This window comes from Molothrus aeneus, chromosome 6 (assembly GCF_037042795.1).
Source record: "Molothrus aeneus isolate 106 chromosome 6, BPBGC_Maene_1.0, whole genome shotgun sequence".
In the NCBI taxonomy this organism is placed as follows: Eukaryota; Metazoa; Chordata; class Aves; order Passeriformes; family Icteridae; genus Molothrus; species Molothrus aeneus.
The window spans coordinates 16,341,783-16,407,822 of NC_089651.1; the positions used below are offsets into that span (position 1 = coordinate 16,341,783).

At 53.9% G+C, this 66,040-nt stretch overlaps 2 protein-coding genes across 5 annotated transcripts in view; both read left to right on the top strand.

Moving 5' to 3' along the window:
• Positions 1-4,315, top strand: part of IFITM10 (interferon induced transmembrane protein 10) — a 10,904-nt gene extending 6,589 nt beyond the window's left edge. For both annotated transcript variants that reach the window (XM_066552013.1, XM_066552014.1), the window contains exon 3: positions 3,424-4,315. In XM_066552013.1, the coding sequence (XP_066408110.1) occupies positions 3,424-3,573 (150 nt within the window). In that variant the 3' untranslated portion in view covers positions 3,574-4,315. The remainder of the gene's footprint in view (positions 1-3,423) is intronic.
• An 8,935-nt stretch (positions 4,316-13,250) lies between these two features.
• On the top strand, positions 13,251-54,087 carry DUSP8 (dual specificity phosphatase 8). Of its 3 annotated transcripts, none has more exons than XM_066552785.1 (7): positions 13,251-13,311; positions 27,349-27,742; positions 34,138-34,276; positions 50,818-50,984; positions 52,104-52,263; positions 52,451-52,574; positions 52,966-54,087. In XM_066552785.1, the coding sequence occupies exons 2-7, from the start codon at positions 27,512-27,514 to the stop codon at positions 54,056-54,058; spliced, it is 1,914 nt and encodes a 637-aa protein (XP_066408882.1). In that variant the 5' UTR covers positions 13,251-13,311; positions 27,349-27,511; the 3' UTR covers positions 54,059-54,087. The 3 variants fall into 3 exon arrangements, with proteins under 3 accessions (XP_066408882.1, XP_066408881.1, XP_066408883.1); XM_066552784.1 differs by lacking the exon at positions 13,251-13,311 and adding an exon at positions 13,685-13,767; XM_066552786.1 differs by lacking the exons at positions 13,251-13,311; positions 27,349-27,742; positions 34,138-34,276 and adding an exon at positions 43,147-43,499.
• Positions 54,088-66,040: the final 11,953 nt, after the last annotated feature.

Below are 66,040 nucleotides of genomic sequence, written 5' to 3' on the forward strand. Positions count from 1 at the left end.
AGAAAACACCACACCTTGGTCTGGGTGGGGGTTCAGCCTTGTGACCTTGAGGACCTGTCCCTCACTATGCTTCATCTCTCTGGCTATGGAAAGAATCAGCTTCCAGGGCTCCCAGAAGCTCGAGCACCAGCTGCCAGCACATTATGATGATGGTGGCCACAGGAGCATGAAAATAGGAAAAGCTGAAGCTTTTCCTAAGACAGACACCAGCATCTCCTTAAGGACAAAGCAGGGAAGGAGCTGAAACATTTATCTGCTCTCCAGGAGAGCTCCTCCAAAGCCTGGCTGAGTTGCCACAGTAGGACATTAAAGTGGGACATCTGGAAGCATCTGGGGGTGCAAAGCCATGCAGGAGGAGGCAAGGCTGCCCTGCAGAGATGTGGGAGGCTGGAGCTGTGAGTGGTGCGTAAGGAGAAACTCCTTTTAATTGCACTTTTATGCCATGGGGGCCCTTGCACTTCTCTGGTGCTTAGAGGTTCTATTTCAGTGAAAATGATATGGGCAATCAGGGATGATTTCCATGAGGGTGACCACTGAAGCACAGGGGTTAGCAGGAGTGTGTGGGTGGAACCAGCTGGAGGTGCAGGGAGAGGAGGCAGCTGGGTGCCCTTTGGCAGGAGCAAGGCAGCCATCGTTTGGACTCAAACAACAGGAAAGGGAAGAGATAGAAGGGATAAAAAAAAGGAACTGTGGGGAAATGGTGTCACTGGGGAGAAGGCAGCCCTAGGCACCCCTCACCACAGCAGCAGCAGCATGACAGGAGCAGGGCCAAAGGGAGAGCCATGGTAAAGTCAAGGAGAGGTGCTGCTGAAGTGTGTCCTGGGAAAGGGCTAAAGCACCAGTCACGAGTGTGAGCTGGTGCCAGGTGGGAGAGGCTGCTGGGAGCACTGGAGAAGGCTGAGCCTGGAAATTAGGGTTGTAGGGCGCCCCAGGGAGAGGAGGAACAGGAGGTGAGGAGTAGGAGACAGCTCCTGGGGCCAAGAGGAACTGGCCTCCTCACAAAGGTGAAGCGGCTTGGCTGCGGGAGGGTTGCAGAGCTCGGTGTGCCGGCCGTGCCGGTCTGCTGGAGAAAGCTCCGTCTGACAGCAAACACTGACAGCAAAGGCCAGCGTGCCTGCGGCACAGAACACCGGGATACAGTGCGGGAAGGGGCAAAAGGCATTTGCTCCATGTCGGTTTTGCCTGAGGCAGCCCCACCGCTGGGAAGAGGAAAGTGTGTGAGAGCTTCAAAGAGTCTGCTGGGAGCAGCAAGCGGGATTTCTGGCCTGAATCCAGCACCTCTGGGGCTTCTCACCAGTGCGTGAGGAGGTGCCAAATGTCTGCTGCTGCTGAGCCCAGGGGTTTTTGGGAGGATGTTAAACGTACTGAATAATTTCAAATGTGAGTCATCCCGGACATTCAGCTGACACAGAAAGGCATGTGGGCTCCCAAGCTGCCGGCTTGATGCTTTCCCAGAGATCATCTCCTCTGCTGAGAGCTCCAGCCAAGTGTGCCCAAAAGACACATGGAGTTTGTGACTGTCCCTCTTCCCAATCCCAGAAGGATGCTAGCTGAGCACTCCACAGCAGGGCAATGGCCCCAGCTCCACTCTGGGCTCCAATGAGCAGGGCACATCACAGGCTGAGGACATGGCACAGTTTGATTTAATACAAGTATGAAAAATAGGCTCATTCTTGTCTATGTGCCTGCCAGCACCAGATCCTGTGGGTCTCATGCTAACAGCAGCTTCTCTACCCACAGTTCAGAAGATCAGGGGTTGCTTGTGCAGAGAGGTCCTCAGTGGTGTGATGGAGAGGAGGAATGTTGCTTGAGGGTCTGAAATGCAGTTTTGGAGGACCTGTGAAGCAGCAGGTCAGTGAGACAAGGGGGGCAGCAGCCCTTCCCCATGTCTAGCAGAAGGCTTTCAGGATAGCCCTGCAGGTAAACCCTGCAGGAGGAAGAGAGAAAAGTCTGTAAGATGTGGTCTGAATCTGTTGCAGTGTCTTTTCAGAAAGCTCCTAATCGATAAAAGCCTTTTAATATTCCTTGGTCTGATTCTGGGGCTGGTTTTTGCAGCTTTCCACCCATATCTGGTGTCCACCCAGCAGTGCCCAGCAGGGCTCTCACTGCTGGCAGCAGGGCAGGCCAAGGGCTCACAGCCCCAGTCCCTACAACCCCCACCCAAGAGAGGACAGAGGGGCAGGCGCTGCCACACCCTGGGCACCCTGCTTGCATACGGGAGATGGATGGGGGGTCAAGTGTCCTGGTCCTTTTGTCCAGGTCCTTTTGTTCATCCCTGTGGCTCCAGCTGCCTGAGTCTGCTGAGTGCTGGCTGAAGGGGCAGCCTGGGGACAGGGACATATCTCTGCTAGGAAGCAGTGGAGTCTGACCCCTCCTCTGCTGGGATCCAACTGCAGAGCTGCTGCTGGTGCACAGTGCCATCAGCTGCCTGGCAGTGCCATCCACTGCCTGGCAGTGCCACATGCTGCCTGGTAATGCCATTGCTGCCTGGCAGTGTCATCTGCTGCCTTGCAGTGCCATCTGCTGCCTGCTAATGCTGTCGCTAGTGCATCGGCAATGCCCGCTAGTGGCTTTGTTGCTGGCAGTGCCATGCACTGCCTGGCAGCCTGGGAAAGGTGGGGACAGGCCAGTGACACGGACATGCACAATCATCGCCCACTGCAGAGCTGTCCCAAGGAAAGCCCATAAAATCCCATAAAAGCTGCGGGATAATGAAGGGAGCAGACTGTGCTGTCAGAATGGAAAGCTGCCTGTGGCAGAGATGCTACACAATCCGCATAAGACCTGCAAAAGGAAAGGAACTCATTAACCCAGGACTACTTAATATGCTGGAGGCTCGTGCACAGCCCTGGAGCTGCAGTAGGATGCTGTGCCAGCTTTCACCCGCTCGGCCACTCGGAGCAGAGGGAGGCACAGGGATGCACACCAGACCTGCAGCCTCCTCCCTTGTGGGCTGGGTGGGCCCAGCCTGGCACTGCAGGGCCAGGGCGCTGTGACATGGTGGGAAGGAAGTGTGCATTAGTGCCTGTGTGCCTGGGGTGTACAATGGCATCTCAGTTCCTTTGTGCACCTTCAGGCTCCAAATGACACGGCCCCACTCCAGGGACCGTGGGGCCCTGGTTTGCCTGGTTGGTAACAGCAGCGGGCCACTCTTTCAGATCTTCTCTACTTCCAAGAATTTCCAGCCCACAAGTATTACAGTGCTTGGCTTCACAAGCTCAACCCATAGCAGAGACGGGGTGCAAACCTCACCTCAGGGTGTTTTATGGCACCCCAAGTGCTCAAACACAGAGGCCCAGCCCAGCCCTCACAGTGCACCTGTACAGGTAACCACGTACAGGTGCACTGGGTTTTGTGGCTGTTGCTTGAACATGTCTTTCATACGTGTTGCAATTACTTTACTTAATTATCTTTTTGTCTCAGGTCCGGGATAAGAAACTCCTCAATGACTTAAATGGAGCAGTTGAAGATGCCAAGACAGCCCGGCTTTTTAACATCACCAGCTCAGCCCTTGCCACCTTCTGTATCATCCTTATCTTCATCTTCCTGCGATACCCTCTCACTGACTACTGAGTGAGGCCAACAGCAGCTGCTGCCGCCAAAATGCCTCTATGCCAGAAGTGTCTGCAGTTTCTTGTAGCAAGGACACACAAAACAAGCCAACCACTACACCTTGATTGCCAAAAAAAAAAAAAAAAGTCAATTAAATACATAAATAAATGTTAAATTAGTTTATCAGCCCAGCTGAGCATACCTTTCTTGCCCTGAAATGGTATGTGAACAGCTGAAGGAAAGGCCCTCACTCTTACACGTGTACAGGAAGAAAAATAGACCAAGGAATATTTGTTTTATGGCCAACAAGCTGTGTGAAAAGAGCGTGCAAAGCCCAGAGCTACGCACACTTAGTGGCAGACAGCTGAGCTCTGGGAAGCAGTGGGGTCCTGTGGAGCTGGAGACACATGCAGTGATGGATGGGGATCATGGCAGGGCTGGCTTACAACATATCAGGTGTGTTCAGACCGCCCCACCACCCCCAGCTTGAGGGGGTTTCTTTTCCTTTTTTTTTCTCTTGAATTCCATCCACTGGTTCAAACAAATCCCAACCCCTGGAGAGCTGAAGGTGTTAGGAAGTTTATGCTGGGGAGCCCCAAAGCCTCCAGAGAAACGCCAAAGTGTGAAAGGGCAGGTTTCTCCTTGGGATCTCCCAGCAGTGCTGAGAAGGAAGGCACCTTCTGGAGAACTCGCCTAAGCCACCTAATCGGAGTGCTACTGTATTTCTGTAAACAGTCAATAAAAAGATACCTCTGATATGTGATGCTGCTGGGTTTATTCCTTCCTTAGCAGGGCTGGTCTCCTGGTCTCTATGGGCTGGCAAGAGAAAATGCTAATGTCTCCAGCAGCTGCTGGAAGAGATTTAAAGCAGGAGTGAGGGATGCTGCTGCAGGTCAGGGCCGCGCGCAGCCGTGAAGGAGAGCACAGACCCAGATTGAAGAGCAGAGGCCTGGGTGACTCCGTGCTGGAAGATCTATGGCAAGCAGGCAAAGGCAGCCAAGTGGAGAGGGCCCCCTCCCCTGCTAGGACCAACGCTGAAGAGGAAATAAATCACCATAGTCTGACCCTGCTGCTACTGCAGCACTTCCCAGGGTCATTATGAAGAGGCAGATTTCGGAGAGGACATGTGTTTGCCACTGAAACAGGCAGGAGCTCAGAGCCCTGCCCAATAGCTGCCTGCAGCTGCCTGTCATGCTGCAAATCAGCACACCCTGACTTAAAAACACCCATAAATGAACGACAAGATCAAGACTAAAATACAGCCTATCAGCCCCTCTGACCCTTCATCTCATCTCATATGCCACAGCTGCCTCATCTTTTTCCAGCTGTAAGATGACCTCATGCCAAGGGGCAGCAATCAGTGCAGACCAGCCATGGAGCTGGGAGAAGGCATCAGGATCCACCTTTGTACCCACCCTGAAAGCAGAGGTGAAGCAAGACATGGGGAATGCAGACAGGCTGTCACGGGACACTTCATCATCTGCTGAGTGCATGGTTTAATCAGCAGGCTGTCTCTGGGCTGTGCCATAGTGAGATGTGGGGACAGATCATGAAGATGCTTCCCTGAAAGCATCATGAGGTGCCACCTCCTTCCTGCCCAGGTCGCCACACTTTCATCCTGTCCCAGGCTTCATTTATCAGGGGAGCTATGGGCAGAAAGACCTGCAGTCCTCCCTGCCTCCCACTCACTGGAGAGCATTTCCACACCAGACCAGATCAGGGGTCTGTTCTGCAGCAAAGTTTTGGTTGGCAGTGCAGCCTATGATGCCCTGAAAGTATCTCAGCCGTGAACAGCTGTATGATCACTCACTCAGGGGTCAATACTCTTCCCAGCCTCTCTTGGTTACTTCTTGCTGCCTTCCCTGTAGCAAGACCTGAGGGGTCATGTCTGTAGGTGTTTCCATCCTAACATATGTAGGGGCTGTAGCCAGTCCTCATCCCAGGCTGAGAAAGGAGGTGACATGTCACGATGGCAATGCCCCCAAAGAGGGTACAGCCAAAATGACTCACATTGCAGCCACCCTGAACTGGCAAATTATATCCACTGGGACAGTGCAACCTTAGGCAAGGCCCAGACCAGTCATCCCAGGGTGCTCCGAGGTGAGGAGAGGCACAGAGATGAAGTTGTATCCCCTTTTCCCCCCCTATACCTGCACCAAGCTCACGTTGGTTGTGTCTGAGGCCTTGGCCTGGTATCCTTCCCCATCACACCTCAAGCTTTGCAGCTCAAACACAAGTGCAGCTGGGAGGGCTCGGGGGATAACGCAGACAGGGTCACCCTGTGTGTAGGGCCAGGGGTTCCAAGCTGCAGGTTTACATCCCTGGGGGACCAGTGGCATCTCTTGCAATAATGAGTGCATTCCTTTCCATGAGCTGGGACTCATGTCAGGCACATTGCAAGTGCTTTTGCACCCAGAGACCACCTCCAGCTCTAGGAAATCTCGCAGGGACAATGCCACTGTCCCCATCTCCTGTGCTACACAGGAGAGAGCCGCCCTGCTTGGCGTGCAGGCATGGGGCTGTTCAGATAAAGTCAGAGCTGACACAAAACTGGAAGTGACCCAAAGCCAGCCTTTTCTACATTTAACAAGTGTGACAAATGAGTTATCATCATCCCTTCCCCTAACGGACTGTCTTATCTGCAGGAAAATGGATGCTGGTTTAATGAACCAGGGGGAATATTGAACTGACTCAGCAGCATTTTTTGCATCTATAACCCATCGAGGATGGAGAGAGAGGGTTACTATTAGCAGCCATCATATTTACTGTTTGTTACCCTTGTTGTAGGAGCTGAAATTGCTGCAGCAGGTTGGAGGTCTACCCAGACACACCATGGACAAGAACAGGGTAGCAAGAAGGATGCTCAGCATCATGCTCAGCTCCACCACAGCCCTCGCCTTGGCTCCACCTGCAGCTCTGAGCCGTGGGGCAGCAAAACTCCTCTGCTCTCCCTTCCTCTCTCTTAGTGTCTCCCCTTTAATGGAGTCCCTCCAAACCCACGGCAGAAGGAAAGCACCTAAAAAATAGGGGAAATAAGGGGGACCAATAGATTTCCAGCCTTTTTGGGGAGAAAAAAAAAATTATTCATGCATGGCTCTTCCAAGTGAAGCAACATCAAGGTATTCAGCATTCATTTCTCATCTTGTCAGTGTCAGGGAACCCCAAATTGAGACAGCAAAACTACATCCCCATATACTGTCAGACAAGTACATCCCAGATTGCACCAACTGTGCTGTTAAGCAAAAGAAAGAACTTTTTTGATTTTGAGGGAACAAGGGAAAGAAAAGCAGCAGCCAAATCCGACAGGTCCTCTAATTGCTTTTTTTTTTTTTTTAATTTTGCTAGAAAATTCTGGAAGTTCGGGTTTTGCCAAGGCTGACACCCGCCGCGGCAGAAGGCAGGCTTTCAGGAGTTGCTTCTCTGCCTTTTCACTTCTGCCACTCACAACGCCGCGCCGCGCTCTCCAAATCGCACTTTTTTTTGGCTGCGAAGCCGCAGCCTCTGTTGCACTCCGCGGCGGGAAGGAAAACTGTGAGGAGGGGGTGGAAGAGAGGAACAGCCGAACGCAGCTTGAGAAGCATCTTTTGAGATGGGGAAGAACTGACGGCCACGTTGCCATTTAAAGATTTAATTGTATTCCTTCGGGAGCCTGACAGCTTGATGAGGATTGCTTTTTGGTTTTTGTTTAGCTCAGGGGGGAGCGATTGTTCCCTGTTAGGCGACATCGTGCAATTGTGCCTAAAACACCTGTGCTGATTTTGTGTCCCTGGCAGCTGAAAGGCGTTCAAAGGGGTGAGCCTGGGGAAAGGCCACCGAGGCTGGTGAGGGTCACCCTCGTCCGGAGAGGAGATGCTTGGGGCCGGGGCTCGCTCATCCCCGCGACGAATGGCTGCGGGGGGACCCTGAGGGCAGCGCCAGCAGCCAGGAGGAGGTGCCGGGGGCAGGGAGCGGGGTGTCCGGGCCGGGCTGGAGCTGCCGGGCTGCGGCAGGCAGGCAGAGGGCTCTCTCTCACCGCGGCTGCACGCCGCCGGCAGCGCACCGCCCATCGCCCATCGGGAGCTGGGGCGCCGTGCCCTAGCAAGGAGCACAGGTCCATCCACGCTTCTCCGGGAGCCCCCGACCCGACAGCCCCAGCACCGGGCTAGCGCTGGACTGTGCAGGAAGCAGCTGTGAACTCAGGGTGGCTCCTAAAAGCAGCCAGAGCGGGTCCCCGTCCCTCCGCAGGGATGTGTCCCTCCGTGCCAGCCGGGAGGTGCGCGTCAGGCCCGGGCACCGGTGCACATTCACCCTCCACGCTGGCAGGGAAAGGTGGCTGGGAGCCAGGCAGTGCGTGAGCAAACCCTGCCGTGCTTACGCAAGTCTCAGTGCCCGGCCGAGCCTCTGCCCCCGCTGCCACGCTGCTCGGGGATCCCTCCTTGGCACAAGTGCCACCAAGCCAGTGTGCAGACAGCAGCACGAGTCCTAGCTGGGGTCACCTGGATTGGGTTTGGCTGGTAAACACGACCCACAATTCTCCTTTATCTTTGGGCTGGCAGTAATAAACATGAGATGGAGCTCGTTCAGGTAAGGACCTCCCGCCCAGTGTCGACACCTGCCGGTTCCTCTGCCTGAGATGAGCTGCCAGGCAGAGCATGGTGAGCCAGGCCTGGAGCAGCCATCGGCCTGGATACCCAAATTAAGTGTCAGAGAGGGGTGCAAATGGCAACCTCTATTCTGCTCTGGGGTGTGTAATCCTCCAGCAAAGCCGACATCACAGCCCTGCTTCCCAGGCTCTCCATGGGCCAGGAGGAGAGTCACGCTGCCAGCAAGTAGCAACTCTCACCTCCCTTCCCAGCCATGTGCTGATGTCCTGGGTGACCTTAGCAAAGCCCTTTCATCCCTCTTTTCCCCTCCAACACTGTCTCATAGGTTGATGGCTTCTCAAAGGTAGAACTGCAGCCTTGCTGAGAGCCACCAAGTTCTGGGACCTTGGCACTGTGGGTGTCCTGTGATGGGTACAACTGCAGCAGTGCCCAGCTACGGTTGGCAAACACAGCGGGAAAGCTGGACACTGATGGAGCTGCCTCTTCCCTCCTCTCCGTGCCCTCATCCGTGTGCAGGTTGGACACTGAAGAGCGCCTGGCTCTGCAGGCAGACCACGGCGGTGCGCAGCCCTGCCGGGGGGAGGAGGGAGAGGCACAGATGGCAGCAGATGCTCTCATCAGTGAAAATGATTGAAGCAAAACAAAAAAACCCTAGCAACTGGTGAGCAGCCTAACAAAAACTAGCACGGGGTACAGAGAAAGGGTCTGGACTTGACAGACCCTTGCATGGAGCCTAGCTCCATGCTGCCTTCTGGCCCAGGGAAATGTTTTTCCTGTCTCCAACTCACAAAGAAAAAAAGACTATGCCTTGTCCCAGAGCACTGGGCAGCAATTATTTTTTAACATTTGGACACATTAAAAGGAAACCATTTGGTTTCTCTCCCGTTCCCTTGTCCCTATCCTCTCTCTTGTCCTTTCCTCTCTGCCTTCAAAGAAGTGAATAGGACCCCTGACAGCTTCTAAGCACATCTAAGCCCCTCGCCTACCCTCACTACCCATGGCAAGTCTTAATGTGGGCCAACACGGCACTCCATTTCAGCACTGGGGGCAAAGGAGCAGGAACGCTTCCTGCACCTGAGAGTGTCACTGTAAAGCAGCTCCTCTGTTGTGATAGCCTCATACCAGTGCAAAGGTCCTGTTCCTCCACCCCTCCCATCCCCTGACTTTGACCCATCGTGGCAGCACGCAGCAGCCATGCCCCATGTTTGGCACATCTCCATGCTCCTGCCCAGCTTTCCTCCAGTGTGTCTGGGCCGGAGGGAATCAGAGGGACTTTATTCACTGTATGATGATTTACTTTTCCTTTTCCCCTTTGGCAGGAGCGCCTTGTGGCACAGTCAGAGCTACAGAATGAATGCTTCCGCAGCATGTGCTGAGCTGAATGGCACAGCACGCAGCCCTCCAGCCTGCTCCTTCTGCGATTAATTGCACAGGAGCTGCTCCTGCGCCGTGCACACATGCCCTGCACGCTGCGAGGGCTGAGCCACGCTGCACACAGGCAGATACTCCTATTGGGAAGATGGAGACAGATCCAGGGCAGCCCCTGTGTGAGAAACACACCTGCCTGGTGATGCTGTAAGTGTCTTTTGCCTGCTCAAGCATGTCAGCTCTCTTCACTGAGTGACACCATTTTGGGCTTTGCAGGAAGAAGGTGGCGTGCACAGGGATCTGTGTGTCCATCCCAGACATGAGGTGGGAGAGCTGGGGAGAACATGGACAGGCACCAGAGAAGGGAGTGATGCCCTTCTTAAAGTCGATGTGGAGTTCACCACAGTCAATACATTTCTTTACAGAACAGAACAAGGGATACAAAGCCTGACAAGCCCCTTCCTCCAGCACCACATTGTGCCCCACTCCAGGATGTCACAGCAAGGGTGACAGGCAAGCACGTGGTGGAACCCACCAAGGCTGGAAGAAGCAGAGCCATGCCAGCCCCAGGGCTGACTCTGGCCTCAGCTATCAGCACAGTTTTGAGGTGCCAATACCCCCTGCAATGGGAAAACAGTGTCTTGTGCCACAGCCAGCCCTGCTGAGCGAGGGTGATGGGATGCTGGCCCAGCCAGTGGTGCAAGCAACTGCATCTAAATAACTAGGATAGGTTAAAAAAATATTATTTGGCCATTTAAAGAAATTGAAAATTGACAAAAGTCTCTCTTTTTTGATGGATATGAAAGTTGGTTTGGCAGCAATTCCTTTTTCCTAGTTTTAGTTTCCTTCATGATCAGGTTCCAATTTTAATCCCTGCAGGATGCATGCAGAAGGCTCTGCTGCACTCTTCTGCACTTGGCCTGCCATGGCAATTAGGGGGCCTGGAAAACGTTTTAGCAAGAACTATTACGTGTACAAGCATAACTTGCATTTGAAACACGTAGCTGGGATGCAATCCATCTTTGGATGTGCCTGAAATCTGGGAGAGAGGAAAAACCCGAGTGGGGTGAATTATTTTTTAAGTGCTTTACCTGAAACAGAGTGCTTTCCTTTATCCATAAGCACCTTGCTGTGTAATTTTTGCTCAGCTCGTGATGGCTGTGACAGAGAGGGAGGTGTGATGGCCCTGGGGCTGAGACAATAGATTCACATCTGGTAGATGGAGCTTAGAGACGAGCCTGCTTTGTTCTGCCTGCCTGACCATTACAGCATTGCCCTGGCTCTCCCAGCTTAATTTCCCCTGGGGAAAACAGGGGTAATAGGGATGACCCGAGCCATCCAGAGCTGACCAGGTGTGCTCGCAGCGCTGCCCTCGCTCGGGCTGGCTGCCCACTTCCATGCAGCCGTGGGTCCGCACCCAAACGCCAGAATATCAGGTTGAGCAGGACTGGGATCCAAATAGGGTTAGCTCCCAGCTTTGGGAGGCAGGTAGGTTTTGCAAGCCTCACTTAACGCCTGCTCCTGGTCCCTGTGATCCCGGGAGCAGTTTAGCAGCAGTGAATCATTTGTTTTGGTTTCTCCCCACCAGGCGCTTGGCGGCAGCGCCTCTCGCAGAAGCAGTGGGCGTGGGAGAGATGCAGGCTCGTGGGCTGGAGCCACTCCCGTGGCCGTGAGAACCCGTGTCCCACTGGTCCCAGCCCCGCTGGAGCTGCTCCTCCTGTTTGCTGCCAGTGGGGATTTTGTGTGGGGCAAATCTCCTGTGTCCGCATCAGCCAGGGATGCAGCAGGGGCATCCATGGATTAGCTGAGGAGAGGTTGCCAGGGATGAAGGCTCAAGAGGGAGCTCAGCTTGGTCCCTTGCTGTAATGTACAGTTCAAGGGTGTCCCTCAGGACACTCCATCCTCTGCCTCATCCTCATCACCTCCCCATCCCTTGCCTGCTCCAAACTCGACATACTTCTTACATCTGCTTCCCACTCTCCTCCCCTGTGCCATGCCACTGGACAGACAGGGAACAATCTTCCTGACAGCTCATCTGGGATGCTCATCTGTGATGTGCCAGGTCCAGTATTGGAAACATTGATTTTAACTGGAGTTTGGAAAAAAACTGTTTAAATCCTCTTCCTTCAGCAGGTTTTGTGAGCTCATGGCTCTCTGCCTAGATAACAGCTTTTATGAGGAAGCTTTGGGATTTTCAGACTCATTCCTTTCCCCTTTTTTCCTGCTTTGCTCCAGAAAAGGGGTGTTGAGTAGGGGAGGAAACAGTCTGAAGCTGAGGTAAGAGAAGGTTTCCCCAGGTTTTCTCTGGTTTTCCCCATCTGGGTGCTTTGCATGGCCACAAGGAGGGATCTTTCCTGCTGGTCAGGAAAACCAGCAGGAAAGGCTTCGTTCCAGCCATGCCGGTCATGCTGCTGCTCCAGCTCCCACCAGGACCAAGTGTTCCCATGCCACTAAAGAAGTGAGTGCCTGTGCTACCCCAGCATCTTGCCACTGATTATGATAACTGGGCTGAAACCCATGAGTTTAGGTAGAATATCCCTCATTTTGTAAAAGTTTCCCTGCTGACAGCTCTGGGTGAGCTGATTTTCTGCGCTTAGGAGAAGGGCATGAACTCAGCATTGCTTATGCAATGGGGAGAGTGAGACTTTTTAGCATCCCCGGGTTTTATACCTCTGGTGCTTTATGAGAAATGACATTTCTGGGAAAGATTTTGCCGCCAGTTACTGTGGGAGCTCGACGTTCCTGAGCAAGCTGCTGGCCGCGTGTCTGGAGACATGAGAGTTAATTTTAAAACATCCGGCATCCGTATCGGCAGGGAGGAAGGTTCCCTTCATTTCCTAAGCACCAGCAAAACCTAAGCTTCTAAACCCTAATCCCTCTCTAAGCTGGAGCTGCCAGGCCAGGGCCAAGGGCAGAGAAAAGCCCCTGCCGTGTAACCAGGCCAGTTCTTTGGCGAACCCGCAGCAGGATGGGGAGCCCTAAACTCCAGGATGGGGATGGAGCCCATTCCATCTATCCAGAAGCCAACCCGTGGGTCAGACTCCTCCTGTTTTTTGAGCCAGCTTTTTGGTCACACTTCACCATGCCACCCTCCAAGACCGCACTGTCCCTATGCCTGGCCTTCTGCAGCTTGGGCACCCCAGAGAGAATGAGTCCCGTGGGGCGCCCGGCAGGTCCCCGCTGCTCCAGCCCAGAAGGCAGGGCTGACAGGCGGCAGGGGTGGCCTCAGCTGCGGGACAGCTCTCGGCTCAGCCTCGCAGCGCCAGGCAGCCCGGGACCATCCCTGACCCAAAACCACAGGGCAGCGCGTTCTCTGCCCGGAGCGGCGCGGCTCGGGGATGTCCCAGGCTGGCGGGTCACCCCGGTTAGTGCCCGGCCGCCCGGGCCGCTCTGCCACGGCCGCCCGAGCCCGCAGCGGCGCCGGCCCCGGCGCGCAGCGCCCGCTCCCTGCGCGCCGCTCCGCGCCCGCGGGGCTGACGTCACCCTGCCCTGCGCCGCCCGCGCTGATTGGCTGCGGGTGACGTCAACGCTGTCTCTTTTTTTTTTCCCTTCTTCTTTTTTTTTTTTTTTTTTTTTTTTTTTTTTCCCTTTCCCCCGTCGTCCCCCCCCCGCTCGCTCCCGAGGCATGACCTCATCGCCGGCGCATTCCCGGCGGCGCGCGGAGCGGCGCGGAGCAGCGCGGAGCAGCGCGGAGCGGGCCCCCCCCGCCCGCCCCTCAGGGCATGCGGGCCCTGCGGCGCCGGCAGCGGCCGCGCCAGCGGACAGCCCGCGGAGCGGAGCGGGGCGGCCGCCGAGCCCGCCGCGCCGGGTCAGTGCGCGTCCCGCCGCGTCCGCGCCGTGTCCGTGCGGGACGGGGCCGAGCGCCCCGGGGGAGGCGGGGAGGGGGGCGCGGGGGGCGGTGCGGGGCGCCCGCACAGTGTGGGGAGCGGAGCCGGCATCGCGCCCTGAGGCGGCGGACAGCGCGACAGCATGTGCCGGTATATGTGCGTGTGTGTGCGCACTAGGAACAGCGCTCCGCGGCCGTGAGCGCTGGAACGGCTCCGGTGCGAGGCAGAATGATGCGTGTGAAGTGCCGGGGCTGGGGAGGGAGCAGCCCCACGGCGGGGATTGGGGAAAGAAGCGGGGGCTGGGGGGGGGGGGGGGGGGTGGGCTGGCGCTCCGCGGCCGCGCATGTCGGGGATGCTGCGCTTGTTTTCGGGCGGGGGGGCGGTGGAAATCCCACCCTGCCTTGGCGGTGTGCGCTTGCCGGGCGGCCGTGGTGCAGGTGAGGAGGGGGCTTGGGAAGCTCCGGGGAATCGCCGCTGTCCTGCCGGGCCGGGGGTCGCGGGTGCAGGGGTTTTCTGGCGGGGCTCAGGGCTGGTGTTTGGGGAAGCGGTGTTAACAGCGCTGTGGTTTTTCTGATGATGAAAGAGGTTGGAGTGTCGCCCTGTGTCCTTGGCGTTTAAACGAAGCCGGCATGTGTTCAGCAGCGGGGGTTTTCATGCAAGACTTCGTTGCTGCGGCTCCAAAGGCGCTGCTCGCGATTAATGAGTTAAGCTGCTCGTTTAAAAAAATCCTCTCCATCTCCCTTAATGTGCCTGGACCGATTGATCACCCCCCACACACCCTCAATCATTATATAGTGGTAAAATGTTGCTTTCTGTGCTGAGCGTTGTTTGTTTTTAAAGATTCCTGTTTATTTCCCTTATTGATAAATAAGTTCCTTCTCCTTCCTGCTCCCCCCTCCCTTTTCTCCTCCCCCAGAATTAAATTCCTGAGCAACAGCAAAAGCTGATGTCAGTGCTTCAGCTTGCATTGGGGGAGCTCTGTGCACAGGTCAGTAATTTGCGGTTTCGTTGGAAGGAAGAACGCGGTGCAGTGCTGTTCTGATAGGGATATTTGGATTTTTCTAGGCATGGATGCGTTTATCCCTCGTATTGCGGTAGTTATCCACAGCTCCCTGGTGGGAGCTGGGTGCTGCATAAGCATATGTAGGAGAGACCATCCCTGTCCCAAGCAGCTGGCGATGACGAATGCGTTGGGAATGGTTGCCAGAGGTTCCATCTCCCTGTGATTTGGGGACTAAGGCAGACCCCTCTCCTGCAGGAAAGGGTGAGGATATCCGAGCAGGTAGCACTCAGGATTGCACCTGGCAGTGCAGGGGCCATGATAACCTTGAGAGCAGCTTGCCCGTGGAGCAGTGTTTGACATTGGCTTGCATTGTCTCATCCCCCTGCGCTGAGGCAAAGGCTGGGTGCACGGCTGCCTGCGCCCAAAGGCGGCTGTGGAGAGCTTTGTTTTCGGGAGGAATCAGTGCTTTTGGGTCTGGCCTTGCCTCTGTGTGGCTCTGCTCGCGCTGTCGGAGGACGGCTGTGCCGGGAGGACTCTCTCTGCATAAGAGGTTTGTTGGGGTTTGGGTCTGCATGGCGGTTCCTGCACTCGCTTTGATTTTGCTTGTAACAGCTCCCGAAACGAAATAAGCTGTAGCACCAAGAAAATCCTCCTGGCCATAGTGTATTTGGGATTTTAAAACACCCTCAAGGACTTTGCAGGTGTCTCGTCCCAAATTTTGCATGGCACAGCCACAGTGGCAGAGCCTGGATGTGCAGGATTGTCTAAATGGCTGGGACAAGAGTAGACAGGTGAGAGTGTGAGCAGCCCAGGGATGCCCACATGCCTCTTTGCAATGGCAGCACGCAGAAATTCCTGCCCTTGGTCTATTGGCAACACAATTGAGAGGCTCAAACCTGAGGCTGGAAGGTTTCCAAGCAGAGATGTCAGCAGCTCACACCAAAAGTCTTCTAACCCAACAGACTGTCCTCCTGTGGCTTTCAGTTGTCCTTGCTTAGACACAAGGTAAGGAGAACCTGGATCTAGCATTGTTCTTTAAAGTCTATCCTCAGCTAAGCTTGGGAGAGCTGAGCAAAGTGGCCAGAGTCCTTAGGAGCGTTCACTGGGGACTCTGCATGGAGATTATTCTTGCAAATACTGCACCATGTTTGTCTGCAGTGTGTTTTTGCTGGCTGCCAGGTACCTCACTGAGAAAGCCACTGAACCTTTGGAGAGCTTATATTCACCTAATATTAAATGCAACGTCACTTTTACTACAAAAACACCCCTGAGGGCTGGGTAGGACTAAGCAGTAGTGTCTGTCCCATGCTGCCAAATTGGATCTTAAGAGGTGGGAGAAAACTCTCTTCTCTCCTGTGCAACCCTGTCCTCCCCTAGGAAATCTCCACAGGCTGGAAACCCCCCAAAAGGCTGGAAACCCATTGTGCCTCTGGATTTTTGAAGTGACTTCTCTTGACATGAGTATGAGTGAGTCCCCATTCCATCCCTACCCCTTACCTCTGCACCAGCTGCTGTAATCTGCATGGGGGATGACGGTTTTTCCTCTTTGGATTTGCTTCCTTGCATTTAAACAAGGCTTTTCTTGGGGATCAGAGGTTAATTTCTGTGGTGCACAGCTCAGCTCCCAAAGCCCTGGCCACAGTCAGGTGCAGAGCATGTTCACACTATCAAGAATGGGAGGAGGAAAAGGAGGTGCTCCAGCATTTGGCAGCCCTGATTTATGGTGCAGGCTCATAGGACACTGCCATCATACTGAAACTGTGCCAGCAAACTGAATCTGGTAGAGAAGGAGGTGATGAAGAGAAGGAGCTTGTGGCTGCTGACCCCTCTCTCCCAGTAGGACAGCCAGGGAGAGACTGTAGCCTGTTTTACCCTCTGCCATGTGTTTAATGGCAGTGTTAAGGGGGAGGTGGTTGCAGAAATTCCCAGGTGCTCACGGTCTCTGGGTCTCCCTGCACTCTTTTCCTTGCTGCTATGCAGAGAAACTCCTGCAGCCAGAGCGGCAATGCAGTCATACTGTGGGGAAAGCTTTGACACTCCTCTGCATCCCCATGCCCTCTGGGTTTTAAAACCTGTTTTTCAAGCCTTACATTTCTTCTCTGAAGATAACACCTGTCCCGACTGATGCCAGTGGGAAGGAGCACCTGACGTAATTGGAAGGGAGATGAGTGGCCTGGGAGCATTCATCAGATAAGAAGCTAAACAAGCTCTGTGCTCAAGATTTTCTCAAGCTTGCTCAGGAGACCTGGGTGTACTTCTGTGTGCAGGATTATAAGGCAGCCAGGGGAGAGTGAGGGAGGGTAAAAACTGACTGTGCCAGGATGCCATGCACCGCTGGTGTCAGGGCTGCTGTCAAAGCCAGGCAGAGCTTGTGGTATGATCAGTGGTGGTGCAGGTTCCTGCAGGGGCAGTGAGTGGTGTAGTGCACCCCAGTGATGGCTTTGCCTGCTCATCTGATGGAGGGGGAGACCGTGACATGTGTCCCATCCGCATGGCACCGTTGTTTTGCCAGAAGTGAGCCAGCAGCTGAGACCATGGTGGAACATACCAAGCTCTGGTCATGGTCAGTGCCTTGGTCACCCTGTCTCCTCTTTAGCCTGAGGTCATGGAGAGGAAAACATCTCTTTCTCTTCCAAGAGATGTTTCTAGACTTTTTGCCCCAAACCTTTGGGTCCACGCTGTCCAAGACACTCCTTTGGTTCTCAACAATCTCCCTTCAAGAAAGGAGATTAAGAGTAAGGTGGGCTACACTGGGGTACTGTGCACAGCACAGAGCCCTGCTCAGACTGTGCTGCAGACTGCCATGATTCCTGTAGGATGGCCAGCTCCACTTTTCTGCTATTTGGCTCTTCCTCTGAGGCTTTCTAGACCCAGCTGGACAAGTTAATCTGGGCTGATGTGCAGGAGGCTTCTTTCCTTGCTTTGCCCAGGGCTTCTGTGGGGTTGGTTCTGGTGCTTTGGATCTCCAGTTTCCCAAAGCAATGGGTATTGTTTGCATGGTGTCATGGAAGGATCAGCATTTCAGAAAAAAGGTGAAGTGGTAGCACAGGCTGGGTTCAGAGGAGAACCTGGAGGTGCTCACTGGAAGCTGATCCAGTACATTGAGTCTCCTGTTGTAAACAGGGAGCAATAACAGGACAAATGCAGGGGTTGTGTGCACTAAGCCTAAACTTAAGAGACTCCCAGGAACCTATCTGGGGCCAGAAATCCTTCTTTGATTTCCTCTTTTCTTCACACTCCTCTTATGCCTTTTTCCGTGTTGTTTTTGTGTGTGGAAAACGCTCGTGATTCCCTCATATGTGCATATATGTCTTGTCTGCTTTTACTGTATTTTCTTTAAATAAAACCTTTTCTTGGGTCAGAGATCTTGTGTTCTTCAGGAATTTCTCCAGAGTCCTTCAAGGTCCTCTAGCAGTTTGCAAAAGAGGCTCTCTGTGTAGGGTTTCTTCATGCTGAGTTATGGGGGACATTATTTCTGAGACCACTGATGACTGGGAACAAGTCATTTGGCAACCAGAAGGGCAAGACAACCCATTCTAGTGTTGATGCTCGTTCTCCTTTAAGGGAGAGAGGGGTTGGACCAGCTGAACCGCTGAGGTCCCTTTAAGCCTAAATTATTGCATGACTAGTCCATAAATACCCACCGCCCTGCTTCTCCCAGGCTTTTGTAGGATACCTGTTATTAGGCAGTGCTGGTGAGGGGACATGAATGAGGTGGACCACTGCTTTGATCATGCATGGAGGCTCCAGTGACAGCATGACCCTAGCATGCTGTCCCCCACCACGTCCTCCAGCCCTGCTAATAATGCAGTGCGTCTTTCCGGTCCGTCTCTGTCAACCCACATTACTCATCCGGCACGGAGGTGCGCAGTGTGCCTGCATCCCGGCTTTTCAGCTCGCCTCTTTTCAGCTTTTTAATAGGGGATTTAGTTCTCTGAGGAGCTCTGCTGTCTACAGCTAACACATGGTAATTCAGCTGATGCAGCAGAAGCTCGGGGAGAAATTTCAGTCTATTAGGGCACTGCAGGTTTTTTGCATTGAGTAAGTCAAGCCCTTTCCACACGTTAAACCTGTGCCTGCGTGAATCACACGTCTCCCATTGAAATCCAGACCCTCCAGACAAAGAGGGTCCCTCCGTCTCTGCTGAAAAGAAGCAACCAAGAAGTGTCTACAACATCTGATTGTTTTTGCGTTGCCTCTAACAACCCTCATTTCCAAGCTTGCAATGGCAGCCTGGTCCTCCTCGAGCCGTGGCTTGAGTGGAGTTATTCATGCCATCCTCACTGCCTTGGCCGGCAGCCCTGCGTGGGGAGCGGACGGGCGCAGCCGGAGCCTCGCTTGGCGCTTGAGGCTGCTGAGTGGAGGGCTGGTGCAGAGAGGGTGCCAGCACTGCTGACTGGAGCCTGCCCATGAGAAGCCATGTTAACCACTTTGCTGCTGTCGGGCACCTCGCAGAGATGTCCCCAGCAGCTGTACTGGCTCAGCAGGGCTGACACCCAGAAGCCAAAGAAGCCTGGACCTGTCCTGTACACCTTACCTGCTGCTCACGTCAGGTTCAGGTCTTCTGGTGGAAAGTCAGAAGGATGCAGCAGGGCAGGAAGGTGACCCAGAGGGATGAGCCTCCAGCCAAAACTGAGCCAGGGCCCTCTGAATTGCTCTGTGGGGTGGTGAAGAGACAAAATGCATCCCACACATTGAGGGAAGTTGATTGCTGCAAAAAAACCCGAATGCAAATCTCTGACTGGGCAGAATCTCCCCAGACACATCCTTTTGTAAAGCACTCTCATTGTACCATTAAAAATAGATTGACGCATTCTCCGCTTGCTTGCTGAATGCTGATGCCTGTTAATTCTGTGTCACCCTCACAATCCCTTCTGCTTTGAGCTTGGCTGCCTCTTTGTCTGGCACCTGAGCAAGGTTCATTCAGCAGTACCTGATGCAAAGACAAGGGTGAGCTCTGTTGGAGTCCAGCAGGACAGGTGGGTAGGTGAGGGTGTCTGAACTGGTCTTAGCTGGTGGTCAGCCAGCCCAAAAGGAGCAGGCCTTGGTGTGATCACCCCAGCTGTCACTTGCAGGCTCAGAAGCAGGGCTGAGTGAGACCTGCTGGCATGGAGATGAGTTGGAGGATGTTTAATCTCTGGGTGGATGTCATGCTATATCTCTGGGGCTTTTTTGAAACTGGGGTTAAAGTGCACATATACGTCATGCTTAACACCTGCCTGGAGTTGGTGAGGGGAATACTGCTGTCTGTTTCCTCCAGAAATTGAATCCATGTAGTTTGCCACCCACAGCAGCAGTGATAATATGGATTCAGAGAGAAGACCTGTGTTACAAAGTGCTGCAATACCCAGCTCTCAGTCAGGAGACCAGGCTGCAGGATTTATTTCATACATGAAGAGCTGTGGCATCTGACCAGCAAGCCATGGCTCAACGCGGTGGAGAGGATGAAGGAAGACCTGCAAATCACTTTGTTTCACCCCTGTGTCACCTCAGATTAAGAACAAAACCAGCTGGTAATGAATCATGGCCCCCAAGGGAAAAGGAGAAGAGCAGGGCAGGAGCATTATCTTGGGCTTTGCCTGTCTTGTGTGTTTTTTATTAGAGAAAGGTAATCCTCCAAAACTCAGGAGCTGGTGCCTCCTTGTTAGGGCTGTGGTAGAAAGTAGAACCTGAGCTGGCACGTGCTAATTCGTCCCAAAGCCATCAGCAATTTGGCTATTGTATGCATATAGAAAATTCAGCAAGCCATGAAGCCATGAAGGTCAGAAAACTCTTGTGAAATGTGTTTGCTGGCCTGGGGAATGTCTCCATCCCATGGCAACAACATAGCCCCTTGCATTTGCATTGAATTCTGGATCTTCTAGGGAGGTTCACAGTTTTGTGGGAATAGGGAGGCAAAACTGGGCATTGGCTTTTTCTGGCTGCGGATCTGTGCTGGGATGTGCACCTCAGTTTGCACTGGTACTCACCAGAAACTGCAGACAACCCGACAGAAAGGAACATCATTATTCTTCAGGGAGGCAGGGCTTCTATTTCTCACTTGAATATGGGGGCCCAGTGAGACTGCACTGGCATTAGCCACTGTCATTAGTCACTGCACAGGATAGTGACTGCCCCTGTGTGTGCTGGGTGCTCGCTTTGGCCTCACCTGTGACTGTCCCCAGCACTCTGCTGAGATGGACAAGTTCCTGTCACTGGGGATTGTGCTTAAGAAGTGAAATGCTATATTTATCTGCAGCTTTGAAGAGCCACAGCTTAATCCTGTGCTTTCTTTCACTTGGTGTGTGGGTGTTGTGGGAAAATAGGACCCAGGTCCTGGAGACCCTTTCTCCAGGGGACTGCAAATGCACCCAGCAGGTATTTATGGTGTTTATTGCCTTGGGATGAGAGAGGAAGACCAGCCCTGCAGAACTATTTCGCTCCATACCTTTCTGGGCTGCCTCTGTCTGCTCTTGTTGTAAAAAGGCAAAGAAGCACCTTATCCCCAGGATAAACCTGCTGGGCTCAGGGGTCATGCAGCACATGATGGGATACCAGGCAGTGGGCAGCAAGGGCCCTTGAAGATCAGCAGGACTAGGTTTCTCTTCTCCATCATGACATGTCCTCTGTGATGTGTGCCAAGCTGCTCAAAGCAGGAGGTGCTTTTAGGTCTGAGAACGTGGCAGCTCTCAGCTTGGCAGGGTGAGAATGGAAATGGGATAGCTTTGGTATTAGAAAGCAGTGTGCTTGGGAGCAATATCCTCAGCATGGGCAAAGGTGGTGATGAAATGGCTGGCTGGTCATGGATAACCTTTGGTCTTGCCTTTTGTAGGCTTTCAAATGAAAGCTTGTTTTTATACTAAAGGGGAAAACCATATAAATCATGTTAAAAGCACAAGTCTAAGAGGAGGAGATACTGCCCTTGTCATCTAGACTCCAGCCAAATCCCTCTCCCTGCTGTCCCCGTTGGCTTTTCCTGACTGGATCTCCAGATTGACTATCATGACTGCAGTCAGAAATTTTTCTGGGAGTGGCCAGTCTATAAATCCTTAACTTCAATTTTTTGGTGGAAACAAGCTGAGAGGCAATTACATTTGCAGTCATAACCCATCCAAAGCTGCTGGCACAGCATCAGGTGGTGAGAGAGGATGAAGGACCCCTTTGCTTGTCTTAACTGCAGCCAGGAGAGCCAATCTGCCTTGTGGGCTGAGGGTGCATGGGAATGACTCCCCTGGCAGCTGGGTACAGCCTGTCCCCTTTTGTCCCTGAGTTGTCCCATGCCACCAGCCATGTACCCAAGGCTGAGCACCACCACACCAGCACTGCCACGTGGCTGCACGCCACGTCCCTCGTCCAGTGTGACTGCACCATCTGGCACTTTGCTGAAGGACATCCTGGCCTTTCAGCCACGTCCTCTGGTGGAAAACACCTTCTGGGCCGCAGGGTGCAGGAGGGGAGGGCAGTGGGAGATGCAGGGAGGCGAGTGGGTGCTGTTTGGTTGCATGCAGCTCCTTGCAGGGCTCCCTGGCATGCTGCTTCCAGCCTACAGGAATTGAAAGGAGACTGCAGTGTAGAAAGGAGGAGAAAAAATTAAAGAAATCATGAGATCAGCGAGCTTGAAATGCTGGCAAAAGTGCAGTGGCTGCCTCCGGGTGCTATGCTGTGGGAAAAAGAGAATGCTGCCCTTTCCCTCCTTCCTGAAGTGCTCTCTGCATGGAGAGGCATGCGCAGGAGCTCTTGTCCCAGGAGGAATGTGCCTGGGGTGTTCAGGGATCCAAGATGGGGTTGTAAGATCGGTGTGGATGAGGCTGTGGGGGAGTCCTCTGTCTGCCATGTGGGTGGCAGGGGTTAGGAAAGAGCAGTGGATCTCAACTTGGCTTCACTGGGACCAGGAAAGTCATTGCCCATCTGCCGTACATCCTCATACTGCTGGGGCTTGGGAGATGTCGTTCGTCCCAATCCTTGAGATTCACTAGGGAAAGGTGGACAAGCAAATTTTTGTCTAAGTTAGTGGATGTGGTTAGTGGTGTTTCCCAGCTTCCTTTTAAAGAGCAAAGAAAAAAAAAAAAACAACCACCACTCCATTTTTCCATCGTCAAGCAGAGAAATCTTTTGTGCTGCCTCTTAAAGGGACCTCGAGTAACTGCTGAGAAATCGTCATCAGTTACATCACCTCTAAAACGGCTGCTGCAGGCACCTGACAGCTTTGTCCCACTGTTACTCTGGGGAATGATTATGCTCCAAATTCCTCGCCCTTGGAGAAAGCCTGCATGGCTCGCCGGGAGGGAGGAGCCACTGCGCAGTTTGTGATGCTGCGAGTGGCAGAACAGGATCGGGAAGAAGGGCTGAGGTTCCCAGCAGATAGGGTGGAGCAGGGGACACATCCTGGAGTTTTCTAACCTCATCCCATTGGCGAGGCCGGGTTCATCAACCCGTGCAGCATCTTTCTGGCAATGAGCTGAAGGCGCTGCAGTGGCATCGCCTCGGGCCGGAGAGCTGCCGTTGCCTGGCAGCTGCGGGTTTCCAGGGAAACCAGAGGTGCTAACTTGTTAATGAGCCTCGCGTCCCTGATTGCTGCTGCAAAATAATAATAATAATTAGTAATGGTCCTGTGATTTAGGAATCCCTCAAACAGCATGAGCCAGCCGAGGGGAGCTTGCTAAATGCTGAAGCACTTGAAAGAAATGAAGGGATGAGGATGGAAAAAGGGTGTGGGGCTTGGAAAAACTGCTGTGGTTTGCATCTTAGGATGTGTCTAGAGAGCTGGGATCCAGTGGGGTCCTGCCAGCATCCCAGCAGTGAGCCTGAGGCTGGTGCAGGGCTGACCTGGATGGATGAAGGAGCCCTGGCCAGGCTCACAAGGCACAGATATTTCCCCCAACCCGCAAGGCTGTGAGGGGAAAAGCCAAATCACTTGGGTCAGTGCCAGTGAGTCCTTGGTGGAGGTGGCAGTTCTTCAGGAGTGGCTGCTTTCAGATTACTGGGGACAAATAAACAAATGTTTGCCTGTGGTCCTCTTATCCCTTGGTAAACTCAAAATGGGGACACCACCAGAAGAGTGTGCTCCTGGGATGAGCATCACATGGGGCTTGCTCTAGCTCCAGTCTCACAGGCATGGTGGGAATGTGTTCCTGCAGCAAGGCTGGCCTCCTGTGGCAGTGGGGGGAGCATCTCCTTGGTGGGGCTGCCTGTGGAGGGTAGAGCTCTCCAGGACACAACACCAGCTTGGTGCAAGGAGTGCACCTGCTGGTTAGTGAGGTTTGGGGTTGCTGTAGAGACCTGCTGCCTGTCCTTCCAGCTGAAGTCTCCAGTAAAAGAGAAACCAGATCTGCACCCTTCCCATACCACATCTCTCAGCTGGGGCCTTGTGCAAGATGAGCAGTTGAGGGAAGTGGCCTCCATCTGGGTGATCTGTGTTGGGCCAGCACAGGGATGAGTTCCTGTGGTCTCTCATGCCACATGGACAGACTTAGGCTGAGGTGTATCCTGTGTTTTCTTGCTCTCTTGCCTGGCCTGCCCAGAAGGTCACAGCCAGGCTGAACACTTGTGCGCTGTGTGCACCTCTGCCATGCTTGTGACTCGTGTGGCCAGCTCCCCTCACCTACACACGCATTTGTGCAGGTGACACCAGGGACAGAGTCCCATTGAGTTGGCCCAGCCCTCTGCTAATCTCTGCCCATCTTTCTGTCCCTCACCTGAAGTGTGGCCTCTCCTGCTGGCTGTCCCCATTCAGCTAAGCCATGTGCCCATCTCCTCATTACAGGCACTCCAGGGAGAGGTGGGATTAAAGGATTATGATAATGTTCTTCAGGAACACTCAAGAAGATTAAGATGGCTTTAATAAACTGATAAGAGAGGAACACAGCTATGTTTCTGAAACCCTAATTTAGGTTCCAGGTTAACCTTTTCCCCTGGTCTCCTCTCACTGGGGTGAGAAGATCTCTTAGTTTAGCACTGCTCCATGGCTAAGCCTCTTCCCTCAGTTTTCCTTCTGACCCATGTCAGCAGAAGCAGAAAGTCATCCTCCCTCCTTCTCTGGTCTTCCCAGGTATGAGGACATTACAGCTGGTTCTTCTCAGAGACCATCTCATACACAGCCTGCAAGGTGCTGTGAAGGTGCTGTCAGAGAAGTAGCTTGTCTGCCTTTGACCTGGCTGAACCTACACAGAGAAGTCCTCGTGTCTTGGTTCTGATGCCAAGGTTACAGCTCCCCATGACCACACTGAGCTGGCCAACTCCATCCCCTGTAAGGGGAAGAGGGGCAGAATGGACCAACCTTGCCCTGCCTTCCCCCACATCTTTTGGGTGGAGCTGGGAGTAGGACCTGTTTGATGTGTCACATGTGCCTGCAGAGGTTTATCTGGTTCTTCTGCACGAGGGGGGTTATTAGCTGACTTGGGAAACCTCCTTTGTCTTCTCTGATGTCTTCCACCCAAGCTTCCGGTCATCTGCCAAACTTTGTGAAGGCCTCTTGTGCCTTGGTTTCTCTTAAGAGTTTCATGTTCATCAGGATCTGCTATCTTTCCTAGACCCCTCTGTGTTTGACACCCCAAAAGTTTAGCCCTTGCTCACAATCTCACTGGAGATTGGATACCATGTTATATGCGGAGGAGCTCTGCAATGCTGGATCGCTCCTTCCTCCTGCTTCACTCATCCCTCTGCCACTGTATTATTCCAGGGTTTTTTTGTCTGTCAACTCTTTCTACTCCCTTTTTCTTTCTTCAATGTAATTGGAAGAGCCAAAAAACATTCACAGCCTGGTGTCCTGATGGGTAAGGGAGGCAGAAAGTGATTTGGGGAGTGGGGTGTGAAAGGAAGACTAAGGGGAAAAGCTGGCTAATTTGCATCCTTTCTGAGTGCCCTGGCTCTATAGCCAAGGGACAGCAGGGGGGCTTCTGGCAAGGCGGTAGCGACGTAATGAGGTGTGTCATATCCCAGCAGGAGCCAGCCTCGCTCCCCCTCAGACCCCCTAATTAGAACTGTTTCAATTTTTAAGCCCCCCTGAGGAGAGCTGGGGGGAGTGGGGTTCCTGCAGCGGGGGGACCGCCCGGTGCCCGCCGAGGGGGCTGCTCTAATTGGAATTGTGGCCCGGAGCTGCGGGGCGCTCCGTGGGGCCAGGCACAGTGTGCCAGAGTGCCACGGGGCTGCCAAAGCGCTTTGTGCCAGGAGGGGCTGTCACTATCTCAGCTTCCAGGGGATTTTTTTTCCCTCCCGTAATTTGTATTAACACGTTGGCAGAGGCAGCAGGGGTGTGATACAAGGGCAGAAAAGTACTGCACATCCTAATGTGGCCTCCTATTGGGAGCTTGGATCCTGGGACTGAAGCCTGAGACATCTACTCCTGCTTTGGGAGGCAGATCTGGTAGCCCAGGAAAGTTTGGGCTGTTAGTGCTGGAGTCACGAGCCAGAGGAAATGCTGGAACCCCCATCCTCACATTTTGTGGCTTTCCATTCTTTTCCTACAAGCTGGCAGTGTCCTCCAGGTTTGGTGGCTGGTAACTGAGGTCCCTGACATGTCACCAGTAGCGTGTCTGACTCAAGCATCTTTTTTGTATCTTGAGCTACCATTGCAGTAGGTGCCTGCAGGTGTAAGAGTTCATGGGACCTGCTGGCTTGCCCGGATCAGAGTGACTCGTAAGCCTTCTCTGGTCTGTGGACCAAATCCTGATCCTGCAGAGGTCAATGAAAATCTTTACGCTGGCCTTTTCAGGCATGTTATTCATAGGCCTCCTAATTCAGATGCATTAAAGCTTCCGTGAAGCAGCTTGTGGGTTCTCTCTAAAACACTGACTGGCAAGAACAGGAGCAGCCGGGTAGTAGCCCAGGCTTATTTTCTGAATGACTGCAGTGGCTTTAAAACCTAATGCCATTAAAATATCCTTGCAGTGACGTGTTCCATTAAAACTTAAGAGGACACCCTCAGCTGAATGCTCCCTAGCCTGCCTGCTATCCTTGCAGACCTTGTGGGCTGGACATGGAGGAATCTTGTTCTTCACCTCAGAGAGCACCAGGCTTGAGCCCCCTCAGCTCCTAAGATGGAAACACAGGGTATTTGTATTCCGGGCACTCCTGTATGTGAAGCCCCTTTCTAATTCTGTGCAAGTTAGGTGCTGAAAAGCAGAGAGCTCTCTGGGGCCATCTCAGTCCAAGTACAACTTCCCAGACCTCTGCCTTGATGCCTGGCCTGTTTCTTGAAGACAGGAATAAAGGCCAACTTGATTTCTTGTCTTCTCTTGACTTACCAGGAGGCAAGCTGGCAAAAATACCCGTGAACAGGCTCTGATAAACAGGCAGGTGAAATCCAGTGTGAAGTGATGAACATGAGTGAGCAAACCTGATTTGGTGGTATGTGTGATGGGCCCCGAACTAGCTTTTACCATGCAGCAGCAGAACCTAAGAGCTGAGCTAAGCTGCTTCTGTGAAACCATTAGCTCTGGGCTTGGCAGAGGTCAGAAAAAGCAAATTGAGTGTGAGGAGCTGTTGGACTGGAAACAGGGAAAGGAGGTGACATCTTGCCCTGTGCAGGTCCCTGATGTGCCTGGCTCTCAAACATGGCCAGCGTGGCAAAAGGTGTCTGTCTGTGTAACTGGTGGCTCTGTAGATGCTTTGATCTGAAAAGCTCCTTAAATTAGGTCTAAATGTGGTAAGAACTGTGGAGAAGATTAGGGAACAGGCACGTGTGGTTTTCTGGTGAAGCAGTAAGGCTCACCCAGAGGAGCCATCAGTTAGCAGATTTGGAGCAAACCAGAGGAAGGACGACTTCAGTGTACCTGGCAAGCCATTCTACTTCTTGCCACTGGCCACTGTGCTGTTAAATTAAAAGCTGTCATGACTTCAAAAAGCAATTAGACAAATTTATGGAAGAAACTTCTGCTGAGGGCTATTAAATACAAAGAGAAAACCTCTTGCACGTGCCAGCAGGCTGGGAGAACACATCTCAAAAGAGTGGCTTGTTGCACCCTTAGGTTCTTCTGAAGACACCCAGAGATCATCCTGCCTAGCTGATGGGTTGTTGTCTCTTTTCTTCTCTTTCCAGGTTCAGCACAATGAGTTGGCACTCTGGGCATTAGCAGCGTGAGGAGAATAGGACGGGTGCTGCCCTGCCCACCCCTCGCCCCTCGCTCATTCCCCTTGGGGACACGGGTGCCCTGCCCTTCCACCCCTTGCTCCCCACTTGCCATAGAGGGGACTGGCCCGTTATGGCTGGGGACAGGCTCCCACGCAAGGTGATGGATCCCAAGAAGCTGGCCAGCCTCCTGAGGAACGGAGCCGAGGGCACCCTGGTCATCGACAGCCGCTCCTTCGTGGAGTACAACTCTTGGCACGTCCTCAGCTCCGTCAACATCTGCTGCTCCAAGCTTGTCAAGAGAAGGCTGCAGCAGGACAAGGTCTCCATCACGGAGCTCATCCAGCCTGCCTCCAAGATGAAGGTAAGGGGTCTGACCCTCACCTTTCCTGGTGGGTGCTCACACCCTCTTCTCTTGTGGGATGCACACTGGCCTAAGGGATCCTTCCTTTCCATCCCTCGACCCCGGTATCTGCCAGCATCTCTTTGACACCCTTTGGAGAGCTAAAGTGTGAGCTCATTTGGCCTCAGGGCTGTCCTCGGGGACCTGTTCATTGCCCTCACCCCACTGACGTGGCTCCCTGCTTCAGGAGCCGTCCCCGAGCAAGTCTAACAGGTATATCAGCTTTAGGACTTGTCTTATGACAGCAAACAACCCCCCAAAGCCTTCCTGAAGCTGTAAACTTAATCCCCTGCTAAAAACTCTTCCCCTCCCCTCTGTCATCTCTAACTCCATTCAGGGACATGTAATCCTCCTCCCCTGTGACGCCAGAAGCTCTTATCCGGTGTCATGGCATATTATCTCTCCCAGGCTTCTCTCTATCGCTCCTGGTTAAATAATAGAGGTGGCTCCGAGCCACGGAGCTGGGCTGGAGCGCCGGCCGGAGCAGTGCCGGGTGTCCCTGCAGGGCCGTGGGCTGGGTCGTGCCCTCCTGAGTTGCTGCCCGAGGGCTGCGCCGGTGGGTGCCGAGATGGTGCCCGGGGGCAGTGCCCGTGGGTGCCGAGATGCTGGCCCAGGGCTGCGCCGGTGGGTGCCGAGATGCTGCCCGGGGACAGTGCCCGTGGGTGCCGAGATGGTGCCCGAGGTCAGTGTTCGTGGGTGCCGAGATGCTGCCCCAAGGCAGTGCCCGTGGGTGCCGAGATGCTGCCCCAGGGCAGTGCCCGCGGATCCCGCAGAGGCCACGGGACGAGCCCGCGGACGGTTCACCATCCGAAGGGTGGTTTGCCATCACAGCCCTGCCAGTTCTCTCCCACCGTTCCCCCACTCCCGCCTTGTAATTTTATGGCAAAGCGAGGGTAATTCAGGCGATTAATCAAATGCTGGGCCCAGCTGGAGCCATCTGCGTCGTGTGTCCCCCCCCGCCCCGCCGGCCCGAGGAGCCACCGCTGTCCGCATTGGCTGGCGGTGACATCAGCCCGCGGGATCAAGGGGACCGGCGGTGCGGGGGGGCCGGCCTCGCGCCAATCTGCTTCGGGGATGCTCTGGGCTGGGCGATTCGGAGGGGATTGCAGAGACTGATTCCTGAACGGCTTTAGCTGCTCTTAAATCCCCTGGAGAATAAAGCAGAATAATCAGTTTTTCGCAAGCTCCGAGGAGAGCGGAGCGGCCGCCCTCCTCCCGGCGAGGGTCACCTCTGCAGTGGCCGCTGTCACGTGGAGCGGCAGCAGCGGCAGAACAAGCGATGCGCAAGGGGGAGGAAGAAGAGGAGGATGATAGGGAAGGGGGAAGCGTGGAAGAGTTAACATCAGCTGATGCCATCCGCCTGCAAACCTGCAGCTCGCCAGCTGCAGCGGAGCAGTGGGCTCCCAAAGGAGCCGGCTGGTCCTTCCTGGCATTCCCTGCTCTGTCCCCATAGAAGGAGCGTAGAAGGATCGTTTTCTCCCAGCTCCTGGATCATTGCATCAGTCCACGTACTGGCTGGGGGTGTGATTGTAACCAGGGATGCTAGGAGAAGAGGAGAGAGGCGTTGCCATCGCCTTTAATTCCTTTTTGCTTTTCTTTTGGATGCGGCTGAAATCCCTCCTGCCACATCCATGGGCAGGAGGCTGCATGTCCCCACTGCTGCTGCTGCTCTGCACAGCCCCTGCCGTGCCCACGGCTTGCTGGCTCTCCCAACACACGCGGCTCAGGAATTAATTAAGCTTCAGGACACCCTTGAGAGGTTAAGCCACTTGTCCTGGGAAGCTGGAGTGGGATACTGGGAGGAGATCATTGCCCTATTCTCATCTGGCATAAAGCAGGGGGGGTGGCGGTGGCTTGGGGTGTCCAGGCCTTTCTGTGCATGCACTTGTGTGGTTGCATTTTGGGCTGATGAACTCTCTTCTCACCCTCTTTCCTTCTCCCTACCTCCCATTTCAGTCAGACAGTATTTTGGGACCCCGAGAAATCAATGTGAGCTGCTACCTCGAGGTGCACAGATCCTCAGAAGGGGATGCTGAAAGCTGATTTACGCCTCTGACACCCGGTGTCATTCCCCTGCCTCCTCTGCCTCCGCTGGTCAACATCCCCCAGCCCTGCTCTGCCCCTGGCTCCGCGGTGCTGGGGGCGGGGGCACGGCTGGCCTGGGGAGCAGATGGCAGGAAGGGTGACATCAGTAGCGCGATTGTCCGGCCCCATTATTCCTCCTGACGGGCCTCCCGCCCTCCTCCTGTTTCCTGCTCCCGGCCGGCCGGGGCTGCCGAGACAAAGGCGGATGGCAGCGACGCGGGGCTGCCCGGGCAGCCACAGGGCAGCCCCGAGCCCTCGCCTCGTCCCACTCCTCCTCATCTCCAGCAAAGAGAGATGAACCTGCTCATCCCATCCCAGCGACTCTAAGCGAGCTGTTTGCCTCCTGGGGAAGGACACGGGCTGATACAGCCAGAGCATTTGAGCAAACCCCACCTGGCCGCCAACGCCGCTCCTTCTGCCTGCGTGCTGGCGGGGGGGTGGGTGGGAGAATTTGTCTAATTTGCTTTTCCCAGTGCTTACTCTCTCCTTTTCCGTGTTGCAGTTAAGGAAGGGTACCATTAGCAATGCTTCTGTGGGCTGCAGTTTGGAGTGATGCTGTGGGATAGCAGCAGCTCCTGGCTTTTTTTGGAGCAAAGAGAGGAAAGGACCATTTGGGAGAAAAGAACAAGCAGAGACATTTAAAATCCCTTTATTTTTTCAATGAATTATGCCTATGATCCTATGATTGTGGCAGCTGCCATAGCCACTGCTCCCCAAGCCCTCATGTGGACCATCTTCCCATGGTGCCCAATCTGGGAAAAGCTGCAGCAGCAATTCCTCTTGCAGTCATTTCCCTCCACACAGAAATGGTACCAACATAACTTGTTATGGTTGGTTTTCAACCCTTCTCCCAGTGCTGACAATAATAAACTCTCACAGTAAAAAATTCCAATAAGAACTGGAATAATTCAGCTCCTCCGTGCAGTTTGGAGAGCAGAGGTTATGGGAAATTCCTGCTTGGGTTTTTCACTAGCATTTCTTTAGGGAAATGTTGAAAATTTTACTTCTTCAAGATCCCCCTGGAAAGTCCACCTCTCAACCATTTCTTACTTCCTGAAATGGAGCAATCTCCAGAGCAACTACAGCCATGCTTTGAGGCAAGACAAGGGTCTCTTCAGGTGATGGGAATATTTATTTATTTGCATTAGGGGCTTGGCTCTGCAAGCAGCTGTTTTGCTTGAGGGTAAGCTGGGGCTTAATTTTGAGCCTTGTGCCTGGCTGCTCTTTATGTTGATGGAAGCCCTGTTGTTTCAGTGAGGTGATTCACTGTGTTTTGAAACAATACGTGACTGAGATGTCAGTAGTAATTGGGATAATAATAATAGCTCACTCTTATCTTAGCCTGGATTACCTGTAGAGCATCATTATCCCTGCTTGGCAGCTGGGGAGAGACAGAGCTGGGACCCAAGCTGTGTTAACCACGCAGTGCTGGGGACTGATGTCCACGTGGGAGTTACCTCCAGCCAATGTGGGGACAGTGATGGGAGGCACAGGGCTTGGCACAAAGGCAATGAATTGATGCTCTCAGCTGGGGTTTGGTTGGAGCTGTTGGTCCTGGCTCCTGGTTGGTCATATCCCTCCAGCCAGGATTTTAGCAGGGACGAGGTTTGTTCTTGGGGAGCTGCTCTGGGGCACCTCCAGCACTGGAGTGGGCCAGCAGCTTTTCAAAGGCATGCATGGGTTTGCAAGCCCCACTCAACGTCTATCTGGAGCCAAAAGACTTGCTTCATCTTGGCCCTCCTGTCCCTTGCTACATGGATGTGGGGACCCTGTCTGGAGGGTGATGCCTGGGGTTACTTCAGCAGTTTTGGGGTGACAGCAACCCCCATGAAAGTGTTGCTTCTCAGAAGAATACCTCTGTTTTCAGCTATGTCTCTGTCCTATGCCAGCACCTGGCAGAAGCAGGAATCTAGTATGGAGCATCTCTTCATCTTTACCCTCCTCTGCCCAGTTAGCTTTTAGCCTCCCTATGTTTAAAGCCAGAGATGGGGCATTTCAGGAGGGCGTGAGATTAATGGGAGACCCATGTGCTCGATTAAACGTCTGTGTCTTATTTCCCTTCGTGGTGAGGAGCTGGGATGCCAGTGCATCCTTGTATGCTCCATGAGGGCTCCTCAGGACCTTCCTGCCGGTATCCTCACCCCAGCAAGTCAGGTATTTATTTTCTGCAGCCAGGCCATGTGAGGCCAACACTCGTTTGGCATTTACATTGAGTGAAACCTTATAACTTTAATAAGATGTAAACTGTGTTGCACATCTCTGCCGTCGCGCAGCAACCCTGCAGTAATGGCCCAAACAAAGCCTTCCCGTGTGGAGGAAACACTAAATCCTATTGTGGGATAATGCTGCTCAGCCAGAGCTGGTATCTCTCCTGCAGCCTCCTCAGCCTGGACTGTGCAGCTGGGATGAGCCCCTGCCTCACTGCAGAGTGGTTCCCGCCTCACTGTGCTTTTGGTGAAAGATGTTTTTGCTGGTATGGGACTTCAGGTTGAGAACTGGGTCTTTGGGATGTGCTAGGGAGCCTTGAAGGGCTAGGCAGCTGCTGAAGACTGGTAGGTTCCCCGTTCTGAACCAGCTTGACAGCCAGCGTGTTTCCCTCCAGCTGTGTTTGGATGACCTCCCACAAAAGTCCTGTGTCAGGATTGGCTGAGGAAAAGATGCTGGAGTAGATCCTCATCTGGCTTATCTCAGGTGGCTCCAGTCATTTTTCAGTGTCTTATTTTAGAATTCCCATGTCCTTTTCTCTTCCCTCTTATGCTCTCCTTTCATGCCTCCTGTCAAGCTGCTGATCCATGGGGCTGGTTTTGCTTTGCAGTCCGTGGTGCCAGGCTGGGGACAGGTGTGTCCTGTGAGCCCCCTCCTGGAGCACACCTGTGCGTGGTGCCCCGACGGGGATTCCTGTCGGTGCGGGGCTTCCGCTGCGGCGCAGAGATCTGATGAGCTCAGCCAAATCACTGCTCCCTGCAGCTTTATTTGGATGGTGCTCACGTTGCTGAGCAGGGAAGCACCTGCAGCAGGGTGTGAAAGCAGCAGTAATAATAACAGCAACCCTGAGCGAATCTGCTCTAGTGGTGAGATAGGGCTTGGCAGTGAGACAGCAAAACGAGGCAGGTGTCCATGAGTGCTACCTTGTTCAAGTGGTCTCCTAAAGACATTTTGGAGAGGGCTTGGCACAGGGTGGCCAATGGGCAGCTCCAGCACTAGCTGCTGAGAAGAGAGCAGCTTGCACACATTCCCTCCTTCCCTGCTTGCTGCTGCCTCCTCCTCCTCCCATGATGTGATGGATGTGCCTTACCCCGCTGGCTGGAAGGGCAGGTGCTCTCAGGGCAGGTGTGTGCCATACACCCAGCTCTTCAGCAGATGAGCTGAGCTATGCCTCTGGGAGGATTTTTATCTCCTTTTGGTGCATGGACCTTCAAGTAGGTGTGGGAGTATCTGTTTGTGCCTTGAGTGCTCTCATTGCAATCCAGTCATCACCAGGCGTGGGGGGACTCCTGCCTGCAGGTTATCCCACCTGCCCCAGTTTATCCCTGCAGTTTGTGGTATGTAAAATCACGTGGGAGCAGCCCAGGAGCTCCTTCTGCTCTTCCCAGTTTATCCCTGCAGTGTGCAGGCCCCAGCACACATTACAAAAGGAAGAAAGCGCATCACCTGGAACATCCACTAAGTAATATAAGAGATTTTCCCTTTCCTTCAGCCCTTAGGGGTGATCTGCAGGTTTGGGGTGACATGTAGTGGCAAGGTGTCCCCAGGCTGAGCCCTGAAGAGTTGTTGATCCAGCCCCCACTGACTCCAGCCACAGTACTAGGGCTGTGCTGGGAGCACCCCTGCCTGCAGAACCACTCCCAAATCCCTGTGTTCCCGTTCCTGTGACACCAAGCTGAGGAGGAGTATCTGAGGGCAAAAGTTGGCTGGGGAGGAAGTGGTGGAAGAAGTTGTGGTGATTTCTGGGAAGCAGTTAAGTAACAGCAAGATGAGGGTGGGTGATGGGGAGGAGTGACCCTCTTTTGGGTAGGATGCTCAAAAGCACTTGTTGTTGGTGAGAATGTGGCAATGGGCACCTCTACTGACATGTTCACCTGCAGCCATGGAGCAGTCCCAGCCTGGCTGGACACTCCATTTGGTGGTCAAAACCAGCTTGTGGAAATTGTGTGGAGCTGGAATTTCCTGCTTGTGTGACCACTAAATTCAGCTTTGCTTCCCACGGTGCTGTGGAATCCTCAGTGCTCAGCCCATTTCTCTGATGCCCGTTTTTTGCCACTCCCCTGCAGGTGGAGGCGGAGGACCACCAGGATGTGGTGGTCTACGACCAGAGCACGCGGGACGTCACCGGCTTGGCTGCTGACAGCTTCCTCTCCATCCTCCTGGGCAAGCTGGACAGCTGTTTCCACAGCGTCTCCATCCTCACAGGTAGGAGCCCTGGGTTACCACTGCATCTCTAGGGGCACTCATGCCCTTAGCCTGGAGTGATGGAGCTGTGTCCATGTGCACCTGCTGCCCTGGCCACCAGTGGCTGTGGGGGAGGAAGGCAGCCCTGCACGCAGGCTGAGGAGGCTCAGCCCACACTGGCATCACTGGGTCTTTCCCATGCCTTCGTTCCTTGCACTGTCCATCTCACCACCAGCCAGGGTGAATGAAAGAGGAGGGTACAGAGGAGCTGTGGTGGCATGGATCCAGCCATCCAAAAGCTGCCCTTTGTTCTCCCATCCCTGTGTTGCTTCATCCCTGGTCAGTGTGCCAAGGAACAGACCCGGTTCAGGCACTCTGCTCCCTCTTGCTGCTGTTAAAGGGACGGCAGGAGAAGAAATCCATGGATGTACTGGAAAGGAGAAGGATGGCAGGGGCAGAGGGTCATCACTGAGTGAGTCAGGGTCTGCTGGAGATGATGCTCTCTGGACACAAATGTGCAGGCAGGAGGAGGCACGTGCTGCCCTAATTACAGCCCTTCTGCAGTGAGGCAGGTGACTGATGAATGAAAAGCTCCAGCCCAGCAGAGAGGAGAAGAGAGAGGCAGGAAACTCTCTGAGGGAGAGCTAAAGATGCCTTTGATTCCCCTTGGCTGGGACAGCCAGGCATCTGCCCTTGATGGCTGCCTGTCTTTGAGCTTTCTGCCCATGGATGGGTGGGCAGGCACTACTGCCCTGTGCAGCCCCTCAGTCCCACTGAGCTCAGCCATGCTCCTAAACAGTGCCAGAAGCACAGAGATGGGAATCACCTCTGTCCCTCAAGCCTGTCCTCATCCTGTGGGCATTGGATACTGCTTTGGGGCTGAGGCAGAGGGTATCTCTGTGCCCTGCCATACCCACAGAGTGACAGATGCTGGGGAAGGGTAATTGTGGGGGGAAGGTAGCATGGGCAAGTGGCATTCAGGGAGCCCTGCCCATGCAAGGCAGGGGTAAGTGCTGTTGAATTAGAGCAGCTGCATTGTGATGGGGGGGGAGAACAGAGCAGAGAAACAGCAGGATTAAACCCCCTGGCCCCAGGTTCTACCAACAAAACCAAGCAGGGACTACACAAAATCATGGTCAAACTAATTATTGTGGCCTGGATTGCAGGAGCTCTGCTGAGGCCAGTGCTGGAGGATGCCTTCCTGAGCTTGCTATGGCAGTCCCTGGCCTGCCTCAGTAGCTGTGCCTGCGGTTCCAAGGTCGCTGTGGCATAAACTAGGGCACAGCTTGGCATGTGGTGCAGGAGAAGGAAGTGGTAGATTCAGTTGCATCTGGGAAGGAACCTGCTTAGTCATGGGGATGGGTCAGGAAATAGCCTTGGTGGTGTCACCCTGGCACCCCCTTTCCCAGGGCTGGGTGAGGAGCAGAGCTGGGTGCTGGCTGCAAACCCCTGCCCTGCCCCACCAAGTCCTCCTGGGGCTGGACAGGGCTGAGTGAGATGTCCCTGAAAACCCCAGAGCCTTTTCCTGCCTTCTGGCAAGTGGAGGGAGCCTTGTATTGCCAGTGCCCTCCAGCTGCATGCACAGCACGCTCCAGCAGCGTGCCACCCCCCTCAGCCATCAGCACACCACCAGCAAACCCCTGCCAGCAAACCTGCTGTCCCCAACTTGGGCACACGCCTCCTCCATCATCAGGACAGCCATCTCTATCCTCCTGGGCTGCAGGAGCCCCAAGCAGGAGTGTGGGTCTGCTAGGCACCAAGCAAAGCTCAAGCCTCCCAAATTAAAAGCGCAGCAGGGCCTCAGCCTCATGTGGAACACGGGCCACCAGCAGGGGGAAAAGCTGGAGCTGAAATGTGGAACACTGGGTCATGGCGGCAGTGTTTCACATGGAAATCATGACTGGAATGGCTGTGCAGAGCATCCAGCAGAGGCTGGGCATGCTTGCTGACAGGCACAGCTTCCTCCTGCCTGCGCTGTGGGCAGCAGTGGGCTGGTGTAGAGACAGCTCTGGAGTGCTTGGGGACTCTGGGGCAGGATGTGTGAGTGGGCCTGATTCTGAACCCTTGCCCTTGTGGGGTTTAGCCCCTCGGTCTGTCCACTCCAGCCTCAAGCACCTTGTCCTGCCTCAACCCATTTGGTGTCTCAGAAGAAGTGCCTGAGTTCTCCTTGGAGGTGCTTTGTTATCCCAGTGAGTTGGCTATCCCAAAATTGGGAAAATTTCAGCCTGTCCCTCAGTGGGTGCCATTACCTCAGGGAAGCTGTCCTGAGGGTCCCCAGTTCAGTGTGGCAGCCCTGCAGAGCCCCTCTGTGCTGCCCAGCTCTCCCAGCCCAGCAGATGCAGGGGTCTGCGCCTCCGTGTCCCCATCTCATGCAAACACCAGGCTTGGCTGTTCCTGCTCACCTCCAGGCCAGCAACCTTCTGACCCTTGAAGCAGCTGATGGAGGGTGATGGGTGAGGACAGGCGAGCTGGGGGTGGCAGGACTGGTGCCAGGGACTCCTCAAGGGTTAACAGCCCAGAAGCAGTGATTCCAGTGGCTGGCAGTGAAGAATCTGAGTCAATTATTCCCAGTCTTGGAAATCATCAGCTTCTCTTCTTTTTTCTTTTTTTTTTTTTTTAATTGTGTAAGTATAAATAGTGCTGCTTGCTGCCCTCCATCCATGGGAGCAAAAAGACTGTTGATTTATATGGTTTTCCTGACATCACATGAAGTGGTGGAAAACTGAATGGAGCCAACATTTTTCCTGCATTACGTAATGCCCCCTCCCTCCCAGCCCAGCTCTGCTATTCCTGCAGGAGCCTGACTGTTCTTTAACCTTTGTTTACTTCAGCACAAACCCTTGCTTTTTTTGCTTTTTTTTTCTGCTTTTTTTTCCTTTTTTTTCCTTTTTTTTTTTTTATTTTGCTATCTTTTTCCTCCCTTATTCTTCCCCTTTGTAATCACCCACTTGGTTTTTATTAAGAGGCATTATCTGCTTATGAAGCAGCAGCAGCAGCAGTCTGGCTCCATTGCTCCCTGACAGCTCCCATGTGCCAGCTCTGGTATGGGAGCATGTCCAAAGTCCTGTGTGGTGCTGTGGTGTGGGTGCTGAGCTTCACCAGCTCCTCTCCATTTGTCCAGCTGCAGTGGGCAGTGTGGAGATTTTCTTCTATTCAGTGGCTAAAAGCAGCAGCTGAAGGCTTGGGATGCTGGTCCAGGTGATGCTCAGTCACCCATCCTGTCCCTGCTCCTGGTCCTTAGCTGAGCACTGGGCTCCTCTCTCCCATGCTGGAAGCCATGTGCCAGCTGGAGATAAAACCAGGATGGCAGAGTGGCCAGCAGTGGCGGCCCCACAGCCTGGGCTGCGGGGCTTGGGACCCCCCTTGCCAGACAGAGGCTCTTTTTGCTCAGTCCCATGTGCTGGGGGAGCTTCTCTGCTGTGATATCGCCTCCGACCTGAAACAGGCCCCTCAACTGCGTTCTGAGCTCCAGTCATGAGCTTTTCATCTGGCTCGGGAGCGCCTGTGAGATCATCTTCAGCGCCCCCCCTCCCCCCGCTTTTGTACCAATTCTTCAAGGAATGTTTAAATTTTCCAGTCCTGTTCTTTCTAAAATTGGACCGTCTGTTTACTCCCAGGATTCGGAAAGAATGTAACAATATCATCAGCGACAAATCCCTCCCAGGCCTTCACTCGCCATCCTCCTCAGCGAGCAGGCTGGCCGTGACCCAGGGCTCTCCAGCCCAGCCGTGCTGTGGCCCTCCAGCACGGCTGCACAGAGTTGTAATTGCATGGCTGCAGTCATCTGGGTGGGGGCTGAGATTTTGGGGATTTTGGGGAATCTACCAAAGACAGGTGACTTTGCCGCAGGCAAAAAGAAGTAGTGAGAAAGGAAAGGGGATTTCCATTGCAGGAGCTGGCTTGGGCTGTCCAGGCATGAGTGGGTTTAGCACTGAAGCACTGGCTGGAATTATTTTAGACACAAGGGCTCAGAGATAGATCATTTTAATTTAAAAAAAAAAGGAAAAAAATTAAAGAAGGAAAGAAAAAACACTTATCTTTTTTCTTTTTTGTTTTTTTCTTTTTTTTTTCTGTGTAGGGACATCACTAAAAAGAGGTTAAACATCAGGGTGACTGAACATGGCTTTGCTCATCCTTGGCTGAAAATTCTGTAATGCTTTTTCGTGTCATGTTGGTGAGAAGCCACATGCCAGCTACACATTCCCTCACTGCCTGCTCCTCTTGAAACATACTGGGCTGGAGCTATTCTAGAGGAAAAGAGAAGATGAATGAAAAAAGCCAAGCTAGGCAGATGTGAAAGCAGGGCAGAGGCAGGGCAGAGCAGAGGGGGCTTGCCTTCAATCCGAGTCTCAGAGGCTGGAGTGGCAGCATGTGTGTCCAAAATATGCTGAAGATAAAAGCTTAGCAGGATCCAGAACCAGGATTGAGGTATCTTTATAAACTCAATGTAAGGAAAAAGAATAAACCAAAACCTAAGGAAGAAAATACTCCAAATACCCACACATTGGTCACAGAATCACAAAATATTCTGAGTTGGAAGGGACCCACAAGTATCAAGTCCAACTCTAAGTGAATGACCCATACAGGAATCAAACCCTCAAACCCATGGGTGTCACTAGCACAATGCTCTAACCAGGTTAGCAAATCTCAGGGTTTATCAGTCACAAGCTGTCTGATGGGAGTGGGGAGGCAGGACCTGGTGATTTGATGGTCAGTTCCTCATCACCCGCTCTGCACAGCATCACAATTTCACCTGTTGAGTTTGGGCTGTCAGTGTGTCTGCTGGAGACACAGCATGTGCAGAATACTCTGCTCAGTACATGGGCCTGAAGGTGCCCTTGAAGGTCAAGTATTAGGCTATTTCAGGTACCCTCAGGCTGTAATGTCTAAGAGCACTTGGGGACTTACTGGCATGAATCCATCAGATGTACCTACAAGATTTTCCTTTAAGTCTGATTACTGTCTCTGAACCTCCTGCAAGCACCTCTGTCCACCTGTGGCCATCTCCATCCCATAGCATACTGTGATGAACCCAAAGAAGCAGATGCTCAGCTGGCAGGAGTGTGGGTATGAATAAGGAGGGTATGGAAGTGGGATGGGACAGGAAAAAGAGCTCCCACAGGATTCTCAATTTCTTGCTTTTCCCATACTTGGGAGTTTTGAAGAACCAGCTTTGTAAATAATGTGAATGGGGATTCTGATTGTTCTTCATGTAAAATTGCCCACATGATGGTCAGGAATGGAAGAAGGGCAAGAAGGGCTGTGCAGGGGCTTACATCCAGCTTTTCTTCAGGCTGTAGGTGGTGAGGTGCATGGAGATTACCTGTGGTGATGTTTTTCTTATCACTGTTCAGAGGACTGGTGGTAGTACGCTGATACCAGCCTAGAGGGAAAGGCATTTTTTAAAAAATCTAATGGGAATACCAGGGTTTGTGATTTTTACAATCCTGGAAGTTTAGGTAACTCTCTGAACCTCCCTTCCTCTCATGCAAAACATCCCTGGAGGAGTTGCTTCCTTTCCTACAGCAAAGCCATCTGTGACGACTTCAGCCACGGCAGGACTGTGTGTTCTTGCCCTCTAGCCCCTCTTCAGTGGGTGCTGGCATCCAGCTTCAGACACCCAGCAGCCTGGTGAGTGCCGTGGGGAGTGCTCCCAGTCTCCTCAGTCCAAGGCACAGAGGCAGAGTAAGGTGCCCCCTTCTCACCCTGGGCCACGAGCAGGAGATATCTGGGAGGCTTCGGGCCCGGCGGGAGCAGTGACTGCCTCCCTGGGAGGGGTTAAGCCAGGTCACGTATGTGCTGGGCTGATTGTATTCCAGACCTATGCTCTAAACCTCCCTGTTTAGCAACGCTGTCGTCAGACAACTTGTTTTCCCGATTCTAAAATTACCCTGAGGAGCTTCCCCTCCCCCTCTGGCCGTGTTTTTTAACCATTGGACCCAGAAAAGGCAAGCAAAAGGGTCAAAGGCAGAGTGGGACAGAGGAGAAGGGGTGTAGGGAAGAGCAGCCCTCTGATTGCTATGCCTTAGAAAACTGCTGTGTAATTTCATTTCTCATTTTTGGGAGGTCAAGGGGAGGAAGGCAACTTCCCCAGTGAGAGATCCTGATGGGCAGGGGCCACTGCCCAGTTACAGTTTCCTTCCTTTTGAGAAATCTGCCTCCCCTTATCCGCCTCCCCCTTCTCCCTGGGCCTGTGCTGCATGCTTGCAAAAGGTCGTCACTGGCAATTATTACCAGGTCCCAGTGCTGGGTGGAGAGAGGAACCACTGGCCCTGCCCAGCTGGGCTTGTGCCAGGCTATAGGCACTGTCCTGACAGGCTATGTAGGTGCTGGACAGGGACTCATCCTGCTCCCTGCTCTTGCAGGAGGATTACATGAGTCTCTGCAACCCATTGCAGCAGATGTTTTTCCAGTGAGTGCTGTGGCAATGAGAGTGAAGTGAGGCTGACTAAGCTGGGCATCTCTCCCTGGGTGATGCACCTTTTGTCTTATAAATAGGGGCTGGAGGCAGGATGGGTGACATCCTGGCCAGGAGGAACACCTGGGAAAAAGGGACAAGGAGCAGCAGCTGATATCAGCTGATATCAGAAATACATTCCATCTATCAGCTGATATCAGCAGCTGATAGATGGAATGTATTTCTGCACTATGGATGTTGCCTTTTATCCTTATGTTTGCCAGCTGCCCCCTGCCCCAGGTGAAAACCGCCATACTGGTTTTGGTAAAATATGCAGAAAATGGGGAGAAAGCAGAGGGGAGGATGCTGCCTGGGGAATGGTGGCTGCAAGTGGCATCTCCATGTGGCTGGGCTTCACACTGGTGGAGGAAAGGGGCTGCTGGCTATATATGCTTACTTGTCTTTTGCTGAGGATCAGAGGGGTGTGGGACACTGGTAAGCCTCCTGCATTGAGGTCTACTTGGTGGTGTCATGCCCAGCCTCCCACCTGGTGCTCCCAGGAGCTCTGAACTGAACTATCAGTCCAAACACATCATGAAGGACCCTGGCATTACCAAAATAACTTGTGCCCGGGGCTCTTGGAGACCTGAGGGAGATGGACAACCAGAGGGGCAGTGAGAAAAGGCAAATTTTGTTTGTGCATCTCTAGGTCAGGGGCAGGTTGAGTATTGCACCCCTTAATTCACTACGTGCTTCCTGCAGCATCCCCCTTGCTCACCGCCACTGACCCAGTGACCCCAGGAGAGTGACTAGGTCCCTCCAGTAGACCCCCAGCCATAGCCACTGGAGCACGTCACTGCTGGATCACCCACCAACACGGGCAGAGCTCTGCTGGGGCAGTGGCAGTGGGACACAGAGGGATCTCCATCCCTGGCAGGCGTTGGCACTGGCCACCAGCATCATGCGCCCTCCCTTGTAGTGACAGTGGTGGCAAATGTGGGGGACCACAGATCCCCCTGGGGACTTGCCGTGGTCGTCACTTCCCGAGCACAGCTTGTGGGAGAAGGCTGCTTCTCTCTTCCAGCCTAGTTGGAGCACGCTTTGAATTTTATCCAACCTCTGACCCACATCTGATAATAATCAAACCATATTTGTTACAACAACAAGGCTCGTTAGGAGGCTGGCTCCGCTCGGGGTGGGGGGGAGGAGACAGCACTTAGTTAATGCCAATGACCTCATCTCATGTGATGTCATTCAAAGGAAAAACACTGAAGTCACTCACATATGGCTCAGCCTGGGGTTTTTCAGCCCATAAAGCTTCAGATTTTCAAAGGCACAATACATGCCCCCCCCTTCTCTCCCCCGCTTACTATAATCCTGAGTGATTTTCTGGAGGCCTGGGCTCAGAGCAATAAACTCGTAAGGAGCTGTGTGGAGATGTATTAAGGAGTTCTGCGGGTGGGAAGCAGGGGACAAGTAATTTTCTCCCACAGAACAAATGCAAAGAAGAAAATACATCACTCCCCACCTGCTTCAGAAGCCCCTAGAGATGGCTAGACCCCCAATGAGGCCAGGAAAGGCTATTCCCACATGTCCCTTCTTGCTAGAGTTTTGCACGTGAGGAGGCTTTGGCAAAGGGTACATCTCCTCCAGAGCATGGTCCTGCTTTGCTGGGACCGGGCAGATAACTCCATCTGACATGGCTGTGCACAGGAGTGAGCAGCCCAGTGCCAGCAGCCCCTTTTCCTGCCAGCTGTTGGGACCCATTCATCATCAGCTGTTTGGGACCGCTCCAGGATGAGCATCCTCCTGGGTGATGCTCTCAGTGGAGACATTAAGGGACAAGATGAGCTCGTCATTAGGGACCTGCTGTCTCGTCCCCAGCTCTGCCCTGCACCAAAGAGCCCCGGAGAAGTTATTTAATCTTTTGTGACTCAGTTTCCCTCTTGGGAAACTGAGATCATGGATTGCCCTTCCTAGTGCTGGGGTTCAGAGTTAAACCTCGCCCAGGGGATGCACGTTGGTCCTGTCAGGAGCCGCTGTGGGGAGGGGGTGCAGCCGTGTGGTGCCTTCCCGGTACGAGGAGCAGCAGGGAGCCGGGATGGAGTGCGGTGCTGCATCCCCCCTTCGTTGTGGGGGTTTGATCGCACACCGCCCCGGCAGGTGCTAAAATGAGGTGTGGGCATGAGCTTCCTCCCACCACGTTCCCGTCCCCATATGAGCTGAGCGGGGCCAGAGCCGGCGCGGTGCAGCGATCCATCTCCCGCCGCGGCCGCTCGCTGCGGGGGGCTTCGGGCAGGCGAGAAAATCGCGGTTGCGCCTTTAAGCGGGGAGCGAAGCATATGTCAGCCCGGCGTTGTGCTGCGTGTCTGTGTGCTGAGTAAGGAATGCGGCCGCATGCCTGACCCGTTAGCTATGAGCGCGGTACGGGCGCGCAGCGAGCGCGGCGGCGGATGGGGCGGCTGCTCCCGGGCTGAGCTCACTCGGGCTGGAGCGGGCGGAGAAGAGGGGGGCGGCCGGGGAAAGGGGGCTACGCCGAGCCCCCCTACCCGGCTCGGCTTTTTTTTAATGGTTTTTATTTTTTCAGCCTGAAGGCTGGAGCCGGGGGGAGGCTGGCATTGCTCTGCTGCAGGGGCGCTTTTTTGGTTTTTTTAGTATTTTGTTTGCTCGCCAGCTGTTGTTTGGCGACGGTGAGAGGTGCCCCCGCGAGCTGCAGCCCAGCTGCCTGGATGCCCGTGGATGTAATGATTGCTCCCTCCGAGGACCACTTCTGGACAGACATGCGCGAGGGGCAGATGAAGCTGAAAATAAGGGTGCGGAGGATGAAGGAGAGCAGGGACAAGAGAGGTTTGTCAGCCGGCCCGGCGCCTTTCCTTCCGATGGGGACGGAGCGGGAAGAGGGGGCTGCGCCGCCGGAGCCCTGCTTTGCCCGGGGGCCGGAGATCGCCTTTGCCGAGCGGCCGGCGGGGAGCGGAGCGCGGTGCTGGCCATACAAAGAGCGCAGGCAGCTGGCGAGCGGGGAGATGGAAGCGAGCGGGGAGCGTGCGGAGGGGAGCGGAGCGGAGCGATGGCCGGTCCCCAGCTAGGGGCGATGTGCGCAGCGCCGGCGGAGGCGGCCGCGCTGGCTCGGGAGCTGCACGGAGAGGGCAGCCCCTTCAGGCAGGTGAGCGGCTGCCTGCAGCGGGCAGAAGCATCTGCAGCGGCCCCGGCGCTAGGCAGCCCTCCCACCCGAGCGGGGGCCGGTGAGACTGCCTGGCCGCGGGGACCGCTCCGGGCTCCCCGGAACCCTTCGCCGTCCAGACGAGCTTGGCGAGGGCGAGGGCGCGGACGGAGCGGAGAAGGGAAGGAGGAAAGCTGCGGGAGCCAGGAGGATCTGCCGCCAGCATCTCTGCGCCCTCAGGCGCCGGGTTGCGGGTTGCGGGGGGGCACCGGGCAGAGGAGAGGGCGCGGGGCAAGGACGGGCGAGGACGGCGCGGAGAACAAGGGACCATCGGCTCAGAGCGCTGAGCTGCTGCCCGCGCACAGGCACTGCCCGCCGGAGCCATTTCGCTTCACCAGCGCTGCCCTGCCTGCCCATCTTGGGTGGTTTCTTTCAGAAAGGGGTTTTGCAGTGCTTACACCCCCCAGTGACAGGGCGAAGGGCACGCGGAGGAAGGGGATATTAACTGGAGAAGCTTAAAAATATGCCGAGCCTGGGATGACCTAGATTACCGAAGGGTTGAATCAAGCAACTTCCCCTCCATCACCACTTAAAATGGGAGGCTGCTAAAAGTGCCTGACAGGTTTTTGTGGCATGAAGCACATAACCCAGTGATGGTGTCATTAGTAATAAGTCACTCCTGGAAATGACACATTTTTCTTTACTTAGAACGAGTAAGGCTGGTCCAAAGCAGGCACAGTCACCAGAGGAAAATCAAGCTCAACAGCTCGAGGAGTATGTCCGTGGTTGTGTAGGCGGAGGGCTTCCTTTCTGCTGCTTTTCCTTTTTTAAAGATGTTTTCTGTTTCTTTGGGAGAATGGGAGCAGGTTCTGGGTCCAGCCTGCAAGGCATGGGGGGCTGGCACATGTTGGGAGGCAGCAGGGCACTGTAGCAGCAGATGGACAGAGGCTGTTCGGGGTGACCGTTGGGGAAACAGGGAATGCACATGAATCCATAATAGGGCTGATTCATCGGCTTTCTCATCCCCACTGCCTGGGAGAAAAAAAAAAAAAAAAAAAAAAAACAAAAAAAAAAAACAACAAAAACGAGCCAACAGTGGGGTGATGGAATTTTGTGCCAAATGAGGGTATGGTAAAACCTGTGCAGAGGACTGGGGGAGTGGAAAAAGAGACTGGTTGAAAACTGGACATCTCTCTCCAATGCACTGAGATGGGGGGACACGAAAGAGCATCGGCCAGGAGAGGGCAAGCTGGGCAGGCTGCGGAGCACCAGGATTTCACCAGGCTTGTGGGAAGGATGCGCAAGCAAACGGGCTGTGTCCACATCAAGCATTGCTGGGAGAGATGGGCTGAATCAAAGGGGACTACAGTACCCGGGGAAACAGTGAGGATGGAGGCAGGGGGGAAATTCAGACACGTCCCAGGCGGCAGGAAATGCTGACAAAGCCTCGGAGCTCCCTGCAGCACAGTGAGTAAGGGTGGCAGTAAGCAGTGTTTCATCATCCCGCCCGGCTTAGCTGCCGGCTCCAACAGGCTCCCACCCAGCACGAGAGCCAGGGAGATGGCGTTTGCAAAGAGGGATTTTCCCAGCGGCTCTGGGGGTTGATGTGCAGCCTGCCAGGCTCCTCCATTTTCTGTCCTTCAATTCAACCTGCGGCAGAGATGCTTGGCCGAGCACTAAGGCTCATTGTCATAAGCAGGCTGAGCATAATGCAGGTGAGGGCTGGGGGTTTGCAGGTCCCCCCAGCTCTCGTCATCTCCTGCTGTACCTCAGTTCAGCAAGGTGCTTTAACACTTGGGTATGGATGGGTCAGAGTGCTGGGAGCAGCATGTCCCCCGAGGGGCCGGGCTGATGGAGAGGGGGTATCCAGGCACCCCCCTGGCCGCCAAGACAACGCAGCAGCGAGGGAGCCATGCCGGCGTGGCGGCTGCTCCAGCAGCAAGCCGAGGCGCGTGCTCGCTTGCATGCCCCGCTGCTCCTTGCCACGTGCCGCCCTGGCAGCAGCTCCCAGCCACCACAGGCATTTTAATGAGAGCTGGGCAGAGCCTGGCCTCTCTCAGCCCCCTCAGCTGCCAGGAGCTTTAGCAGGGCAGAGGGTCCCCAGCACAGGCACAGGCGCGAAACTCCTCGGTGAGGCTGCGGGCTGCCGCAAAACCTCTGGCAGCTGCTTGGGGAGCCGCTCTCTGAACAGCTCCGGCTGCTGCTCTCCAACTCTCATTATTGCAGCCATGATGGGGGGCTGTAAAACACATCTTTAATACCCCTGCAGGTCTCCTTCTAGCTTCCTGTGTGACAGCTGGAGGTGAGGAGTGGGGTGTGGCAGCTGCTGGCCCAGGGAGGATTTCCAGCTTTGGATCCCCTCCTCCTTGCTGCCACAAACTGATGGCACAGCAGTTATGACATGTCACCTCTTCCCTGTTTCTTGGTGGGGACCTTTGAGCCTGCAGTGCATAGGAGAGGCTGTTGAATAGGACATGCTGCTTGGTGTGTCTCTAGGAGAACTTCTACGAGACTCATGGGGCTGGGGGTGTTCGAGAGGCATGTGGCTCTCCTAAAGAGCAGTTTTGGGATGAGGCAGGTGCCTTCGGCAGCCCTTTTGCAGCTTTTTGCTGTCAGGGGGGCACAGCACTAAGGCCAGAGCTGTTGGGTTTTTTCAGAGGCCTCTGAAGGAGGTGTTGAGTCCATAGGGCTGGAGATGAATGTGCAGAGTGCAGCCATCAGAGCAAGGTGTGAGAGTTTTCTCAAGCCCCAGCTCCACTCTACACCTCCAGCCTAAAAAGATGGCCTCAGTGCAGGGAGGGACACAGGGAACAACAGAGAGCTGAGATGTCCATGCTTCATGTGTCCTACACCTTCCTTTTATCCTCAGCAGTGTCTCTTAACATCTCATGCAGCTTAATGGATTGTAAATCCCTAAAGCTAAGGCTTACCACCAGAAGAAAATAATGCCACACCACATCCCTGTCCCTAGGCAGGACTTTGTCACCCTCTATGTCACCTTCTCTTCACCACCACTGCTGCCCAGCCTTGGCAGAGAAGGGCACAGTGTAACTCACAGGTGACAGATTTTGCCTGTGATGTTGTCAGTGACCCAGCTATGACTAGGATATCCCCAGAAACCACCTGAAGATGACAGCCAGGGCAGTGGAGGGTTCCCCAGCTGTGTCAGGGTGCAGCATCTCTGTCTTTACATCTTGTAATCTCCTTCCATGTCTGTTTTTGTTCCCTTTGGTTGCAGCTGTAGGCAGGCACTGGTGCAGGGCCTGGCAGAGGGCAGAGAGCCTCCTCCCTGTGCACTTTGCTGCTGGAGGGGAGGAGTCACACAGCTCCCAGCAGTGCAGGTACCACAGGAGCCTGCTCAAAGATGCTGCTGGCATCTTCCCCCAGCCTGATGGACAGGCTCGGGGAGATCGCCAGGCTCTTTGCCTTCCCTCTGCAGCATCTGTTCTCACAATAAATCCAGTTTCACTGGTGGTTATCATAGATGTTCAGCTGGAAAATGTGCAGAGGGGAGGGCCTGGCCTGGCAGAGATGGGGATAGGGGAGAAGTTGTGGTGTTTTCCCCTCTCCTCTGTTTGACAGAAGAGCCATGCAGAGCAGAGCTGGGGGCTGGCCCAGAGGGGTCTCTGCAGGACACAGCAGGAGGTGGAAGGGTGGTCAGCACCCTGGGAGTGAAACCTTGTGTGAGGGAGATACAGGGTCCCCATTGTTGCATACTTCTGGCACTAAGTTGCTGCAACACCCTGTGCCTCAGTGTGATTTTCACTTGCAGGAGGGTGATTTTCACTTCCTAGGCCTCCTAGAACCTGTCTGATGCTGGTTCTTGGCTCCTCTTTCCTCCATTTTCAGAAGCAGCAGTGAAAGCATCCTTGCTTTTGTTCTGATTCCCTTCTTCCCACTTCTCTTCCTGGGCATCATTTCTGCCTCAGGTAACTGCAGTAGGCTGGCAGGCAGTGTTTTTTCCAGAGAATGGTTTTGAGAGCCCTCCATGCTGGAGCCAGGAGCAGCTCACTGGGCTGTGCCACACAAGGACCAGCTCCTCCCCAACAAGCCCTCACCAGGGTAGGGGAGCATCCAAAAGAAACCAGAGATCCCCAAACACCCACTCCATGACAGGTACAAATCCTTCCTAGGCTTGATTCCACACGTGCCAAGAGAAATGGTGCTCCTGGCCTGAGCATTGTGAATAAAAGAAGAAAGGCTAGAACTGGTGCTACCCTGGCTCCTCACCTCATTGTGCTCTGCTGCTTTCTCCCAGCAAAACCTGGGATCCACAGCCTGGGGCATAGAGGGGAGGAAAGCCCAAGTATCAGTTGGAGCCCAGCCAGGGACATTCACTGCCTTTGGGATTGTTTGAAGAGCTGCTTCACTTTCTAAAAATGAAAGGCACGCGGGAGCAGCCGCTGCAGGGCTGCAGGGTGGGGTGAGCGTCGTTTCCATGTTGGGATGGTGTCAAGTACCTGGCCCCATCTCTAGGGTTTCCCCCAAGCCCAGACTGCCCTCAGCAGCTGCAAGTATGGGGGAGATGAGGACAGGGGGACTGGGAGCATGCCTGGACTCCCAGACACTGGGCTGAGGCTTTGCTTAGGACAAGTGAGCACTTTGCTTAGAGCAAGTGAGCACATCATTTCAGGTGCCAGCATCCTCCAGTTGTGGCAGCCTGCCCAGGTAGGCACTGCAGCTGAGGGTGCTGCTGCCACTCTCCAGACATCCCTGCCTGCTTTACAGCCCCCTTAGCTCCTGCCTGGATTTCCCCAGGCAGAGGATCTGCTGCCAGCTGAGTGTGGTGGGCACAGGCAATGGGCAGAGAGCAGCATGCCCTGACCTGCTTGAACTATGAGATCACCTTAAAGAGCCATACAAACCCATCCACTGCCCTGGGCAGCTCCTGATGGATGTGAGTGAGTGCAAGAGGCTGGGCACCTATGGAACAGAGCAGGCACTGATCCCTGGGGCTGCATTTGTGTGCGCCCTGTTCCCCAAAAACATGTTGTGTTCCTTCAAGAAAAATTCCCATGCTGTTTCACACAAGCCCGGGGTCAGATCTGTGCCCCACTCAAGCTCAAGCACTGCAGGCTTCTCTAGGGGCAGCTGAAGGAAACACTTCCCAAGGGTTTCTGCCCCAGCATCCCCCAGGCATCAGCAAGGGGCAAAGCAGGCAGGTCACATGTGTCCATGCAGAGCTCTGGCTAGCGATGGACAGCCCTTGGCAATGGGGCCACAGTGCAGGGATGAGCAGTAACCAGAGCTATGCTGCACCTGTGCTGGGCCTCCTGCTTTTGCTCTGATTTAATGTCCTAGTTGAGGGGTGATGTCATTTCAGAGGGAGCAAGAGAAAAAGAAGTGCTGGAAAAAATAAGGTGCTTTAACTCTACCCCTCCTGTCTTTACTGGGTTTTAAAGCTGGGAGGTGTGTTAGCTGCCAGACAAGAAAACAGAGGGGAGGAAAGAGGTTTGTTGAAGGACACCTTTTCCTTAGGCCAGTGGGAGCTGACACCAGGAGGTGCTGAGATGGAGTGTGATGGAGGACTTTGGATGTTCCCAAGTGGTGTGAGCATGATTTTGTGCACTGCTTTGGCTTCTCCATCACCTTCATCTCACAAACATGTCAGATGAGTTGTCTGCAGCACCAGTCATGCCTCTTTAGAGTGTGGGTGCCACACCAGCAGCCAGAAGGGTGCTCCAGGAGGATCAGCAGAAATGTTGCCAAAATGCTGGAGAAGGTAAATTGAGAATATGTCAAGGCTGCCCTGCTTCCAAAGGGGGTAGAGGGATTGGCTTGTTAAAAGGTCTTGTTAAGCTGTGGAGATGGGCCAGGGATTCTCAGGATGCTCAGTCCAGAGACTTGGGCTTTCAGAAGGATCTCGTGAGAGCATACTGGTCCCTTTGACAGTCAAAGGCACTCAAGCCCCCAAGTCCTCTCTGCCCTTTGGGTGATGTCAAGCTGCATCTGCTCATTCACATAACTGGGAAAACCTCAAGGGAGACTTGAGGCAGATATGACTCAAGCTCCTCTCCATTGCATGAAGCTGCCACCCAGATGTCCTCAGCTGGAGGGGAGTGGAATTAGGCCATTGCCAGCCAGACCTGGCTCTGTCCTGGAGTACAGGATCAGCAAGTGAGAGCAAATCAGGATCAGTGGTCTTATGCAACTGTGCAAGACATGCAACAGCACTGGGAGTTTTCCAGCTCTCCTTGCTGCCTGCTGTGCAAGCAGGGCAAGGCTTGCAGCCCTGCTCAAGCTTTCAGGACTGGCTCTCAGGCTTTTGACCATGCCAGACACTGTGACTGTCACATGCCAGCTACTGCAACCTCAGCTGGGGGTTTTCTTTCAACACTGGGTTTCAAGATGCTCAAGTTGAGTGTGACTGCCCAGCAGCCTGGACACTGCTTGCTGCCACATTCAGCAAGGTCAGAGCATGAGAAGCAGCAGTGGCCTGCAAGTACCATTATGGCACCATGGTGTATCAAAAATCATGGGCTTGGCAGGGCTGGACAGAGGGGGTGTCTCTCAGAAATCACGATGTGTAAGTGTAGCCAGTGCAGAAAGGTTTGGGCTGACCTCCCAGACCCCAGGAGCTTTGTGTCTCAGTGGGTTGGCTTGTCGTCATCCTGCCCTGATGGATTTTGGTATCAAAAGGTGATCCTGTCCTCAGAATAGTAGGGAGCCAAGAAAAGGACTGTCTCTTCCTGTTATTTGTCTGAATGAAGTTGAGAAGAGCCAACTTCATTGGAGAGGGTGTGGGATGCCTCACATGTGCATTAATATCCAGCTGTGACAGGGAGAAGTCAGAGCTGGTTCTCCATTCCTTTCTGTGTGTGTGACATGGCCATCACAATGTATGTGCACTGGTTGGTGGTGGCTGGTGGCTTCTTGCTCCTGGAGGCTCTGTTCTCCGGGCTGCAGGGTTATTACCACTTTGTCCCCAGCCCAGGCCTCGGCATGCCAGCTACTGATGACCTCAGCTGTGCTGCTCCAAGCTCAATGTCCCTCTTTTCTCCACAGGAGGCTTTGCCACCTTTTCCTCCTGCTTCCCAGGGCTCTGTGAGGGGAAGCCAGCTGCCATCCTGCCAATGAGCATCTCCCAGCCGTGCTTGCCTGTGGCCAACGTTGGCCCCACGCGCATCCTGCCACATCTCTACCTGGGCTCCCAGAAGGATGTCCTGAACAAGGTACAGCCCTGTGGAGGGTTTACATCTGCCCTGTCCCACTGGGGACCCCTGTCATGCAGAGGGGTGAAGGTATTAAGGATTCCTCTCCTTCCCAGTGGGAAGACCGCACAGTGCCCTTTAAAAGGTGCCAGAAAGGCTGTGCTGTGATGTCACGCCAGGGAAGGAATTTTGTTTAAAGGAAAAGTAATGATGAGAAGAAAGAAAGAGGAATTGCAGTTAAAGTGCTGCCAAGCATCTGCCTACTGCAGCCATGAAGGAGCCAGCCAGGCATCCTCATCCATGGCAGGCAAGGAGGGAGAGGGACCATGACACCAGACTGGAGTTGGAGACAGAAAGGAGGGAGAGAGAAATTATGTACAGGGAGTAGAAGGAAAGGAAAGAACAAAATGACAAGAATGTGAGCCTGGGAGCTGGACTGGTTCCATCAAGCCTGCTGGAAGGGCAGGAATGGGACACTGGAGACCCAGGGCTGAAATCTTGAGGCCAAAATCTTGAAGAGCCAATGCCAGGCAGGGAAATGGATGGTTTCCTTCCCTCACCACCTCCTTGGAAGGTTTTGTTTGTGTTTTGGAGCTGTGTTTTCTGCCATCCCCACACTGTGGCCACGTGCTGGAGAAGAGAAGCATTGCCCAAGCAAGGCCTCACAGCTGCCTATGGATAGAGCATCTTCTGGCCACATTGGTTAATGTAGGGTGCTACCAGTGACTCACTCCACTCTCTTGGTGAGATGTCTCCTTTCTCCCTCAGCTGATACTTTCACAGTGTTCAGACAGAGTTTTTGCTAAATTTTTTTTCTTGTATTGCCTATTCCTCTCATACTGAGGTTGTTGGGTTTTTCCCTCTGGAACCCCTTTCCAGGTGTCTTTGGCTTTGCCCACTTTACTTGGACCAATATAAAGATCTGATGAGTTTGAAACCTGTGTCATCTAAATTGACAGATACAACCTTTTCAGCTGGTCTCTGTTGTATTATCATCAGCTAGGCCAAGGCAGCACTAGGAGACCCACAGGAGAAAATGCTGGGATGGGAAAAGGCAGGGAGTATGCATGGCAAGACAGACCTTCAGTACATGGTGAGGGCTGAACTCAGCTGATCATTTGATGGCTTCTTTCCCACCAGGACCTGATGACACAGAACGGGATAAGCTATGTCCTAAATGCCAGCAACTCGTGTCCCAAGCCAGACTTCATCTGTGATAGTCACTTCATGCGCATTCCTGTCAATGACAACTACTGTGAGAAGCTGCTTCCCTGGCTGGACAAATCCATTGAATTCATTGGTGAGCTTTTCCTATGGTTGCAGACCCTCCAATTCTCAGCCTTCACAGCCTGAACTCTTCTGTCCTCCCTGGTCTTGCTCGCAGTAACTGTTGTCCTTTCACACAAAGGGGCTGGGGACTGGGGAGGGAGGCTAGAACCATTTTGCTCACCATCATTGTTCTCCCTGTTTCCTCTGCCATGCTCCAGACAAAGCTAAGGTGTCCAGCTGCCAGGTGATTGTGCACTGCTTGGCTGGGATCTCCCGGTCAGCCACCATTGCCATCGCCTACATCATGAAGACCATGGGTATGTCATCAGATGATGCTTACAGGTAAGTTTTCCCCTGAGGGTACTGGGGATGTTATGCCAGTATGCTTCACTCCAGGGAAGGAAAGCAGGCTAAGCCCAGAAGGAGAGGGTCAGGGCTCCTTGAAGCTCAGTCTTGCCTTTGTTGGGTCCCAGTAAAACCAAACCAAACCAAACCTCCCATCATAAAATGCATGCAACAAGGAATGGTTGGGAGTGGTAAAAGGGAGTGGGGAGGCAGTCCCAGCTCTAATCCTCAGGCATCTCAAGGCCCCGTGGTTGCCCAAGATCCTTTTCTTTGGAGGGTCTGGTCAGAAGGTTGTTGATGATGCCTCTTCTCCCTAAAGAGGCTGAGAGAGGAGGGGTGGCCCGCTGAAGGACCAAGCACCAACGGGGCTGTCTGTGCCTCTTGGCAGGTTTGTTAAGGACCGTCGCCCATCTATCTCACCCAACTTCAACTTCCTGGGCCAGCTCCTGGAGTACGAGAGGAGTCTGAAGCTCCTCAAGGCCCTGAAGTCCAAGGGCGACTGGAGCGAGGGGGACGCGCAGCAGGACCCAGCAGAGGTGGCCGAGAGCAGCCGGCATCCCCCAACACCTACCTCAGAGAAGGCCGAGGATGTGCCGAGGAGCACCGGCTCGGCGTCCCCCACCAGTGACCCCGAGCGGCAGGGCGGGACCCCGAAGGTCCTGTCACCCACCACCCTCCAGCAGGGGCTCAATGGCCTGCACCTCTCCTCCGAGCGCATCCAGGACACCAACCGCCTGAAGCGCTCCTTCTCCCTGGACATCAAGTCTGCCTACTCCCCCGGCCTGCGGCAGGACCCCCCCGGGCCCCCTGGACCTGGGGAAGCCCCCAAACTCTGCAAGCTGGATAGCCCCTCGGGCTCGGGCAGCCTGAGCCCCTTCTCCCCAGGGGCGGACAGCCCTGACCGGCCCACGGGGCCCGAGCTGCTGCTGGAGGCCAAGGTGAGGCAGCGGCGGAAGCACCGGCACGCAGCGGGCTCGCCGGCCCACGGGCTCAGCCTCAACGTTGGCGGGACCTGCGCCACGCGCAAGAGCCCCGGCGCCGAGGACGGGCTGCCCCCACGGCTCAGCCAGCCGGCCTCCGCGCCCGGCGGCGCCACCAATGCCTGGAGCGGGGTGCACCTGGAGTCCCCCAGCGCTGCCTCCGGCGAGGCTGGCTGGTACTTCGGCAAGGACTCCGGCAGCGCTGGCGGCAGCACAGGCGGGGGCCTGTTTGCCAGCGCCGGCCCGTACCCGCCGCCATTCGGCTGCGGCGCAGCGGCGGCCGGGTGCGAGATCAGACTGAGGGACAAGGCGCGGGCCGAGCCACGGGACGGGCGGCACAGCTGGCATGAGGAGGCCGGCGCCGAGAAGCAATTCAAGCGAAGGAGCTGCCAGATGGAATTCGAGGAGACCATGTCCGAGGGCAGGGCTCGGGAAGAGCTGGGCAAAATCAGCAAACAGTCCAGCTTTTCGGGCAGCATGGAGATCATCGAGGTGTCCTGACACTCATCCGGGGTGCCTGGAGACCTGGGACGGGGCTGGGGAGGGGGGATATTTAAGCCGGGGGGAGCGGGAAGGGGGGCGGTGGGGTCGGGGGGTGTATTTATACTTGCGCCTGCATTTTCGGGAGCGCAAGCGCTGAAACCGAAGCGAAGGTGGACGAGTCTTTCCAGAGTCGGGAAACATAGTGGCGGATGCTTAGTGTCCCTCCTGCACTCACCCTGGTCCTTCCCCGCTCATCCCCAGGGCGCCCCAGCCCTCAGAGACCCCACACTCACAATTTGGGCCTAAAACTCATGTGGGAAGAGTTGGGGAAGTGGCAGGGATTGCAATTTTGGCTGTGGTGATGGGGCATAGCACCTGGAGGGGGGACCACAGCTGCCCCTTTCCTGCACCCTGGTGCACTAAGCATGCTCTGCTGTGTTTCTCTGGCTAAGTATCCTAAAAATGCTGCACTGGAGCAGCCCTATACATATATAAATATATATTATATATAATATAAAGAAAAAAACCCGAAAACACACACACAAAAGAAAAGGTAAATGGTTTTACTGCAATTTTTATTGAGACGTAAATAATATTTCAATTTTTTTGTTTTGTTTTTAATTTATTGAAGCTGTTCATTCTGGCAATGATTTGCAGACAATGTGGGGCGGTACTTTCAGCTCTATTTTTACTGTGTATGGTATTTAAATCTGAAATACGAGTTTCTAAGCAATATCTGAGGCCTGTGGCTCCTTCTATAGTTAATGTCCACAACATAGATTTCCCCCCTTCTCTCTGGGCATACCAACAAGGGGACAGGAGACTCTTCTGGGTACTTTTTCTAGAAATGAACAAGTAAACGAGCAAACCATAAAACCTTCTTATGACACAAACTGAGCCAGAAAACTCTTCTGGAAGCTGCTGCCTCTTCTTCCCACCTTGGTCTCTGTTTGTTTCTCCTCATCTCCATCCCAGCCATTACCACCGTCCCAGCCATCATCCCGTCCTAGGCATTGTCCCCATCCTGGCTGTCACCCAATCCCAGTCATACCCCCTCTCCTCCCCTCCCCTCCTTTTGGCTGCCCATCCTTGCTGGAGGGGGAGAGGTGGGAGTCACCTGAAGCGGATGGAAGGCTGCAGGATGTCACCTCCAGCTGCATGGGGAAGGTGTCAGAAGCTGCCACAGCAGAGGGAGGGATGGGAGGCTGGTGGTAGTTGGGATTTCTTGTTGGGAGGTGTCTTGCCTGCCTACCCCAGCCCTTCAGCTCCCCCTCACCTCAGCTACCTTGCTTGGGAAGTATGGGCACCACTCTCTCTTTGGGGGCGGTAGTTCTTCTGACTTCCCACATCCTTTGTTTCACACCTGAGAAACTCAGGGGCAGCGTGTTTGCAGGTGTCGGGACTCTCCCGGTCCTGTTGCCCTCCAGGCCAGCTCCCCTCCATCCAGCGGATGATAAGCTGTCCAGACATGAACCTCTGCAAGCACATGGAGGGGCACAAGTGACTTATTTTTGGAGATGGTTGTCTGCTTCCTCCCATCTGGTGGGAAGCCAAGCTCTTGCCCCCAAACCCCAATGTCAGGATTGCTGAGAAGCTGCTTTCTGAAGCTGGAGGCACTGAGCTGCCTCCACTGCAAAGCACATCTCTCCCTGCAGCTCTCTTCGCTTTCTCCTTTGTCTCGCACTAGTTTGCAAAGCTGATACCTCAGGGGTCTGTGTTCGTGCATGTCTGTGTCCTGTGTCATCCTTGGAGTGTTGTTTTCTTTTTCTTTTCTGGGTCCACATGGTTTCTCTCCCTTTCCCTTGTTCCTCCTCTCGTCATTCGTTTCTATCTTTAAATCAAACTACCCGTGACAAAAGCAAATGATCTCAGGTTTAAAACTGAACATAAAGCAGAGGCGTGAGGAGCTGCAATCACACGAGGAGGGGCTGCTCGCTTCAGCTCGTTGCTTCCTCAGCCACCTCTGTGTTTGCAGTTGAGGCAAGTCTCCCTGGAGACTCCTTGCTCTCTTCCGGCTTTAGTTTTTCTGGTTTTCCATGGAGCTCTTTGGTGAGATGCTGGGGACCCCCACATGCTCCTGGGTGGTTCCCCACGGTGTGGCAGGGAGGGACGGGGGTGGATGGAGAGCCAGGGACCACCTGCTCCTCTCCCCACATCACTTTTGATGAGAGTGAGAGATCTCAGAGTCAGTCCTGAAAAGCCTACCACCACCCATCATTGCCTCCAGCAACCACCTCAAACCTGCTCAGTGTTGCCAGCCTGAACATTGCTCTCTTCTCATCATGAAGCAGTGATGACACTATTTTCTAAGCTCCCTTTCTAGACTCCAGAAGGCATTTAGGTCCACCCCATGAGCCAGACAGCTATTTCAGGAGCTCCACTTGCAGCTGTCCTAAGTAGGCATCAATGTCAAGTCCAAGGAGGGAGAAGAAAAAGGCTTCATCCTTCCTCTGGTGCCTCCTCACTGGGCATAGTGTTAGTGTCACCTGCCTCCTGTCCAAGGGGTCTGGTCCTCCTTCCCCTTCTCTGGCCTCAGTGGTGGCGTCTCTTCCCAGGCATGCCAGTGGTGATTGTCTGCTGATCTCTGCCCCGTAGCACTCAGTCCCTGCCCATCCCATGGTCCTCCAGGGTTGGTGCCAGCATGGACTTACTGAGCTCAGGTCAGGCAAGTTGCTGGCAGGAGCTGGTGTAGCTTTGAGCAATGGAGAGAGGGTTAAATGGCTTCCCGAGGGATGTAATAGAAAGGACAACAAGTGGCCAAAACTAGGTGGGGAGATGAGACAAAGCACTAGCAAGCTCCCATCTAATTCCTCCTGTTAAGTGACACAGTGTGTTGCAAGCACAAAAAAGCAGATGGAGCTGCTGACCTGAAGTCAGGAAGGAGAGGACACATTTTGCAAATGAGATCCCAAATGTCTGCAAAGAGGCAGTGGATTGCTTTTTGTCATCTACACTCTGCCATCGCGTGGATGCTTACGAGACTTGTTTGAGGTTTTACACACTGTGGACTCCTCTCTTCTCTGAAACCAGAACAAAGATAAGTATATTTTAAGATTTGTAGATCATAGATATTCATAACCCACCTCTGCAGCCTTTGCATTCATCCCTCTCCTTTACATTGGGCATGTGCATCAGAAACCCTCATATATACAGTATTTTAAGTCTATATCCAGAACGTAAGCCTTGATGGAGCAGCCCTGCCCATGTGTCTCCTGCCCATCCTGATCCAAAGCCATCAGGGTCACCAAGTGGCATGAAATTAACTTAATTTTTTTTAATTGAACTCTGTCTAGCGAACCACTTTGTCCATGAGTCAGAGAGCTGTGAATTGTCATGAGGACGGATGTGCTGGTGGTAATCCTCCACATCATCTGTCAGCCAGGTCTTTTTTTGTGGGCTCTCACAGCCAGCTGACCCATCCCAAAGCCTCACTGGAACCAAAAATCACCTTTCCATGCTGATCTGATGAGGGTGCATTCATTTGTAGGGACCTACAGAGGTGGAAGTGTGAGCAGAGGAGAGGAAAGGTCTCTTCTTTCAAGGGAGGAACCAACAAAGCTGCTGAGTATCCAATGGCAATGCCTGCACTTACCACCACATAAAGGACTGAGCAAATCACAGCTCTGCTTCAGACTAGGAAGGACATTTTACTCCTTTCCCTCCAGCCTCTGCCTGTCCTCACAGCTGAGCCTCCCGGCCACCTCTGTCCCAGCTGAGCAAAGCTGGCAGGAGGGCAGTGATCAGGTTGGCAACACTGAGCCAGAGGCGTGGGTCAGAGCAGGCTCGTCCCTGGCCTCAGCAGCAGCATCCCCAGCCCCTGCTGCTTTCCCAGCCCTTCTCTTTGTCTGCTTGTTTCTTTGGATGTCCATCCCCGTTACATCTGCCCCTTAGGAGACAATGCCCCTCAGAAACCCCTCCTGCTGTCCCCTTTCCCCTCCCATTCTTAATACTAATGATTATAAGCTATCAGTGTTGTCATTGCAATCTATGAATGATAGATTTGAGTATTTATGATTATTATGATTATTATGGTTATGATTCTGTACTTTTTTGCTTCTTACTCTTTGTATGTTGCTCTTTGTTTCTCTGTTGTGAATAAAAGCAAGGCCCCATCTCACCTTCTCTCTGCTCCCCGCAGCCCGGCTGTGGCTGACTCCCGGCTGCCCCAAGCCTCAGGAGGCAAACCCTTGTCAGAGGAGCTGGAGGGAGGTGCTTCCTAAGGATATAAAGGCACCCAAACCCGGGGCAGATCCATTCTCTTAACTCTTCCCTTCCCTTCCCTTCCTGCAGCTCCTCTCCCTCATACAGCTTCCTGCTCATCTTTACAAGAGGCAGGAACCCACTGGCACCAACAATAGAGGATTAAATGGCAAAAGCTTAAAGCTTCAAGGAGCATTGGCCAGGCATCCAGTTCATGGAATCAGCTCCCTCCAGGTCATGGTCCTCTCACCTTCAGCTGGCTGCAGCTGCAGGCTTCATCTTCACCCACAGGGGCTTCTTGCTCTGGCATTGCAGCTGCTTTGCTCAGCTGAGCCCGGGACATTGGCTGCTGCTTTAGCCACATGCCCTGGGCTTGAGTGTCCTCCTCATGCTGGTGGTTCCCCTGCCCAGGAGCAGCACAGCCTGGGGAAGACACGGACAGTGCTAGAGCAAGCCCAGTGGCAGAGCCACAGGGAGACATGTGAGAGGCCTCTGGTACCTGGAGGGATTTAGACAGGCTGGGAATACCTCCCAGCATGGGCCTTGGTGTGGTCTTTATCAAACCCTGATAAATCGTGGTGTCATGAGCAGACAGACACTGGTGCTGTTTTTTGCACCCATTGCCTGTGCTCCTTGTACAACCTGGAGCTTTCCAGATGACTGTAAGGTGTAGGAGGAGACATTAGGGGAAGGGAAGAGGACCCCATCTGCACTGTGGTACAAAACACCCCCTGTACTGCGCCAGCCCCATGAAGAGTCATTTTAATTTGCGAGGTTTAACACTGCCCTTCTCCAAGTGGCCCAGGCACAGTTTCTTGTCTCTGTCATGACTTCACTTTGTCATGGGTCGGGGTCCTTCTCATCATGCTGTGCTGAACACATTTCCAACGTTGCTCTGAGACCGCACTGGAGAGGAGAGAGCTCAGGTCTCACCCCTCTCTTGGGGGACCCTGGTAGATCTCTGTTGGGTCCCGGTCCAGCATCACCCTTCCTACCTCACCTGCCTTTGGAGCAGCCGTGGACAGGGAGGGAGCAGGCAGGCTCCGACCATGCCGGGACTGGCCCTCTTCTCCCTTCCTCATCCCTGTAGGATCAGACCCTTCCTCAGCAAGCACAACACAGAGAGGGGGTCTGTACCCACCCTGGTGTACCTGGGGACTCCCAAGCGTGGAAGAGAGGGTCTGGCCTCCAGCCCCACCACACTCCCTTCCTCGTTGTCCATTTGGCCAGCGCCGGCGTCGGACCCGGGGAGACACCCTGCCCCTGCCTCGTCTTTATTTATTTATTACCAGAGGCTGTAAACAGCAGTGCTTTTCTACCCTCTACTTTCTTTTCCTTTCTTTTGTATTTTGGAACAACGTGTTGTAATAAATACCCGAATAGGTGTTTTAACAGCTGGCGTCAGCCTTGGTTTTTGAGGGTCAGACCTTCTCAGGATGGGGCTCTTTGGGAGTCTGGGGAGGGCAGTGGACCTTTGGTTGCCGTGATGGGGCCTAGAGCTGGTGAACAGCTGGATATAGAGGCAGACCTGGACACAGACAGACCAGGATGCACAGCCAGACCGGTGTCTATATATAGGGCCCAGCAGCTGAGACCTTCAGCTGGACTAATTCAAAGCAGAAGTAAGGCTCGTGGCTGAGAGAGTAGTGGCATAAAAATTAATGGGGGCATTCATGGGCACTCATACTGCAAACTGCCACTCTCTGAAGCTGTAGCCAGGTGTCTAAGCATCCCCTTTCTAATGGAAAGGACTGTCCCAGTCCTGCTCCAGATGGGGACACACGTGTAGGTAATGGTACAGATCGCCAGGCTGAAGAGCAAAAAGATATGCACTGTCTGCATTGAAATATACTATTGTTGGTTTTATTATTATTATTACTATCATTATTATTATTTTGCTTCCCAGCTGTTCTCTGCTCCCACCTTGCTCCTGACATAATAGCAACATGTAGCCACACGCTTGCTGTGCACTACAGCAAAACCCTATGAACATTCCCTGCTCCCCCATGGCCAACTGAGCCATGCTGTGCTCAGGGGGCAGCTGGCAGGAGCCAAGCAACAGCCCCATTTTGACTGGACTGTGCCCAAGTGGAAGCTGGTGGAGGCATTTCCCTGCTCTCCCCTGCAGCAGGTTTGCTTTGGAGGGAGGAGAAGGCGTGAGCAGGCTCCCTGCAGCTCTGGCTCCAGAAAGCCTCAGCACTTACTGACGTGTATGCAGAAGGGACATCCATCCTCACAGCTGCTTTCCACAGGCTGGGCTAAACCCCTGTGTCTTTTATAAATGCATTCCCCTTATCCAGCTGCAACTGCTGGGTGTTTTGTAAAGCTTCACAAAACTACTGCCATCACCTGCTGTTGGGGTAGAAGCTCAGTGTGAAGGCTTTGGCCTCCTGTGCATCTGACACCACTAGCAGCTCCACAGAGGCTGTTTGTCCTCCCCTCTTAACCATGTGTGACATGGGAAGGGACAATTATTTAATAGAGAAACATGAACACTGCTCCCATCTCCCTCCCAATTTACCTGCCTCTCGCTTAGTTTTTCCAAACTCACTAACCAGGGGAAGAGTAGTGCTGCAGTAGAGTCCCAGAGTTGACATCTTGTGTCACTATCTCCACAGGCACAATTAAATCCTCTCATGTCTCACAGAGACATTCCCTCTGTGCCAGGAGACTGGCAGCAGCACCCAGGTGGGAGGAAACCCAGGCGAAGCTGCTCTTAGCTGGGGCTGGGGCTGTAAGTGTGTGGAGGCTCTGTCCCCTGGCAGAGGCACCCATGGGTGTGCAGTCAGCGCAGCTTCCTCCCCTCTCCTCTTGTTCCTCATGGTTTGCACGGCAGAAACCATTACTGCAACGAGAAACCCAGGAACGTCCTTTTTCCAGCTCTCTGGCTTTTATTGACTGAGAAAGGCTGCCAAGCCTATAAATAAATGTTCCTTGAGCTAAATATAGCAGCCACTGAAATAGGCTGCTGGCTATTTATTTAGCTTGTGGCCTCTTTGAAAGCTTGCCAGTCTATACTGCCTTTACCTTCACGCCGTCCCACCCGGGGCTGTGGCCACCCACCACGGGGGCATGGCTGAGTCAGCATGGGGAGAAGGGGTCACAAAAAGTCAGCCCCAGTTCTGCAAAGCAGGAGAGCCAGGGTGACAGGGTCTGGCAGCTGGAGGAGCTTCAGCACCCTGTATCCCTGCCCAGAGCGCTGGGGGTCCCCAGGAGGGACATTTGCTGGAGCAGTCAGGCAGGGCTGAACCAGTCACAAGCCAGTTTCCTCTCCTATGAGGACTTGGTGTCTTTTTCCAGCACCAGAGCCTGGAAAAGAGAATCTCTCTGTCATATCCCCCAGGCTTTCCAGCATTAGGTGGTGTGCATTGCTTTTCCACACTTAGCAGGAACATAAATACTGCTGGTGCACAGAGCTGCTGTGTGTTAGGACACTTAGCCAGGGGCATGAATTGACCCCCACCCTTGCACCCCTACTTGAGCCAGGACACTCAAACTTGTAAGCTGTGCTGTGGCTCTGACCTGGTCTCTGGGCTCAGCTGCTGGGTGGTCTTCAGGCAGTGCTGCAACCACGTCCCCTCCAGGGGCTATCCCACCTCGTGGTGTGTCTGGGAGCAGCCTGGGAGATGCTCTTTCCCACACTGGTGAGATGAGCCCTTATTAGGGCCCCACACTCAGAGAGGCTCTGTGGGATGCGTGTTCCTCCAGGGTACTGCTGGTTGTGCATTGATGCAAAAAGGGATGGGCTTCACCTCTCAAAGGCTGATGGAAAACAAGGTGAGTACTGCTCTGTGCTGTAGACACTCTTCTACACCCCGAGCCTTACAGGAATGGGATGCTGCTTTCCTTGGGCTGTGAGGAATTCACTGCAGCTGCGTGCCAGCCAAGGGAAAAACCCCGTCACTCCCTGGAAAGCCACATTTGCTCCTGGAGCAATCCAAGAACATTAATAATGTTTAGCACTTACAGAGGGTTTTGCTAAACATGAGCTAATCCTTACAACACCCATGGGAAGGAGAAAAGTAATTATTGTTATTGGACTTAATTTTTCCTTTTCCATGTACCCCTGCAGATGGGGGTCCAGAGAGCTCTGGAAATCAGAGAAGAATCCCACTTATCCCAACTTGTACAAATAGGAAACCTGGAGCCAGGATGGTTATTTGCCAAAGGCCACCCAGGAAGGCAGAGTTGGAGCCTCTGTGGAGTGAAGGCGGGGCTGGGGGGGAATCCTTGCTCCCAGTCTTTCTCCTACACACCAGAATATAATTCCACAACTGACAGGGTAATTCTGGTCCCCTTCAGGTCCTCACCTGCAGGATACCCATGGGATGCAGATGTTCTGTATTGCTGCTTACCTTCCTGTCCACAATGTCACTTCTCAAGGTGGTTAGAGAGATACCCTGCCCTCCATGGCAGTAGGTGCTGACAAGGCTGATGAGCATATTGATTTGGAGCACAACTGCAGCAAGTCACAAAATTCCCACATGTGACCTCTCCTCCTGGAATAACAGCCCCAGACCTGCTGCCAGGTGTGGTAGATTCCACCAGCCCCCAGCCACTGGGTGAGTGGCCTCCACAGCTGTGGCCAGAGCACCCCAGAGTGGGAAAGGAGATGATGGGATGGCTGTTGGGCTTGTCTCAGCCATGTGGCATTGGGACAACGCTGGCTTAGAGGGCTGAGATGCTGCTGGGGTCCCTCCAGGGGCACAGAGGATCTGCACTAGGATGCCCCAGGTGAAAGTGGAGACCAAAATGAGGGTCAGCTGCTTCCCTGGGTCTTTTGCAGTGAGGAAGGGCAGTTTTAGGGGGTTCCATAAAGCCACCAATGCTCCCTGGCCACACTCCTCATCTGAAACCCAGGCACTGGGTGTCTGAGTGGAAATATTGTCTGTCGGCAGTACCCAGATGATGTCATTTAGTTTTCCAGGCTTCTGGGCTGAGCCAGCAGCTCGAGCCAGTATGACTGGAGATTCTTTATTTAGAAGGAGCCCAAGTGCAACTGAGTCCAGGTCTTTGCAGCACCCCTCTGCCACCTCCCTTCCCTGCTGATGCAATCCCATTGGCAGCAGGGACGTCAGGATGCCTGAGAAGAGGTGGTTCAAAATGGGACCTTGCAGGCAGGTGGGAAAGGGAGATGCTGTTAGGGGCAGGTGAGGGTGATGCTTAGTCTGTGCTACCAGATGTTCCCCAGGCAGAGGAATCTCCAGCTCCCTCTGGGCGATGCACTTGTCCCTCCAGGTGTCCTTTTACCTCCCTTCAACTCCCTGAGAAATTTGTCCTGCGCTCCCCAGCATGGCAGTGGTCACCCTCCTCATCCTCACTCTTGTCATCTTCAGTCTGGGTTACTGCAACTAAGCCTCAGGCTGGCTTTTGAGGGCTTTCTAGTTGGAAATCAAATATTTTCCCCCTCTGACACCCCTTAACCTGCCTCCTCTCCCTCAGCAGCATCTCCTGACAAGCGAGTGCTAAGAATAGCCCTGCCTCTGGCTCCAGGCTGGTGCTGTTTGCTCAGTGACTCAGAGCTGGCCAGGCAGGCACTTACTCAAAGGGCCCCATTACTCATCTGTCTGTATTGCCCCAAGGATGGGGTTTGTGTCTCTACTTCGCCTCTCCTTTAAATATACTTTATTTATTTCTATTTAATAAAGCCACCATGCACAAGGAGAGGCAGTTTTCCTGCTTTAGATTTACCTCTAAATACGTGTGCCCTGACCCAAAATGCTGCAACCCCTATAGATCACACTGGCAGCTCAGCATTGCTCCTTCTCACTGCCTTGCCAGGAAGGAGCTGTGCTGGCAGGAACAGGGCAAATGATAATGCCTCCCAAAATTGCATTTTGTGGCACCAGAGTAACAATGAAAACAAAAATTCTCTCCTGCAGGAACCATCTGTGTTGAATACCAGTGTGGATGTGACCGTGCCCAAATCCAGCTGGCCTCTCAGATGCCCACGGCATGACCCAGCTGCTCCCATCTTGCCCACAGCCCACACTAATTGCAATCCTCCTTCCTCTCCACAGAGTGTGTCACTGCCCAGTGGGCAAAGCACCTCAGCAAATTAAAAAAGGTCTCAATTTAAAAAAAAAGTGGCTTCATTTCCAAACAACAAAAAGGCAGCATCTTCCTCATCTGGTTTGCTCCCCTGAGGCATCCTGTGAGTCACAGCCAGCCGTGCTGGGAGCAGAGCTGCATCCTGAGCAGTGCACATCTGTGTCTGCAAGGCGCTGCCTCACCAGCACTGCCAGGGAGGACACAGGCATGGTTGCTTGGGATCAGAAAAACGTGGCATTAGCAGAGGAATTGGAGGTTTGTAGGAATGGCATTTTGTTCTCTTTCTGATCCTTCAGCCCCATAGTTTCCCTTTTTTGCCATTCTTCAGGTTTTTCTTCCAGTTTTTCCAATCCTGCTCTTTCATGGCATCACTCTTCAACCCTGCTGTCATCAGGGATCCCAGCACTCTGCTCCAAGATGCTTCATGAAGCCTCAACAGCACCTAGAGGGCATCCTGAGAGCAGGCACAACCTCCATGAGAGGCACACCTGAGTATCCCAAGCCAAGTGTGCTTTGTGTCTTGGAGAGATGTGTGTTGGGTGTAAATGGATCCACCTTGCATGGAAGTGGGCAGCTGGTCTGGATTTGGGCTGTGGCTGTGGCACTTGTCACCACCGTGCCCTGGGTCTCTACATAACACATGCTGAGGTTATGTCCTGCACTGCTAACCCCAAGGGAGCCTTTCCATCCATCCAGGATGAGTGGGCTCCCAGTGCCTCTGCCCAAAGCCCAGCACAGGAGAGCTGGGGGCTTGTTCTTCAGAGGACATCATGTCTCCAGCTCAGTCAAGGCTGGCAGCCGCCAGGGATGCAGGAAGAAGGAAGCAGGAGCCTGAACGTCCACCATGGGCTGGAAATGGGTTCCTGCATGTCCTGGCAAACACATATTTGTGTGCTCCCTCCATCCCAGTGACCTCCCCTCGATAACAACCCCTGGGGCCATCTGGGGGCGCGGTGTTGTAGGAGAGCAAGACCGACCTGCCCAGTTTGGTCCTTTCTTACAGACCCCATGGCAGCCCACAGCATCCATCCCTGCCGAGGGCTGCTTCCAACCCCGGGAGCTGAGGCCACAGCAAAGCCAGGCCGTATCAGAGGAGGCAACGGGGGCCAGCTCAAAGCAAGCTTTGTGGGACACCTTTCCCTGGCACCTGAGCCGTGCTCAGGAGGGGAGGGGCAGTCCCTCCTGCGCTGTGCCATCGCAGGGACCGGCCCTGCAGCGAGGCGAGCGAGCAGCCTCTGCTGGCCTCTGCTGGGAGCCTTCACACCACCGCAGCTCCGTCTGTGCAACAACGCCAGCGAAAGAAGTTTACCCTCGTTTCATGTCCTTCAGGAGAACTCAGGGGTGACGCTTTCTGCAAGGGTGCTGAAGCACTGCTGCAGGTGTTGGTACAAAGAGGAGGAGGAGGAGAGGAAAGAGGGACGAAGGCAAACAGCTGCTCACACATCCTGTTGGAGCGATGCAGGACAGAAGTCTGGAGAGTGAAGATGCCTGCAAGGCCACAGCGCACGATGGGCCAGGAGCCCCCAGCCTGGCTGTGACTTGAGGAAGGGCTAGTGCCACTCTGCACTTCAGCTTTGAAATCTCTTGCACCCTACAGGTGCAAACTAGGAGCATTAAGAGCAAGGCTGGGGAGGTTCAGTGCCCCTGCAAGCAACCTGCCCTTCATCAGCATGGCTGAGAAGAATATGACAACCCTAATGTTTGCACTATCCAGCTCCCATCTCATCTCCAGGCCACATAAGGTACTGG

Coding starts and splice junctions, on each gene's coding strand:
- DUSP8 (XM_066552785.1), top strand. CDS start 27,512: ATGGCTGGGGACAGGCTCCCACGCAAGGTGATGGATCCCAAGAAGCTG. Junction 27,743..34,137: donor AGCCTGCCTCCAAGATGAAG/GTAAGGGGTCTG, acceptor ACTCCCCTGCAG/GTGGAGGCGGAGGACCACCA. Junction 52,575..52,965: donor TCATCAGATGATGCTTACAG/GTAAGTTTTCCC, acceptor GCCTCTTGGCAG/GTTTGTTAAGGACCGTCGCC.